General features: G+C 35.9%; 1 protein-coding gene and 1 pseudogene across 1 annotated transcript; one reads left to right on the top strand and one right to left on the bottom strand.

Moving 5' to 3' along the window:
• Positions 1-4,360: 4,360 nt before the first annotated feature.
• LOC118348619 lies at positions 4,361-5,367 on the bottom strand (annotated as a pseudogene).
• Positions 5,368-28,520: 23,153 nt separating this feature from the next.
• On the top strand, positions 28,521-46,143 carry LOC108994554 (embryogenesis-associated protein EMB8). The gene is made up of 14 exons (XM_018969801.2): positions 28,521-28,956; positions 29,212-29,301; positions 32,073-32,134; positions 33,813-33,913; positions 37,567-37,656; positions 40,590-40,712; positions 41,925-42,002; positions 42,569-42,654; positions 42,840-42,888; positions 44,133-44,189; positions 44,270-44,400; positions 44,482-44,565; positions 45,233-45,302; positions 45,432-46,143. The coding sequence occupies exons 1-14, from the start codon at positions 28,691-28,693 to the stop codon at positions 45,903-45,905; spliced, it is 1,761 nt and encodes a 586-aa protein (XP_018825346.1). The 5' UTR covers positions 28,521-28,690; the 3' UTR covers positions 45,906-46,143.
• The last annotated feature ends 25,946 nt before the right edge of the window (positions 46,144-72,089 follow it).

Here is a 72,089-nt window from a genome sequence, read left to right as displayed (position 1 = left end):
TTTTGTCCCAAACTCAAAGATCAACTCAGAAAAATTTAAAACCAATTACAACTATGAAAAACTCACTATGGCCGAAACTTACATAGACCATTTCTCTTGATTTTGGTTGCAATTTCTTCCATATTCAAAACCCATGATTAAATCAAAATTTTGTAACAAGGATCTTCCTATCCTAAGTTTAAAAATACACTTAAAATATTCATTAAGAAAAGCTAATCATCAACACCAAACTTTTTGTAAAAAGATCCAAACTTTTTAACAAAAAGTAAACCCTTAAATCATAAGTTTTGACCTTAATAAAAACATCTCCAAGAATTCCAAAAAATCAAATCATACTTCTAATATATTCATAACATCATCCTAAGATCAACCATGCTTTAAATCATCAAACAAAACTCACCAAAAATCACAAAACAACACTTGGAGTTTTTGGTTTTAAACCTAGTCCAAAACAGAAACTATTTTTCCCAACTAACTTTGATCAATCTCTTGATCCATGGCTTAAAGACATGTGATCTTCAAACTAACACATCACATGGTTTAAAAATGTGTCCTAAAGAAGATCCAACCATCAAACTTAAAATCACATGGCTAAAATTTAATAAAACACGGATCTAACTCAATTTTTGGCCTAACCGAAATCCTCTTGCATAGAAAATCATATATTTAAAACTAATACTAAATATCTTCGAAATAACATCCTAACATGTATATAAGAGGCTTAGGATCATCATATAAAAATATCAAAGCCTTTGGAATAAGATCAAACCCCGAAATATTCCAACTTTCACAAAACAGAAACTGTTTTTCCACTTCCAGTTTTCAAGTTTCTAACTCTAAGAAAATCTAACATCAAAAGCTTTATTCATGCAACAAAACCTCAATGAACATTCATAAACACATGTTAAAAACACTCCATAAAATTTTCGGACCAAGATATGTCCATTAGCTTGGTCAAAACTTCCAAAACATAACATACTCTCTAGTTTCACACCAAGAATGACCTTTCCATGGTTAAAAATACTTTTGACCAATCAAATAAGCATGGAATGAGACTAATAAGATATCCATGGAAACTAGACTCAAATACGAACAACTTTTATGAGGAGTCATTGTGATATAATACTTAAAAATGATCTAAAATGGCTACGCAAAAAGACCCAGAAATCTGCCCGACAGAGCTCTTTTGGGTTTCTCTCTAAGAATGGGGGAAAGAAGTGATAAAATGGAATGAAAAGTGCCTTGCATGACTATAGACTCCTGGAGGGGGAAGTTGTGGGCTGGAATGACCCTTGATTGGAGGTGGCTATGTGACATAAAGTGGAGAATAATGAAGGGCAAAGACTGCCTGCAGCAGCTGTGAAAGATGGAGGTTGATGGAGTGAATTTCTCCTTCACATCAAGGCACTATTGGGTGCAACCAATGGCAGTGGATGGTCTACCATGTGGGGGAGGAAACTTCTCCAAGAAGCTTTGCCAAGGTGGCCAATTTCGTGGGCCTTGGTGGGCCCCACCAAGTGGGCTTCAATTTGGGGTTTAAAGGGGGTTTGGTTAGGGTTTGAGATGCTATCAATCCCAAAATCAATTTTTCTTGGCCCAATCAAATTCCCAAGGTTTAAAAGGTTGAATAATGATGTCATAACAAGGATTTGATTAATTAATAGCATGTGGAAGTGATTTAATCAAGTGATTAAACACAATGTTAGAAATCGGATTAAAAAGGGTTTGGAGGCCAACTTTAGGGTTTGGGAAAACCATTTAGGGTTTTGGTTTCAACCAAGCTTTTGGGGTTTCAATTGGATTCCAACCATTTAGGGTTTTGCTAGGGTTGATCAGATGAAATAGAGCTTTGCTTAGGTGGCATGATCTCACACCTTGACTTCCTTCACAAATCCATCTAATGGTTCCTCATGGTGCCAAGTGTCTAATACTATTCACTAAGTATGGCTAAGATCTTGCCAAGTGTCCAAATAAAACTCCTCCAACCTAATTTGGACATTTCACACTATGATTTTGAAAACACTGCAGTGGGTGCACTTATCGAGGTTACTATTCACTCTAAAAAAATACATAATAAACTTAGTACTGAAAAATTCTAAATATTCATATTAACCTATAGTGAAAATCGTTTACCGAAATTCAACCCCGAATTGCGCTTAAAAATAATTTCACAATTTCTAACAGACGTTTCGTTCGGAATTATGAAAAATGGTTATTGCCCTATAAAATCCTAAATAATCCACTGAGTCTAATGGCGCAGACCATAACACATTCTGACACTTCTAACTATCTCAAATAATTAAACTCACAAATCTAGCACCACAGTGAGTGATAAGCTGATTATGACGACAGACTAAAACCTGAGCGATTGGTCGATTCGTAAAACCTTATGGGTTTTCCAAAAGATTTCTAAAGTCAATAAAAATTTCACCAATGAATTTCTAGCGGGCTGTTACACTTATAATTTAATCACTCATGAAAAGCCCAAGCCACATGAATATATTGCTAAATCCCATTTCATCCCACTCCACCATTAGAGTGGCTGTAAATCCTTGTACATCTTACTATTATCCCGAGGAACCATATATAGTGGTCGATGTGCCTCCCTCAAAATAAAATCCCAAATCTTCATCCTAGCTGGTACGTCCGAATAGGTGTGAATGGGATTTAGGGGGCATTTATTCACCATACCAAAAAAGAACAAGTGGAAATCTGGGATTTAAGGGGGCAGATCATCATAATAACCTGGATATAACCTAAGAAAAACTACCACAACCATAAGAAATTGCTCCAGTTTTCAACAAAATATCAAGTAAGGAGCAATATGCCAATGTCATCAGCAGCGTTCGTGAAAGTACTAAGCACACACAAGTGCATACACTGTCTAGAGCCTAGGTGCAAATCACAAAGCCCACGCCTGATTGAAGTAGAGCACATATTTTTAAATTAATGTATAATCACAAAATATACAATAAAAAAGTTTTAAAAGCAGGGTGGTAATACATTAGCCTATTAACGTAATTTATTTGAGTATTATGACATGAGAATCATGTAATCGAACTAGGATGCTTAGGCGTTACTCTTGTATATGTCCCCGTATACTTAGGATCTTACCTGTTCTTATGATCAAAAAAGGAAGGAATCACGTAATCAACTAATTACATAAAATTTAGGAAGTTTTAGTCAAACAATCCTGTGTTATGGGGTACTTAGGTCTAAGATCCTGTAAAATTTCTGAGAAATAAGCCTATGTAGTATAAGTTAATTAGAAAGAAGACCCTCCGTTAATTTTGTTGTCCTTCACAGATTGGCACGTCAAATTTAATATTTTAAAATAATTAGATTAATCTCCCAAAAAGTACAATAAATAAAATTTTATAGTAGAAAGAGATTTTTTATTTAAAAATATCAAACATGAAACAAAAAAACACTAGCACCAATACTAGGCCACCACGAGCTTTAATTAAACATTGCATTTTATATAATTCATTTTATATAATTCTCTTGTGCTTTTTACTTAATGCACGTATATGAATACTTGATAGCTACTCATAAAAAAAATATACATGGTAGCCATAATCAAATTAAAGTTCATGGTTGAATCAAACATGTATAAAAAAGGCCATAACCAAAAGAGCTCGAGAATGACTTCAATGTTAAAATAAACTATCAAATATCAATCCATTTACAAAGCCAACTTGGACTATTATATTGAGTTCAAAGCATAAACGTCACATGTGACAACATGTGGTATCATGGTACATAAATGATCTTCAATATCAACTAAGCACTTAAGAATATTTGTTTACATCATTGTTTAGGTCGTGAAATGATAATTTTATAATTTTCTTTTTCAAAAAATTACAAAAGCTTCATTTTCTATGTTGTAAGTGTTAAATATTTTAATATGAACGTTAATAATCGGATCTTCGATTTTCTATGATCCACAATAATAAAATAATCATAATTGAAAGACATACATTTTTCCATGTCTACTTCGATGAAGAATTTTACTGACTACGAGAGAATAATTGCCTTAACAACCAAGTTTACACCTAATCCGATCCGACCCGCTCTATTTATGCTACCAAACCAAATTGACCCGACCTGATTAAAATAGACTCGGGTCGAACTAGTATGACCCGACCTTTACCAAACAAAAAAACACCTAACTTTCTGCAGATCGATGTATCTCAGATCTAAGCCTCAAATTACAATATCAATCTCCATCGATCTCAGATTCTTCTCAATCTCAAGAAAAAATCCCAAAAAACAAAAAATGAAAAGAGCAAACTTTGCATAAGTCATTCGGATGCAGTCGTTTGCAAAAGCAGTAGTAGCAAACAAGAATAGTAGATATTCAGTCTTCCTCCTCGCCCTCATTCTCTACAATGTTGAAGTAAACATTCCTGTCCTTGTTGGAAGCAATCACCCGAAACCAGTCCCACACATTGTGCTTCTTCAAGTACTTGAGATACCTTTTAGAGAAGTTGCTGTCAGAGGTGATAGAGATTTTGCTCTTTTCGCAGACGACAGTGATGGATTCACAGAGAGCACCGGCCTTGCCTCCAACCTTGATCCCTGGAGGAACTTCTCAAGTGAGGCAAGATCCATGATCTTTTCCTCAATCGGCTTCGCACAGTCAATCATGAATGTGGCTCCCTTCTTCTTCCCCTTTGGTCCCACCTCTGTTGCCCCGCTACTCACTTTCGCTGTGATTCTTCACTCCACAGACACAAGAGATAAGGGAAGGGTTTTCCACTCAGGACTTGGAGTTGGGGGTGGCTAGGGTTTGATAAGTTTGTATTTATATTCGGACGGGTTGACACTAACGTAAACAACCCGCGTAACTAGTCGAGTTGGAAACCGATCAAATAATGAACCGATAAAAGCCGGGTCGGGCCGGGTCATTTTAAACGGGTCCAACGGGTTTTCGGGTAATCTGCACAGCCTTAGCTAGAGGCACAATGATGTTATAAGTGAGAACCCTTAATCCCTCAATACTATTTATAGACTTCTAGCCATCAAGAAATCTAGAGACTTTGTGTCCCACTGTGATTAGATATAGAGTTAATTTTATCTCATTGGCGTTAATCTTATCCCATTGTGACTCATCAATTAAGTGATAAGTATTGTCCTATTTTAAACCCATCAGGATATGGGTGTGTGGGACATAGGGTTTAAATAAAACTTTTACATTCTCTCACTTGGCCCCGTACGCCTATAAATTAATATTTTTCGTTCATGGGTTTATTACAAAAAATTAATCATATTGCGCTAATTCATTTTCAGAAAACTTTCATAGCTTAGAATACTTTACATGAATTCGAGAATATCAATGTCAAACCAGCTACCAACGCGAGTCATGGTGATCCTCTGTTATATGACCAATAAATTTCCTTCCATGTACCACAACACCAATAACTTAATTCAATACGGTTTTTAATTGGGACAATTAAGGCTAACATTGTAATGCCTTGGGTTCCAATTCATGTCTATTGTAGACATTATCTTGTCATCATTCATCCACACCATTTAATATAAATATAAAGTGGAAAGACAAGAAAACAAAAACAACCATAATAGATATCTTTCAAAGTCCAGTAACAAAATACTTAGCATATCAATGATCAATTTAACATTTTTTTAAGAAGATGACGGTACCCGAATTTTATTAATTGCCCTCGCTTATGGTGGAGGAATACCGTGGTAACAATCAGGACACTTGGGATTTACAGATATTCAAAAAAACCATCCCATTCATCAAAACTAATATAATAAAAAAACCTATACAATAAGCTAAACCAATAAAACAATCAACCAATCTAAACAAGCCTATTATATAAATCAGAACCAACAAAACAAAATACCAACAAAACCAACAAACTCTAATAAAAACGTAATGAAGGCAATCCTAAATAGTCCATACAAATTAAACCTGTCAACCTTCGAGGAATTTCCCCAAACCTGTAAAATTTGACCCTGTCGTCCCTTGTTCAGCCAACCAAACAGCCACTTGATTTCCTTCTTTGAAAATATGATTCATGGAACAAGTTAAAGAAGCCATGATGTAACGCCCGTCCTTGTGGTGGGACTTTTTCTAAAATATTTTTATAAAAAGGACAACGGGAATTACCGTCCTGTTTAAAACTTTTCACTTGCATCCCCAGGGTGCGAGACTCTACGTTTATAATTAAAATGTGCTTTGATCATAAAAGAGGGTTACAGCGGAAAACATAAATCTTATAATAAAAAGGCCTCGTACGTTTAAAACTCGTGCCTAGACTTCCATGCTCTTCCCCATGGGCCGTGTCCGTCCTGATCGTGCAGTTCCTGTGAGGGGGAGGGACATGCATAAAAACTAAAATGAGTCGAAGACTCGTAAGCATTACTTCATACGGTTAAAATATAACAACATAGGTTTTCATTCATGCATTCATCATTCGTACATACTATTACGTGCGTGCCTACGTGTCTTGTGTGCGTTCGTTTGAAAACGTCACTGGACGGGGCTTTTCTTTTAAAAGGCTTTCCTCTATTTAAAACGTGTCCCCCGTCACTGCCTTCATTTCTTCAAGAGTCGGTGTACGGGGTTTTACTTTAAAAAGGGCTTTCTCGTCGTAAAACGTTTCCCCCGTCAGTGCCTTCATTTCTTAAAGAGCCCGTGCTCTTGTGCTCTTGTGCATACATGTGCCTTCGTGCGTTCGTGCGTGCGTGCGTACATCCATTCTTTCTTATCGCTTTCATAGGCCAGTACACACAATTACGCCCCGTGTGTTTGGGGTTAGCGGTCTTCCTTTGGACCCGGATTCCGCCCGTGGCCACGGGTTGGGAACCCCTTTTCATAGGGGGCAGCACTGGGTGCACTTCCAGCGCTACTTACCCGGCATTGCAATCTGCCCATTCATCGGTACCCTTTCGTTCATGTATTCATGTGGCCATTACGTGTCTTCATACATTCATGCTTTCGTTTTCTTTCTTTCTTTCTTTTCATTCGTTCGTTCATGTCAGCTCAAAGGAGCTAAAGCTTTCATTCGGTTCGTTCTTTCATTTAACAGTCATTTCTTTTCATGAGAAAACATTTCTTTTCGTGAGAAAATATCGTTTGGGGCGTAAGCCCGAAAATGGTCTTTCCGTTTTCTTTTTCAATTTCATTTCAGCTCTATCTTCTCTTTAACAAAGAACATACATGGGCTTAAGCGTCAGCTTCCGTGGCATCCTATAAGTGTCACCTTGAACGTCGTCAATCATGGCATCCGCGAGTATCACCTCGTGGTGCACATGAGAGCGTCGATTCGTAGGATTCACAAAAGCATCTGCTTTCATGCCTTTCATGCATCTTCATCAGTTTATGGATTTTTCTTAGAAAATACATACAATAGATACAGCGTATAGTCATCCATTCACATGCGTACAATTAATACTTTGGGGTGCGTAAAAAGGGGCTGCCAATGAGGGGCCGTATATACTTATACTTTTGAACATTTAGCATTTTCTTTCTTAAAACGTTTTTAGTCTTTTCGTGAGCATTTTAAAGGAAAAGCGTTTCTTGTATCTTTGATAACTCTAGAAGAGTATGAACGTAACACTTACCTGGACTCCATGCTACTTGCATGTCATTCAGTCCATTCGCGTGCTTGTCAGATGGCAACCTACATGCATACACATAACCTTAGCATCATTCTCTATCTAATGCATAAGTAACTTAAACTATAAATAGAACTACGCTATACTTAGAACACTCTCCTTCTATCCCATGCACTTACGTGCCCTTCACTAGATTAGACCCTTCGGGGACCACTTATGGTCACCACAACTTCCAACTCAAAGTCTTGTCTCGAGTGCTCATCCACTAAAGTGAACCCCTTATTCACCTTAGGATTAAGACACTAGGACATTCGTCTTACTCTTCTTACAACCACATTCGACGCATGATTCCGACCGATGGAATCACACATCTCAATCCTAACGATGCATCCGTCACTATCTTTATGCATCTTGGCCCACACTAAATCCTCATTCCCATCCAGAAAGACACATGGCTCTAAGCCAACTCTGAGGCTTAGTACCGTGCAACTATGCTCGTGACAGATTACCCATTACATATGGTGAATCCGTCCGGCACGTATCTCTCACCATGTTACACAGGTACCTTACCCCTTTTATCACCTAAGATCAACGTATATAATACGTTGATCACCTGTTCGTAGGGACAAGGGCCATATTCCGATACCAATCTTCTCTTGACCCAGCTAGCATGACACTTCACGCTACCCGTCCCTTTTGACAGTTCATCCCAACACTTAACACGACAAGACTCCAGCCATAACTACGTTTCATGTCACGTTATATAGCTCGAGATTGCTCCAGTGCTACACCGTGACCTTGTCGTGTTACCTAACATTCTACTACATCACTCCTGACTCATCACGAGTACGGTTCCTCACGTACTCCCGTCACATCGTGACATCTCGTCACGTTCCCATTACGCCATTTCTACACTTTAACACTTCACCCATCATAAGTATGACTTCCAAGAACCACGTCACTTCGTGACGTTGCCCAGTCATGCTTCCGCTGCGTACTCTTACACTTATTCCACTACTTCACCCATCACAAGCACGACTGTCAATAGTCATGTCACTTCGTGACATTTCCCAGTCATGCTTCCGCTGCGCACTCTTATACTTGTTCCGCTACTTTGCGCATACTCCTGGCCATAAGTCCATCACAGTGACACCTGTCACTTCAGACTACAGGCTACGCCATAACTACTTCGGGACACTGTTTCACAGTTCCCGACGCTATCCATCACGTTCCACGCCCATCAATCACATAGCCATCCTTATCTCTACGACACGCCACACGGAGTGTCGCTGCTACGTGGAGTACACTCCACGTATACTCCCTTCATACACACCACGTTACCATTATGGCATACCTACCATATGGTACATCACTCCATCACAGGGGGTACGTTCCACTCGTACTCCCTTTACATACGCTCCATCACCACTATGGCCTACACGCCATATGGTGCATCCCCAGTCATATGGAGTGCATTCCACATGCACTCCATCTATACACACCATATCACCACTATGGCATGGCCGCCATATGGTACATCATTATATCACATGGAGTACACTCATCGTGTACTCCCTTCATACACACTACGGCACATCACCACTATGGCATACACGCCATATGATGTATCTCACCATCTCATGGAGTACATTCCACATGTACTCTCCACATACATACCACATCACCAATATGGCATACACGCCATATGGTGCATCGTCCACCACATAGAGTACATTCTACAGGTACTCCTCTTACACGCACTACGTCACTGAGTACACTCCACTTGTACTCATCCCGTTCCACAATACGCCAGGAGGGTATATTTTACATATACTCTCCTTGTCTCGCATTACACCACACATAAAGTACACACAGCGTGTACTATTCCCATCCCATATGCCACATCACCATTATGGCATATCCGCCACATGGTGCATTACTCCACCACATAGAGTACACTCCACGTGTACTCCTCACATATACTATACCCCACACAGAGTACACCCATCGTGTACTCCCTTCATACACATCACGGCATGTCACCATTATGGCGTACCCGCCATATGGTGCATCTCACCATCACATGGTGTACATTCCATTTGTACTCCCTACATATACAACACGCCACAGGCACACAGAGTACACTCAGTGTGCACCGTATCCATTCCACATACACCATGCCACCATTACAGCACATATTTCCCAATCGCACTACACAGCACACTTCCCAATTACGCCCAACACATCACAGTACACTACAGGGCACGATGCACCTCCATACAATACAGATAAGCCCAACACTTCACTACACAGAATGCCCAACACTTCATCACAATGCCTCAACTCCACAAATACTAACAGCACAGTCCACAACCTAGTCAACTAATCAATATCCAACATAATTAATAAGGGATAGAGGGTTATACCATCGACGGGATAACCCGTGCGTTGCTCGTTGACCGTCATAGCCGATGATGTCGGAAGAGTCGTACGTGGCGGCTAACTCACGTACGGTGACTATTTAGGCGTTTAGACTAGGTGTGGTCTTGGAAAGGCTCGTGATAGCCTTGTGATGATGGTAAAGAGCATAACATGGCAGATCTAGCCATGTACAGTGGCGGTCAATCACACGCAGTGACTGTCCATCACGTGCAGTGATTACCCATCACATAAAGTGATGGTTTAGACCTAGGGCTTGGCTAAAGAAGGTGTGGTGAATCTCGTGGTGGCGTCGAGGTGGCGCCACGGTGGCTCACGGTGGCAGATCTGGCCATTCCATGGAGGAGAAGCCGTGGGAGAGTGAGAGAGAGTGTGCTCTCGTGGGTGGCAGATCGGGGCCAATGGAGGTCGGGTTGGCTTGGTGGCGGCCTGAGGAGGCTGGACATGGCGGTCATCAGCCATGGGTGGCGGTGCATGGTGGTGCACGGCGTGCAACCCGTGCGTGAGAGGGGCTCGGCCATGGGTCACATGGAGGAGCTCGGGGAGTGGCCATGGTGTTGCTAGGCGGCTGTGGGTGCTGCGCACGACGGCGCTAGGGGCCGCGCACGATGAAGTCGTGCGTGGGTCTCCTTGTGCGTGCGTGTGTGCGACGGAGGGGAGGTGGCTGCATAATAGAGGCCAAGCTGGGGAGTGGTGGCCGGTGGTAGAGGAAGCTACCGAGGGAGTGGTGGCGTTGGAGGGTGGCGCACGGCGGCGCTAAGCGCACTAAGCCCATACGAGCCGTACAGTCTCGAAATGGAGAAAGGGAGAGCGTGAGGGGGAGAGGTCGGCATGGATGGACTCACCGGAGGGAGAGCAAGCCATTGGTGCCGGCGGTGAGGAAGGGCGACGCACGGTTGGTGCCGGGCTGAGGCCTTAAGCCGTTCGGCTTGGGGTGGGTCTGCGTAGAGAGGGAGGAGAGAGAGGGTTATGGGGAAATGAGAGGGAAAAGAGAGGGGGTCTGGGTATTTAACCCAGTCCTTTCGTTTGGGGATCTACACAGCGATCTAACGACGAAGAATTAAAACACTGATTTGAAGATGCGTAAAACATTAATTTAATTAAAAGCACTTAAAAGAATTAAGGTAAATATTATTTTAAACTAACTTTAGTTTATAAAATAATATTCTTCATCATTAATAGAATGACGGAGTCTCACTTAACATATTTAAAAGGGTTAAACCATTTAATTAATAAAAGTTCTCAACATAATTTAAATCTCATAATATCTTAAATAATTGAAATCATTTTAATAATAATATTAAAATGATTTCCGGCAATTATAATATTTTTGGAGCTCTTTAATAATATTATGATTGTCGTATTTAAGATCAAATCTTAATTCAATAATAATGAAAATACTCTTTATAAATATTTCCAGCATATTTAAAATAATGGGCGTGCCCTAGAAGTCACACGATATCTTTCAAGACACGCCATCATGGTTCAGCACGCATGACGCGGCTCGCAGTCGCTAGTGAGAAAGGCAGATGATCACATTATCTCTGCCTTCAGGATTTGCTTACGTCATCAAGACGAAACATACGTCAGAAGGAGAGAAGCATACGTAAGAAGAAGGAGCTGGGTATTACACATAGGCTCATAGAAGACTTTTAAGGCCTTATGATTTGTCTTTTATCTCTTTTTTTACGCTTATTTTTTTTTTCGATTTTCCCCTTCTTTCATATATAATTATATTGATGCAGTGGTATTTACGTTTCTTTTTTCTCACTTTTCCAATTCTTTCATGTATTGATGCAGTATTTAAGTTTTTTTTTTCACTTTTCCCGTTCTTTCATGTAATGATATAGTGGTATTTTTGTTTAGAATTTTTCTTTTTATTTTTGAAATAGATTGATTACTACTTGATTTAGCTTATATATAATTATGTATATTGAATGATTATTTATTTTATGCTTAAGGATTAAATTTAAATTCATGTTTCATGAGTAGTTGAATTCATATATATCTAACTTTACTTTATATATTGCAATTTGACTTTTAAGTTTAGGTTCATGAATTATGTCTAAATTAAAAACTATCAACTCATTTTTCAAAAGAAAATAAGTTGATAATCCAGAATATTTTTCTAAAATTCCAAAGATTGAACCTGATGAAAACCCTTTTAATTCTTCAATTGTAGAGTCTGAAGAGATTCATTTTACATCTTCAACATTTGATTCTAAAGATGTTGATATATCTTCTCTACAACGAGATATAGGATTACGTCCTCCTATGTAGGACTATCTGTAATAGCCCGCTAGAAATTCAATGGTGAAATTTCTATAGGCTTTATGAAAACACTGTAAGTTTTCACGATTCAACTAATTATTTAGGTTTTAGTCTGTCAACATAGCCAGAGTTATCACTCATTATGGTGCAAGAAGTGCGATTTTATTTATTTGTTATAGTTAGAAGTGTCAGCTTGAAATATGGTCTGCGCCATGAGACTCAATTTTTTATTTAGGATTTTATAGCACAATAATTTCATTTTCAATTTTGGGACGAACTACTTGTTCGAAAACGCATTTTGCTTATTTCGAAGCACTTTGGCATTGATTTTCAATAAATGAATTGCGTAGTTAAGTTTATATGAATATTTAGGATTTTACAGTACAAAGTTTATTTTTCACTTTTCTGGAGTGAATAGTAACCTCTATAGTAGTATGTAGTGTATTGTTTTCAAAATCAGTGTGAAATGTCCAAATTTGGTTACAGAAGTTTTATTTGGACACTTAGTAGGATCTTAACCGCCACTTGGTGAATAGTATTGGACACTTGATACGAAGAGAAACTATGAGATGGATTGTGAAGGAATCAATGTGTGAGATCATGTCACCTAAACAAAACCCTATTCTTTTATTTTTCATTTGATCAACCATTTTGTACCAGACCAAAAAAAGTTTCAACCCTAGTGAAACCTTAAATGGTTGGAATCCAGTTGAAACTCCAAAAATTTTGTTGAAATCAAAATCCTAAATGGTTTCCCAAATCCTAAAGTTGGCCTTCAAACCCTTTTTGATCTGATTTCTAGCATTGTGTTTAATCACTTGATTAAATCACTTCCACATGCTATTAATTTATCAAATTATTTTTATGACATCATTATCCATCCTTTTAAATCTTGAAATTTTGATTGGGCCAAGAAAAATTAGATTTGGACTTGATAACATCCCAAACCCTAACGAAACCCTCTTTAAACCCCAAATTGAAGTCCACTTGGTTGAAGCCCATCAAGGCTCACGAATTTGGCCACCTTGGCAAAAATCCTTGAAGACGTTTCATCCCCCACATGGCAGGCCATCCACTACCATTGGCTGCACCCAATCATGCCTTGATGTGAGAGGGAAAATCCAAATCATCACCCTCCATAGCACACTGCAACAGCAGGCAGTCCTTACCCCTAACTATTTTTCACTTTATGTGACATAGGCACCTCCAATCAAGGGTCATTCAAGCCCATAACTTTCCCCTCTAGAAGTTTAAAGTTGTGCAATACACACTTCACTTCATTTCATCACTTTTTCCCCCCATTCTTAGAGAGAAACCCAAGAGAGCCCTCTTAGGCAGATTTTTGAATCATATTGTATGGCAAGTTTTGACTCTTTGTAAGTATTTTCTTGCAATTACTCCTTCATTAAATTTGTTCTTATTTGAGTTTAGGTTTCTTAGATATCTTATTTGTTTCATTTTGTAGTCATTTGGTCGGTCAAAAGTTGTTTTAACCATAGAAAGGTCATTCTGGACATTAAACTAGAGAGTGTGTTATATTTTGAAGTTTTTGACCAATAATGGACATATCTTGGTCCAAACATTTTATGGAGTGTTGTTAATATGTTTTTATGAATTTTCATTATAGATTTGTTGCATGAATAAAGGTTTTGATGAAATAGTTTCTTAAATCTAGAAACTTAGAAATTAAAAGTAGAAAAACAATTTCTGTTCTAAAAAAATTTGAACATTTCGTGGTTTAATCTTACTCCAATGGCTTTGATGTTTTTATTTGATGATCTTAAACCTCTTTATATGCATGTTAGGGTGTTAGTTTGAAGATATTTATTATTAGTTTCAAATATATGATTTTGCCATGCAAGACGATTTCGGTTAGGCCGAAGATTTGATATTTTTGGGATAGATCCATGTTTTATTGATTTTTTAGTCATATGGTTTTAAGTTTGATGGTTGGATCTTCTTTAGGAAACATTTTTAAACCATATGATGTTTTAGTTTGAAGATCTCATCTTTTTAAGTCATGGATCAAGAGATTGATCAAAGCTAGTTAAAGAAAAGTTTCTATTTTTGGACTAAGTGTATAATCGAAAACTCCAAGTGTTGTTTTGTAATTTTTGGTGAATTTTGTTTAATGATTTGAAACATGGTTGATCTTGGGATAATGTTATAAATTTTTTAGATCTAATATTTGATTTTTTGAAATTCTTGGAGATGTTTTAATTTAGGTCAAAACTTGTGATTCAATGGTTTGCCTTTTTAGTTAAAAAGTTTGGATCTTTTTACTAAAAATTTTGGTGGTGATGATTAGAATCTCTTTTTAATGGATGTTTAAGTATATTTTTCAACTTAAGATATGAAGATCTTTGTTGTAAAATTTTGGTTTAATTATGAGTTTTGAAGTTTGAAGAATTGTAACAAAACTGAAGAGAAATGACCTATGGATGTTTCGGACATAGTGAGTTTTTTATAGTTGTGTTTTGTTTTAAATTTTTCTAAGTTTATATTTGAGTTTAGGACAAAATTTACATGATTTTGGTTATTTTTGGAGTTAGGATGCAAAATCCTTAAATTAGCGGAAAAATTATCATTTTTTCACATATTTCTAATTGTTAGTGAATAAATTTCTAACTTTTAGAATTAGTATTCATATTTCCTCATAAGCGTGCTTAAATTCTCGTAGAACGCGATGATCCATGTATGTTAGCTTTTAATTTACTATTAGTTTAATATGCATGGGTGATAAGTAAAGGGACTACAGTGTATATATGCATGTTATCAAATGTGCCATGCCATGCCAAGTCAATATATATTTATCTGTTACATATAATTTATTCTGTCATGAATTATTCATCTGTTACACTAGATATTCTGTCACGTATTGCTATACATTGCAATACCTGGCAAATTTGTCATGTTAAGTATGCAATTTATTACATGCATGTCATGTCATGTAATATTCATTGATGTAAGTATGTCATGTTAAGTATGTTGTATGTTATATGTTATGGCATGTTACGAAATGTTTCTTTCTCAAATAAGTTATGTCTTTTGAGTTACGTTCATGTCATATTGTGCTACGTCAGGACTTCTGTCATTTCATATTCCAGTTATGTTTCATCTCGAATATAATTTGTATATTTCGAGAACAATCATGTCAAGTTAAGTTCATGTCATCAGTTAAGTTGTACTATGGTCAAGGATGATATACGCTGTTTGGTATTGCGGTCAAGGCTTATGCACTTCTGAGTACTAAGGTGAATGAGTATATTCTACCGTACTACAGAAGGCTATATCAATTAAATTATACTATAATCAATGATGATATGCTCTACATAGTAATGTAACCTTATGTTACATGTCCCAATGCTTCAGATGTCTATCCGATCTCAAATGGAATTTGGGGGCGTCACACTATCTAGTCAATCAACGTGATGAAATAAGAAGAGCTTACTTGAAAATAGGTACATATCAAATATGTCTATCAAAATATATATTTTCTGGTTCTGAAAAGCATCCTCACTGCTTTAAAAACTTGTGACGTCTCCAAGAGTGGACGAACATCTGAAGCGTTAGGACATGCAATACAAGGTTACCTGCCTCAGTTCATAACGTATAAAGGATGCAATGTTCCTAACATGTATCTAGCAATATGTAGTATTCGCAGTGGCTAATTTTTTTTTGTTAGCAACATTATGCACCAATCTAATAATATCTCAAATGCTTAAAACATGATCCGTACATACCAAAAGGATAAACATCTATGATTATAGTACAAGTCTTAGAACACTGTAATCTCAAAATATGGGAGACTGAGCTCCATAATTATAACATCAAAATATAACTATGAGGCTAGTTGGTCGAGTTACTCGCATAACTCGGTTAACGATGCCATAATACTATCCAAAAATCTAACTAAGGAAGCCACAAGCATCACGTCACATCAGGGTCACCTAATCAACTTCCTCCAATCAGCCAGGCTTCGTTCCCTCTCCTCGACCTGACACATCTCCTACCATTTGAGAGGAATGTTAGTTAGAACTATTACGGTGAGATTTGAATGCAAATCTAAGCAAGTTAATAGAGAACTTCCACATAGCTTAATGAAGCATGTATGGCAGTAAAAGCATGAATACATAATCAAAGTTATAAGCAAGCATAAAATAACTTGTCATGTAACATGACTTGAACTGAAATGTGAACTAAACTTAAAACTTGACATGACATGAACTTGATCTGAATAAAATGAACTTGCACTGAAACATAGACACGTGAACTTGAACATGATTGAACATAAACATGATGAAACATGATTGTATGTGAACTTGAGACATGAACTGAACGCTTACTTGAGCTTGAATAACATGAACTTGAACTTGAATAACATGAGCTTGAATGTGAAATATATAAACTTGAAATCTTGTTCAATAAACTAACTTGAGCATGAACGTGAACATGAATTGTGACAATCAAAATGATTTCGTCAGTTGTTTTCTCAAGAATAGTGAATAATTAAAGTGATTCCGCCCAACATATTCCGTTAGAGATACTCAGACAATCATAATAATTACACCATGAATATTTTAAAATAGATACCCTAACAATCAAGATGATTATGCCAAGAGTATATAGTAATACTTTGACAATCAGAATGATTACGTCAGGAGCATTTGAGTAGAGGTATTTTAAAAATAAAAATAATTACGCTGAAAGTACCTCACCAGAATTATAAATAGAGATACTCGGATAATTATAATGATTACATCACGAGTATCCCAGGTAAGACTGACTAAGAAAATATTGTTTTATAGACACTATATACTCGAGACATGACGTTACTTGAAATGAAATGACAGATGAAATGACATACGTAACGTGACATATACGTGAGATGCATGACTTGACGTAACATGAAATAGATAAAGAATTCGTAACATGGAAAAACGTGTTTCTAAAACTTAGAACTTAATTACTAACAATTAGAAATATGGAAAAATGCTAACTTAGAACAAAATTACCATTTTACCTTCTATATATGGGAAAATGATCATTTTACTCTTAACTTAAAAATTTTGCATCCTAACTCCAAAAACTACCAAAATTTATATACCTCATGTAAATTTTATCTTAAACTCAAATATCAAATCAGAAAAATTTAAAACTAAACACAACCATGAAAACTCTATAGGAGCTGAAACTTACATAGGCTTTTCTCTTATTTTGTTGCAATTCTTTCAAATCCAAAACTCACGATTAAACCGAAATTTTACAACAAATATCTTCCTATCCTATGTTTAAAAACATACTTAAATATCCATTAAAATAAATACTAATCATCACCACCAAACGTTTTAGTAAAAAGATTCAAACTTTTTAACCAAAAACAAATTAATGAAACTCAAGTTTTGACCTTATTCAAAACATTTCCAAGAATTTGAAAAAAAAATCAAATTTTACTTCTAACATATTCATAACATCATCTTAAGATTAATCATATTTTAAATCATCAAACAAAAGTCATAAAAAATCACAAACAACATTTGAAGTTTTCGGTTCTACACTTAATCCAAAAGTAGAAACTTTTCCTTAACTAGTTTTGATCAATCTCTTGATCCATGGTTTAAAAAAATGAGATCTTCAAACTAAAATATGATATGGTTTAAAAATGTGTCATAAAGAAGATACAACCATCAAACTTAAAATCACATGGCTAAAAATCAATAAAACATGAATTTAACCCAAAATCATCAAATCTTAGATCTAACCGAAATCCTCTTGCATAGAAAAATCATATCTTTGAAACTAATACTAAATATTTTCAAAACAACATCTTAAAATGCATATAAGAGGTTTAGGATCATCAAATAAAAATATCAAAGCCATTGGAATAAGATTAAACCACGAAATATTCAGACTTTCTCAAAATAGAAACTATTTTTCCACTTCCAGTTTCTAAGTTCCTATATCTAAGAAAATATTTCATCAAAAGTTTTAGTTGTGCAAAAAATCGTCAATGAAAATTCTTAAACATATTTTAAAAATACTCCATAAAATTTTCGGACCAAGATATGTCCATTAGCTTGGTAAATTACTTCAAAATACAACACACTCACCATTTTAAAGTCCAAAATAATCTTTCCATGGTTTAAACTATTTTTGACTGACCAAATCACCACGAAATAAAAATAATAAGAGATCCACGAAAACTAGACTCAAAGAAGAATAACTTTCATGAATGAGTAATCACAATAAAATACTTACAAAGGGTTGTAAATGGCAACTAAAAATGACTCAGAAAACTTCCTGAGAGAGTTACTAAGTATTTCTCTCTAAGAATGGGGATGAGAAATAATGAAATGCAAGGAAAGGTGTTTTGCACACCTTTAGACTTCTGTAGGGTGAGTTATGGGCTTGAATGATCCTTGAAAGATGGTGCTTAGGTCACAGAAAGATAAGAATAGTGGATGAAGAGTGGGTTGTTGCCTCTGCCTTCTAGAAGGGGTGTGATGAGGTGACTTTTTCCCCTCACATCATGCACAACTTTGGAATGTCATGAGCAATGGATGGTCAGACATGGGTGGGTGGAAACTTCCTCAAAAAATTTTGCCAAGGTGGCCAAAATTCGTGGGCCTTATAGGCCTCAACCAAGTGAGCTTTAATTTGAGATTTAAAGAGAGTTTGATTAGGATTTGAGATTCTATCAAGCTCAAAACCAATTTTTCTTGGTCCAATCAAAATTAAAAGGTTTAAAAAATTGGATAATAATGTCATAACATGAATTTGAAGAATTAATAGTATATGGAAGTAACTTAATCAAGTGATTAAACACAATGCTAAAAATTGGATCAAATAGGGTTTGGAGGCTAACTTTAGGGTTTAAGTTTCAATCAAACTTTTAGAGTTTTGATTGGATTCTAACCATTTAGGGTTTCACTAGGGTTGAAACCCTCTTTGATCTGGCACAAAATGGTTGATCAGATGAAAAAGAATAAGGTTTCGCTTGGGATGCATGATCTCAAACTTTGATTTCTTCATAATCCAACTCATGGTTCCTCTTTGAGCCAATTGTCCAATACTATTCACCAAGTGTGGCTAAGATCATTCCAAATGTCCAAATAAAACTTTTCTAACTTAATTTGTACATTCTACACTATGATTTTGAAGACACTATGCTAGATGCTACTATGCAGTGGATGGTCGGACATGGGTGGGTGGAAACTTCCTCAATAAATTTTGCCAAGGTGGCCAAAATTCGTGGGCCTTGTAGGCCTCAACCAAGTGAGTTTCAATTTGAGGTTTAGAGAGAGTTTGATTAGGATTTTGGATGCTATCAAGCTCAAAACTAATTTTTCTTGGCCCAATCAAAATTAAAAGGTTTAAAAAATTAGATAATGATGTCATAACATGAATTTGAGGAATTAATAGCATATGGAAGTAATTTAATCAAGTGATTAAACATAATGCTAGAAATTGGATCAAATAGGGTTTGGAGGCTAACTTTAGGGTTTAGGTTTCGATTGGATTCTAACCATTTAGGGTTTCACTAGGGTTGAAACCCTATTTGATCTGGCACAAAATGGTTGATCAGATGAAAAAGAATAAGGTTTCGCTTAGGATGCATGATCTCACACTTTGATTTCTTCATAATCCAACTCATGGTTCTTTTTTGTGCCAATTGTCCAATACTATTCACCAAGTGTGGCTAAGATTATTCCAAATGTCTAAATAAAACTTCTTTAACCTAATTTGTACATTCTACACTGTGATTTTGAAGACACTATGCTAGATGCTATTATAAAGGTTACTATTCAATCCCCAAGTATCCCAAAATAAGAAAAACACATTTTGGAACAACCATTTCGTCTAAAAATTAAAAATGAGATTATTGCACCATAAAATCTTAAATAACTAACTGAGTCTAAAGGCACAGACCATATCTCAAACTGATACTTCTAATTACGTCAAATGAATAAAATCGCACTTCTGGCACTATAGTGAGTGATAACTCAGGTTATGCTTACAGACTAAAACCTACATGATTAGCCTATTCGTAAAAACTTGTGTTGTTTTCACGAGGTTCCTAAAATCTATAGAAATTCCCCCATTGAATTGCTAGTGGGCTGTTACAAAACTTCTTTGTTCACACAATTTGCATCTTAGCTAGAGTATTCTTCATCAAAGGATGCTGTATATTGTTTACATTGTTATATTTTTACAATGAAAGTGTCTCGACATTTTGGATGTGATGTATTTAATATCATAGAATTTAGAAGTTGGAAGAAAATTAATGATGAAAAATATTGTGCTTTTTTTAATCATATTGGGAGGATCCTTGCTCTTATCATAATAATATTGTGAAATCTTGTGAGAATTTATTAAAACAATCACAACATATTGATAAAATAATGAATGCACAAACCTCCAAACAAGTTCTCAACAATCGAATCTTGGTAAAAACATCTATTGATGTTATTCGATGGCTTGCATTTCAAGGATGTGCCTTTAGAGTTCATGATGAGACTCTTGAGTCAAAAAATCGAGTTAATCTCCTTGAGATGCTTAATTAAACTATTGGCTTCATATAATGACAATGTTGAAAATTTTGTTTTAGAAAATACTCCTAAATCTTCAAAGTATATACTTCACCCATAATTCAAAAAGAGATTTTGTAAGAGGGAGAAAATTACTATAATCTTGAGATTTTACAAGATTTTACATTATTGTTGATGAGGCACAAGATGAGTCTAAGAGGGAGAAAATTACTATAATCTTGAGATTTTTTATGATGATGGTTTTATACATGAACGATTTTTTGATCTTGTACATATTAAAGATACATCGACATTCACTCTAAAAATTGAAATATCTGCAGTTCTTTCTCATCATTGTCTTGATATTTAAAATATTCGCGAATAAGGATATTATGGTGCTAGTAATATTAGTGGTGAATGGAAAGGATTGCAAGCATTATTTTTTAGAGATTGCCCATGTGCATACTATATTCATTGTTTTGCTCACTAATTACAGTTAGCATTAGTTGTTGCATATAAAGAGGTAGTTTATGTTCATAATTTTTTCTCAAATCCGAATTTCATTATCAATATGGTGGCACATCATGTAAATGCCATGGTGAACTACAAGCTGCTCAAGCAACTAAAATTATACATATGATAGTTATTGATGAAATTGAAAGAGAAAAATGAGCTAACCAAATTGGCATTGTCAAACGAGCTCATGATTCTCGTTGGAGTTTTCATTTTTATTCTATTTATAGTCTACTATGAATGTTTGGAGCCATTCCAATTTATATTTATTTTACATTTAATGAAGGAAATCATGAGTATTATTGATGTCCTTTGTCAACTTTTGTAGCAAAAATCTCAAGACATCTTGAATGCCATGAATATGGTTTTTGCTACAAAAGAACTCATCCAAAAGTTGAGAAATTAAGGTTGAAAAAATTTGATTGAGGATGTTGTCTCTTTCTCCAAGCAATTTGATATTGACATTCCATAATTGAGCTCTTGTTGTGTAGAAGATTGGGATCGTCATCAATGAGATCATATTACGATAGAGCGTCATTATCATTTAGAAATATTTAATACTACTATAGACTTTCAAATGTAAGAGCTTGACGGTAGATTTTAAGACTTAGCTCAGTTTTAGATCTAAATGATGCTTATAAATCCTTTGATACTAATGATATATGTTACCTTGCGGAAAAGTATTATCCTCTTGATTTTTCTAAGAATGATAAAATTAATTTAAAGTTTCAATTAAAGCATTTTGAAATTGATGTACATACTAAATTGAAGTTTCAGAATTTGTCATCCATTGTAGTTTTATATCGAAGATTTATAAAGACAGAGAAATCAAAGATGTACTATCTTATTGATAGATTGATTTATCTTGTTTTGACTCTTCCAGTTTCTAGAACGACCAATTAACGAGCATTTTCAACTATGAAAATTGTTAAAACAAGACTTCGTAACAAAATTGAAGATGAGTTTCTAGCAAAAAATTTTGTTGTCTATATTGAAAGAGAAATAGCTAAGAGTTTTGATTTAGATTCAATATTTGATAATTTTGTTTCTTTAAAAAAATGTATATTATAATTTTAGACACTCTGTGTTTCTTTTATTTGACATGTTTGTGTGAGAATTTTTACGTTATTTCAATGATATATTATTCTTGACATATGTTATACTTTTTTAATACATAGGTTTTAAACATATTTTATTTTTATTTTAGATCTTATTATGATATTTTTCTATATGACAGGAAAAATTATATAGAAATAGAATAAAAAACATCTTGTTATATTTTTAGCTTTGTTTGGCCCCCCTAAACCAAATTCCTAGTTCTGCCACTGTCTTTAGGTGTTTGGATTACATGTCTAAATACTTCTCACTTCACTAATGACATCAATTCTACTTGAATTATTATTATTATTATTATTATTACTTTACATTTTAACCAATCATTTCTATGTTGACATTCTTCGATGATTTTTTGTTCATTTTGCATTATCATTTTCTGGTACTATTTATATGAACTTTAAATGAAAATATATCGTCAACAATAATAATCCTCCCGAGCTTACATAATGTATCGAGATCTCGTCATTTTTTTGTACATTTTTCTCAACAAGGGACTCTTCAGGAGATTCCGCTTCAAATGATTCTATTATGAAGATTTTTCTACATAAAACTTGGATGAACTTATTGCTCTTATTGCCTGTTTTGTGGGCATGGTCTAGTACAAATTTTATTTATTTGTGTTTTTCTCTTCTGGAGAGTCTGATCATTTGCACCAATAGGTCTTCTATGCTTTACGTGTGTCTTAGACTTATTACTTGCTGTATTATTTAATTGTCTTCTATGCTAGAGTATTAACAGTTGAAATGTGAGATTTTATCGTATTCTTATTGTCAGTAAAGACATCCGATAATTGATTTTCAATAACTTACAAATAAATGATACTCTAAACTTTTAATTTACATTAATTTGTACGAGAATTTATTAGATAATGTCAAAATTTTCTATGTTATTTGTTATTGTGCATTTGGTAAATTTTCTTCTCCTAATGATGGGAAGACTATTTCATCAAAATGAAAATCTTCAAATCTTGCATTAAAAATATCCGCAATTAAAAGCTCAAAGTATCTAATGATGGTGAGAGAATCAAAACCAATATAAATTTCAAGTCTACGTTGAGGACCCTTCTTAGTGCATTGAGAGGTATGATTGAAACATACACAGTACAACCAAAAGTATAAAGATGAAGACATGTTTGTTGATTGACGAAATGCATGTTGCAATGATGAGTATTTATTATAGACAATTGGTCTTCTTCAAACCAATGATGCGGCATGCAAAATTACATATCTCCAAGTAAAGGAAGGTAGTTTTGTTTTCAAAAGTAATGGTCGAGCAATTAATTGTAGATGTTTTATAAATATCCTAGCAAAACCATTCTAACTAAAAGCGTGGGTAAGAGGATGCTGAACATTAATCTCAACTGAAATACAATAATCATAAAAAATTTTGGATATAAGTTTTCCTATATTATCCAATCAAATAGATTAAATTGGATAATCAGCAAATTGGAACGTAAACTAATAATTTGTGCAAGAAGTCTAACAAATACAACATTTCGGATATAGTGTAGACAAACATGTAATCATTTAGTCGATTCATTTATTAAAATCATAATATATCTAAATGACCCACATGGTGGATGTATAAGTCTACATATATCTCCATGGGTTCTTTGTAGAAATGAAGGGGATTCAATAATTACATTAGAAGTGGACGGTCTAATAATTAGTTTTTATTTGAAACATGCAACACATACATAATCACTTAGTAAAATAATTTTCTGATTCTTTAGGCCGGGTTTAGATGCCCAGATGAGATACAAACTATCTCATATGAGCTACACTGTGTGTTTCATCTACCTATCCAAACAACAAAATACAAAGTTTTATCTCATTTCTAATTTTTCAACTACCACGACTGTATCTCTACAGTAACACTACAGTACCTATACAGTAACCCTACATTAACGCTACATTACTACTACTAAGTTTCATTTGACTCTACAATACTGCTAAGAGCCGCTATAGTAACATTTACTACCACATTTTTTAATATATATAATTATCTATTATTTTTTTTTATTGTAATATATAATTAGAAAAACATACTTCAAATTTTATAAAATATAGTATAATAAATTGGTCAGAAAATATTTTCATTTAACAAAGAAATGCATTCATATTTGGAAATATTGAGATAATAACGGCCAATTACAAAATGTATATTTTGGGAAAGTCAAAATATTTATGGGTTTTTAAATTAATAATAGATATTACTTATTTTTAATATATTCATAATATTTTCTACCCAGTAATTAAAAATACTTTTCAATAACTGGTGGGACCCAATGAGCCACCACTTTATCGAATTCTCAAAAAGTTAAAACCATCTTATCTCATCTCACTACCCAAACACACATTTTTTTACAAACCATTTTGTCAAAATTGCGTAACCAAACAAAGCCTTAAGGGATGTCCATATGAATTCTTAATTATTCGATGTATTGTGAATGATCTGGATGACCAAGACGATCATCCTAAAGCATAAAGACCTTTAGATCAAAACCCTTCTAATGCACTATAATATGTAATTTAATTATTTTCATTATTGTATAATATAGTCTACAAAAGAAAGCTTATAGTTTTTCTATATAAGCTTCTAGCCCAAACTTATTGTAATGTAAAGATATTCATCCATGCCATCGTTGATGGTTTCAATATGATAACTATTATGATAAATATTTTTAAAACTGAGTAAATGTCTTCTAGATTTTGAAGAATACAAAATATAATCAATACAAAATCTTGTTCATTTGGTAACATGATATTAACTCTTCCAGAACCTTCGATCAAGTTTGATGAACTAGATAGTGTATTGACATTGGTATTATTTAATATTAAATATTAAAAATATTTATTATATTTAAGAATTTTGTCTATTGTACAACTATCTGCTAAACACAGATCTTCATTAATCAAATTAGAATTGGTCAACGTATCAATAAAACTCATATATTCCTATAAACAAAATTATGTATAAAACTTTATTAAGGCAAAATAAAGTTTAACAATATGTATTAAAAGATAACAACTCAAACATAAGAAAAATTTAATTACCAAGCCAGTGTATAGAATATACTTAGTAAAGTGCTTATCCATTTAAGTGATGTGCATGTTGTGTTTTACACACCGACTTTAGAATAAAATAACTCCAAACAAAATGTGATTATATAATAAAAAAATAAAATTAATTATTATGGCCATATACATCACTCATCAAAAGATTATTGTTTTCATTAGGATCCATAAAGAAATCAGAAACATCAATATGAGTTAAATCAATCCTATTTGGATTATCAAAATAAATTAGATGATCTCTTGGATCCTTATGGTTGGGAAAACTCATTTGGTCTCTTTTTTTTCTTTTTTCCTTCATAGATGCTTGATATAGGTCTACCAAATATTTAGGTGTCAGTCAAGTACATGACCAATTTTTCTTTTATACCACACATGTGACTTTATCTTCATATTTATTTATAGGCTTATTCCACAAGCCTTTGTTTTCATCTTACTTTGTCACGGTATGACTCCATTTCTATTGGATTTTAGCATTTCTATTTGAAAAACCTTGAGTACGATCCCTTTAATTTCGATAGTTTTTTCTAGCACATCCATGCTCACGGTTACCTTTGTTATGATGAAATGAGGTTCTATTTGATTCAATAAAAGAAGTATAACTGGTTTAACAAGATCGGTGATTTTTCATTAATAGCTCGTTGTTTTGTTCAACTACTAATAAACAATATATTAGTTTGAAATAATTAGAGAATTTTTGCACTCGATATTGCTGCTGAAGGAGCACATTCAAGACATGAGTATGTTATATGTTTTATTTTAAACATATCCTCATTAGTGACTTTTTTCCTATACAATCTCATTTATGAACTTATTATTATTTTAAAAGTGTGGAGTTGTATTTACTAATAATATTGAAATTTCAGATGCATCCAATCATAATGAGTTTTTGGGAGGATCATGGTATTATGATACGCGGTATCTCTCCCTTAAACTCTTCCATTGAATTAATGAATATTTTATTGTGAAGTACTTAGTTTTCAATTTTTCATAAAGATGGTAGTGAAGGAAATTCATTGTTTTAGAGTGATCCTTCACGGGTACTTCATTTCCTACCTTAATAGTATTTCCAATATTCATTATATTAATATAGATCTCAGCATCAGGGATGCATGATAAATAATTGTTATCCTAAACATTAAATGCACAAATTCAAGTTTTGTAAGATTGAACATCATTGATGACAAATATATTTAGCATTGGATAAGAAAGAAGTATTTAACTAACATATAGAAGACAATAGCATTCATCATATTGATATGATAACATTATACTTTATATAATATCACATAGATCATATCAAGATTTAATAAAATGATTATATCACAATAAGCAAATATCAATATTTATAGAAGAGAAATTTATAATGGTCGAGAAATGTTATGCAAACATCTTGTAAAAAATAAAAAAAGTACAACGGTTGGCTAGTCTCGTACTAATAACGTGTTGTACAAATAAAGAAAAGTAATAGGAGAGTTGAAATGTTGCAATATAAAACTAGCTCTTCAGTAACTCAATATCAATCACTTTGAATTTCTTCTGTGTTATACTCAAAGCATTTTTTTTATAGGTATTGTTGGATAATGAATATGAAAGAGTGATACATGAATTAATGTGATATATTGTTAAATTTAGTAATTTCCAGAATTGATATATGAATGAGCTAGAATTCTAAGAGGTAGAATCTAATTGTACGTTTGGTTACTAAATTCACTTCAACTTATCTCAACTCATCATTATAACTTTTTTAAATCTCAACACAAAATACAATAAACAATTCAACTGAAAATCTTAAAATAATAATAATATTAAAAAATAATATTTTATCATCTCAATTCAACTCAATTTAACATCTAAACGTTATCTTTCTCGTAACATCTACCTACCGTAAGATCCATTATATCAAGTACATAAATTGATGATAAGTTTTCATATTAATGACGTGTCTTATGCATCAATTAAGAGTGTTTGAATAAATATATTCTTAAAAAACCAAAATATGTTATAATTTGATACATTTAAGGTTACGTTTAGCTGTTAAATTGAGTTGAGTTGAGAAAATATTATTAGAATATTATTTTTTAATATTATTATTATTTTAAAATTTGAAAAAGTGAATTATTTATTATATTTTATATTAGGATTTAAAAAAATTGTAATGATAAATTTAGATGAGTTGAAATGAATTTGACAACCTAACATACAAAAAATGTTATACTATACTATGCTCATATTTTACTTTCATTTCAATTTTGTAAAAACGCTAATTTTTTATTATTTTTTAATCATCTTTTATATTTCTTACAAGCAAACTTAGTGCTATGACAAACAATGCCATTTTATTAAGGCTGGTTTGGATTTAGAAATGGAATGATATGATATATTTTTAGATGAAAGATAAAAGTTAAAAATAATATTATTAAAATATTATTTTTTAATATTATTATTATTTTGTAATTTGAAAAATTGAATTGAGATTTAAAAAAGTTAAATTTTTTATTATATTTTATGTAAAAATTTCAAAAGTTATACTGAAAAGATAGATGAAATACTTTTCAAATCCAAATGAGACCTAAAGTATACGCAACTTTTTTTATTATAATTTTTTTTATAATCATATTTTGAAATAACGATTTTTTTATAAAAAGATATTCTTTTTATATGTTATAATCTTCAATTAAAATAAACTATATTAAAATTTATAAAAATAATTATATGTATACACATTATTTTTAGAGAAGTATTATAAAAATTTTATAAAAATATATTCATGGTATATTAAATCTATTTTATAATAAAAATAAGTTTTATATTCTATTATATTCAATTTATGTTAACTTATAAATTTATTTATGAAATTTTTGTGTGATTAAAGTATTTATTTTGTTATTATTTTTTATTTGTAAGCTCCGCATGAGTTCAACGTGTTTACCAAACCTTATGAATCGTTCTCACGAAGTGTCGGACTCACTCCAGATGCTATCGTGAAACAGAGGCGGACTTTCCAATGCATGGACAGAAGACTCTGACATAAATGCACTTCTTGCATCCCGTTCACCTCCTTACCCACCATTACCGAACCATCAACGACCACATAATTCTCCATTATCAATCCCAATTCCAAGTTCAAGGATAGAATTTCTAGTAAGCATTTCTTCTTTCATGCCGTCGTTAGATTGCTGCGACTCTGCGGGATCCTGGGTCAACCCCTACGGCCTGTTGTTCAATGCGCTCGCTCTGATACCGTTTTGGCACTACTTATTGGGCTTTCTGATCGTTTCCGTTCTGTTTCTCTACAATTTCTTGGAATTCCATCTCCTGGAAGATGTCTTATCGGGGTTCAGAGGGAGTCCCGTGAGCCTGACTTACAACTCCTGCTCCCATATCTACGACAGCGTCGTTTCCAAGTGCCGCGTTCTTCGTGGCCGGTACAAACTATAATTTTTCTTCGCGGAACTCATTTGGTTGCCAAGAAATCGAGGAGAACTTTCAGGATTTGGAAAGAAAATCTGTGATTTTGGTTCTGTAGAAAATGACAATGTGCAAAATTTACCTGGCTACATATTTTCTTCTCGGTTTGTTGGGAACCAAACGAAGTCAAATGAATTTGTAATTGTTACTAATTGAATGTGGATACTTTACAATGCGAGTTATTTGTGGGAAACTACCTCTGCTTACTGCAGGTATTTGGCAACGCCATGGCTCTCAAGTCCTCATATACAGACTGTTTTTCTGAATTTCCATGGGAGACCTCCTGCCTTCAGCTACAGAAGGTAGTGTTTTTTGTTTATTATTATTATTATTGTTCTGGATGTATAAAGCTTTTTTGTTGTTAGTATTAGTCTATTAGATATTGTGCGCTCTTTGAGTGTCTGCTTTTAATGGTGAAAAGTGGGCAATCAAGTCCGTGAGATAGTCTAGAATTACAAGGGGATGACTGTGGAAGTAGGATATTGAGAGCATGGAGTTAAACATTATTTTGATAAGAATACAATTAAGCGAGTAGCAGAAACAATAGCGAAAAGCTAAGCCCCATACAATTTTAGGATGAAACTGTGCACCAGTCTCTTTGGATCAATCCTATCATGGAAAGTAGTGGATGTATTTCAAAATAGCAACTCCTTTGTATGAATTTACCAAAGGGTAGAGTATGCTATAAAGGACCAAATACCAAACTTCTCTCTCTCTCTCTCTCTCTCTCTCTCTTTGTGCATCAGCCTCTTTGGATCAATCCTATCATGGAAAGTGCAAGATGTGTTACAGAATAGGATGTCTATTATATGAATTTACGAAAGGGTAGATTATGCTGTGAAGGAGCAAATAGTAAACTTTGCACCTTCTCTCTGATACCTACACAATTGATACTCCTTGCATTCCCAATAGCTTCTCTAAGTTTCTATCTAAAATAGCTAACCAAAACACGCTTTATCTAGTTTAGCTAATGACTTTAACAATACACAATACATCAGCTTATCTATTTTCTATCTATATCATTAAATATTATTTTTTATTCATTTTAAGTATATCTTCTAACTACCAGTGAATTTGCAATAGCTTCAATTCTTTTACTAATACTAATTCCTAACTAACTAATTAAAAACTAACCCAAATTGCTTTCGTACATATGGGCATAGAGTAGATCTAGAGCTTTTGAATTATAGAAGGGTGTTACATGGACAGTTGACAAATTCAATTTTCCAGCAACAAAGAAAGCCACAATTTTGGGTTTTGATTTGAAATTATTCAACAAATGGTTATGTCCTCTGACACATCTAAACACCACACCCACACACAGCACAATGTCCATCTTCAAATCTTCTCACCAACCAAACAGGCAACAATAGAAAAAAATATAATAGAAAATGAACCTACATGGATGGAGGATGAAGGGTGGACAGAGAAACAAATACTAAAATATTTTTAGATTAGCGAATAGTAAAAGTTAAATGTAGAGAATGTACTGTGGCAAAATGTAAAATGAAAATATTTTACAAAATCCAATGGAGATGAATTTATGACAAGTTGTTTAGCCATTTTGCATTTATATGCAGAATGGCTAACCCATTGGGAATGCTCAAGTGTTGAATATCATTGCATACATGCAACTCATAGAATCCTTATGAGTTAAGCTATCTTAGACCCTGTAACTGTTGTTTTAAGGCTATAGTTTGTAAAATATATGTGGGAAAAAATGTTTTAGATAATATCCTAGAAACAGCCCAGCCATGGCCCTCAAGATGCAGAGAGGGTTTCAGTTGTTGTTTAATTTCTTAGACTTCATTTGTCTGTTGATTTTTTGGTTGTAATCTTTGGGAGAACATCTTAAATGAACACGGTCATTTGGTTGTAATCTTTTGGAGAACATCTTAAATAAATATGGTCAACTTGAGATTAAGATTTCTTTGATTATTAACACAATTCTTATTTCTTTTTATAAAGGGATCTACTAGGTTGATGCATATATAACCTTGTCTTCAAAACAACCTATATATCCCAGTTTGTTGTTCTTTGTTCAGCAACAAAGATAATTCTCTATATGGTTTCGATCTGAACTTTAGATAGATAGAGATGTCGTTTTCTAGTAGCCCTAAATGTAATGAAAAATGTCCACTATGTGCATTTTTAGTCATATTCTTTTGATAGATTTTGAGGACAATTTTGGTTGGTCATTTTTTCTCTAATTGTTGGGTTAATTTTCTGTGTGCAATCTGATTGTAACAGTGGAATACTAATGCTCAATCCAATATTAGTTTTCTTTTAGATTGTATCGATTTACACTTAAGTGATCGTGTGGTCATCTGGAAGTTCTTTATAGGCAGTCATGTCACCAACATATAAGCAACATGGACTGACCTCTGGTTTTAAATTCCTCTTTGGATCGTTGTAGTGTGACCAGAAATAGCATATCGCAAGTTCTGATGAGCAGAACGAAATTTCCTCATTAACTTCATTGCAGAAAAGAATAAACATCTAGCATATATTATGCTCTTTCTAAGTCTGGTGCCTCTAAATTTTGATTGATGCCCAAAGATAAGCTAATGCATAAATTAACCTGTCTATCTCTCATGTATACATGGTAAATAGTAGGAGAGAGAAATTAACTGGCCAACCAGGTATTAAACTTGCCATCACAGATAGATGAGATATCTCTAATATGTTGTTCTCTAATATGTTGCATGCTGAACTATTATGTTGATTTTCTACATCCCACATTGTTGCCTCCTTGAGCTACTGCTGCAATGAACTCTTGCAGATTTGTTTGTGTAGGCAGTTATATTATTCCAAATACAGGTTTTCGCATCTGTAGTAGAAAGATTCAATGATATTTTTTTCATGCATCAATTTGTGGTTTTTTGGGTAACCTCCTACTCACCTTCTCTTTCGTTTCTTTGGTTGGCTTTGGGGGAAAGGAGGAAAGGTTCCTTTTGGTTAAATATCTTCAGGGTTTCTCCTTTCATTAGATGATGTAAACATGAGAATTTGTTTTCTTGAATTTTGATCCACGGTTCTATCTAACAAAATATCCATCTGTGTTTTCTCACAGACAACTCTTTCATGCTACCGATGGTGGAACCATTGCTTTGGATTGGCTAATGAGTCGTGATGGTATATATGAAGCATTCACCTTGAAGTTGATCACTGTAAATATATATATATATATATATATATATACACACACTTATGTATGCATGAAACTTTGGTATTTGTTATAATGTCACTAAATGTCTTGGGTTGGACTTTTCACTTATAAAAAAAAAAAAAAAATGGCCAGGTATTTCTAGTCCTTTGTTTAATAAATGTTGCTTTTTATGTTATTAATTCATGAGTAGTGATTTTGTACTAACTTTATAGTGGCAAAGCAATTTGATCTGAACTGGTGCAATCATTTATAGTATCATCTTCCTCCCTCCCTAGGATTCTGTTATTAATATGAACGGAAACTATCCATGGAGAATAATTTGTTTCTGAGCTTTGGATCCTTTTATTAATAAAAAATAATTATCATATGGTACCAATATAATAAAAACTTGTGATTCAGTAATTGATAAAACCTTCAGAATGAACTTGTTTATAGTTATCATCTGTAAAATAATTATCATATGCTACCAATATAATAAAAACTTGTGATTCAGTAATGGATAAAACCTTCAGAATATTGAGGTGATCCACGATTTCAGGATCCCTCTTATTAATGCAACACCACTTAATTATCATCACATGTCTCTTCCATAAGTTTTCCAACTTAAGGATCTTCCCTAGTGTAGCCATCCAAGGAAAGAATGCTGCTCTCAATGGTGCCTTACTCCTCTAGATAGACTTCTATTCGTGAGGGATCAATGCATTATAGAACAACTTAACTTCAAACGCCCCTTTCTTGGACATGATCCATCACATTTTGTCTTCCCCATCCGATCTTAATCAAGTAGAACGCAGTTGAGCATATAATAACTAAAGAGATCCACCCACCTATCCTCTGCCTCTTTGATAAAACTCACCGTCCATTGAGGATGTTCACTTGAAAGTTGTAAATGCTCTGCCATAAATGTGTCCATGGTACGAACACTGCAGAATAGATCCAGAAATACCCCTTAAGAGGCTGATCTCCACAAAACACATCATACCAAAACTTTATTTTGGATCCTTTGCCCACTTCATATCTGGTATGACTTGGAAACTCTCCTGAGCCCCTTTAGATATTTTTCCTTAATCCAACCCCACAAGTCTCTCTCACCTCTCTCACTTCATTAGAGTTCCAACCACCCGAGGAATTATCATGCTTCATGTTGATCACTTGCTGTCTGAAGGCTATCCCATTCATTGGTACACTGCCATAACCATGGTACCCAACCTCCCTCTGAGATTGGGGAGAACCTCGGGCCAATTCACTTGTTAAATTTCAATTCATCTCCCTTACCACCCCATAAAAAGTCACTTTATAAATTTTCAATACGGTTGGCTACACATGTAGGAACAGGGAATAATTAATAAATTATCTCTAACTTCTGTCATTAGTATAATTAACCATGCTAACTGGTTGCACACTCTTGTTTGCTTATATATATATATATATAGAAACTTGCTGTATATTTTTGTTGACATAGATAGATTCAATGAACATGTTTACTAACTTATTATGTTTCTTCTTCTTTTTTTCCTTTCAGTCTTGTGATCTTGAGTGGAGTGTTACCACTTTTTTTTTTTTACCACACTCAAAGCTTATGTTCATGATATTGTAAGCCTTTTAGTTTTTTTTTTTTGGTTCAACTATGGTATTGTTTTACAGTTTCAGGGGGTGCTTTACTAATGGATTCTTCTATTTCAAAAGATGACACAACTCCTATCATTGTAGTGGTTCCTGGATTAACAAGTGATTCTGCATCAGCTGTAAGTTCTCTACTTCTTTTTCACTTGCTTGTAATAATGCACCAAATGTTTCCAAATAATAGTTTTTGTAGCTTAGGAATACATGTTTCACATTAACTTGTTGTTGGCATGGGATTTCTGAATGAACTTGAATTTCAAGTTACAACAGATGGGTAATATCATTGGAAACCAGTGATGCGATTAATATGGAAGCTTGATGTTCCTGTTGCAGTTTGATGGTCTTTGTTGATGAATCCTGTTACCCCACTGTAAATCTTGGCTCAGTAGCTCCACTAGTGAAGAAAGTAAAAATGCTTGCATAGGACGTCAATCAGTAGCTTCATTAGTGAAGAAAGTAAAAATTCTTGCGTAGGATGTCAATGAACTTTAAGCTTTGAAATGTTATGCAGTTTGTGTAACCTGGAAAATAGCAGATCTAACTTTTTGAAATTTCCAGCAAGTTGGCTTCATTTTACAAGCTTCTGGGCTCAAATTAGAGAAGAGATTAAAAAAAGCAAGGATGATATTATTCTAAAATGGAATGCCCAATAAATACAAAACTTCCTGCTACAGCACAATGTATACAGAACTACTTGGGATCCTAATTAGTTGGCAATGAAGTCTATGAAACTTTTATCCTTATGCCACATGGACCCACTTTAGACTTGGGTATGTCAAGCCAGTTCAATTCTAGTGTTGCTTCTGGTGTGGCGATTTTTTTGTTTTATTTATTTCTTCTGTCATAAAATAGATTATAAAACATCAAGCTGTACCCCAGGTGCATGGAGAACAACAAAGTAGCACTTTGAAGAAGAAATGGAAAAGGAAAAGAAAAGAAAAGAAAATAAAAGAAAATTGTCACATTAACTCCTACAGTTCAAAAAATCAGCAAAACTGAGCCGAAGAGCCAAGGAGTGATGACCCATGAGCTTGTTAAACAAGACCTTCTCTGGCTGTTGAAGGAGGCTTCTGTTGCCTCATATTTGAGATATCAGGATGAGGGAGTTGGTTATTGTAATCTTAGTTTCTCCAGGTATTTCAGGACTGTGAATTGGGGGCCATCGCTGCATATTCTGAGTGTTGAGTTCAAGTTGCCCTCTACTGAAGGTAAAGATAGAGTTTTTATGAGATTGCCGGAGTGTGGTTGCTTGACTTTCCTTGAAAGAATACTTGGGGTGCTAAGGTCTCTGACCTTTTTTTTTCCTAGTTTTTTGGTGGCACTGTAATTGGAAAGTTCTTCAACATCGAGAATTTTCATAAGGAATGAATTATCATTGTAGACAGGTTTTGTGTGAGCGTAGTGGTGAGTCAAATGATCATCCTCTACTTCACTGTTTGGTGATGAGAGAGATTTTGTCATTTCTTTGATTTCTTGTTGGATTATAATCAGTGATTCCAAGGACGTAAATGAGTTGTTTATGCTGACAATGACAGAATGGCTGCCATAGTTGGAACTTGGTTTTTGTGTTTAATGTGAGAATCTGGTCCAAAAAGAATAGGCAGAATTTAAAGGGGTGGACTGACCTAATTGTCTTACTCTTATTAAGAGCACACTCTCTAACATACCCACATATTTCTTATCTCTTTTTCCTATGCCTGCAGGGGTGGCAAATAAGATTGAGAAAATTTTTAGGGCATTCTTATGGGGAGGCTTAGGGGAGGAGAAGAAATTCCACCTAGTTAGTTGGAAGACAGTTTGTGCCCCAATTGTGAATGGTGGTTTGAGTGTTTGCAACTTGCGAACATTTAATAAAGCACTATTGGGGAAATGGCTTTGGAGATATCATCGGGAGGGGGGAGCATTGTGGAAGGAAACTGTAGACGCAAGATATGGTGTTGCATGGGGCGGGTGGGTTTCCAACGAAGTGGAGGGGTATGGAGTGGGGTTATTGAAGTATATAAGGGGTGGAAATGTTTTAAAAAACATATTCGCTTTGAAGCCGGTGAGGGTAACCGAATCCGTTTTTGGCAGGATGTGTGGTGTGGAGATCATACTTTGGAAATGGTTTTTCCGGCTTTATATCGTATTGCAGCTAATAGGGGAGGTTTCAGTGGTTGATGTGCGGTTATTTTCTCATGGTTCGCATCAGTGGAATATTCTATTTTATAGGGATTTTCACAATTGGGAACTAGACATGGTTACTGAATTTTTCAGCCTATTACATTCCTCGGGAACTGCTAGGGTTCAACATGATAGTTTGAAGTGGAGGTCTAAGGATCATAAGTTATGTACTGTTAAGGCGTATTATAACCTTTTGATCACTCATGACCATACTTCATTCCCTTGGAAGAACATCTGGAAATCCCGGGTGCCTTCCAAAGTTGCTTTCTTTGTTTGGAACGCCGCCCTTGGAAAGATCTTGACCATCGACAATTTGAGGAAGAGAGGATGTGTGGTGATGGATTGGTGCTACATGTGCAAAAAGAATGGAGAATCGGTGGGTTATCTCTTACTACATTGTGAGGTAACAAAGGTGTTGTGGGATGAGATCTTTCGGAGGGTTGATGTCGCTTGGGTAATGCCTTCGAGGGTGGTGGAATTGATGGGCTGTTGGAGGAATTTGCAGGGCTGTCGTCAAGTGGCAGCAGTATGGAAGATGATTCCGCTGTGTATCATGTGGTGTACTTGGATGGAAAGGAATGCGTGCTGTTTTGAAGACAAGGAACATATAGTGGTGGAGCTGAAGAATTTCTTTTTAAATACTTTATTGCTTTGGTTTTCTGCTATTGTTTTAGTTGGGGATAATATTCATGACTTCTTGTCTTTAGTTCATCACTCTTAGAATTTATTTAGGTGTTCTGTGGTATACTTCCTGTGTACATGGCTTTGGCCTTTTTCATTAATAAAATTTATCTCTTACATATCAAAAAATAAAAAAAATTCTTGTTGAGAACATTCATATTATTGGATGAGGACACAATGCAATATATATTCCACTTCCTTTTAAGAATTCCTTGATCATTTACCATTTATAACATAATCTATAGGAGTATTTCTTGCATACTTCTAGACAAAAGAAAAATTCTATGCTGGGCGGAATGTGGGCAATGCTGAATGGATAGATTACAGTTTGCTGAATATGTAAGAAAAGGGGAAAAAAAAAAAGTCTCCTGTTTGTTGACGTAATTAGAGATAAGGTATGAATCCCCAATCTCTGGTGAAGATGTGTTCCTGGAGTAATTGGTTTGCTGAAGTTTAATGACACTGCAATAGGTCCTCACCATAGACTGTTACATAATATATTTTCTAAAGCCAAAATCATTTTGGAGTTCTCGTATCATATCTGTCCCGGCAGCATTCATGTACTGAGTGAAACTGCTTGTCATTAGAGACTAATTAAAGAAAAATGGATGAAAAGAATAAATCCAGACTTGGACCATGCAGCCAAATGTAATAGTCTTTCAGTCTCAAATTGTAAGCTCATCTAGCATTAGATACATCTAATCAAGTTTAGGAACCAAAAAGGGAAGTAAAAATGGAGAAAGGACATGAACTCTTTTCAGCTTGTATATATTGTGTGTAATTATGTTCATATTATAGGTATATTCTTATTATAACGATCTTTCATAACGTTAAATGGTTTTTATGTGAGAATTGGGTTTTTCTTTTAATACGAGTAAAAGAAAAATGATTAGTAATATTGTATGACCTTGTCTTGCAATACCTATTGCAGTACATAAAGCATCTTGCCTTCAATACGGCGAAACACGGCTGGAATGTAGTGGTTAGCAACCACCGAGGATTGGGTGGTGTTTCTATTACTGTGAGTTCTTTTTGCCCTCTTCTTAGCTAAGCGATTTATAAAATGGATTGGGGGGGGGGGTACTTTGTTATGTACTTTCATTTTAAATGATCTTATGCCATCGATTATGGTCAATTGGCCCAACCTTTGATGGTTTCATTTGAGGTTATGGATCTATTTCTTTTGTGATGTATAAGCTACAAGAAAGGCTTTTGATTTTGATGGAACATAAATGCAGCCTAAAGAAAGCACATAGTTTTATAACTCATATATCACAATATCTGTAGACAGTTCCAGTAAAACATGGTGTTGAGCGCATTAATTAGGTAACATGAAGCAGTATAATATGGTTTGTGAGAAGTACCAAACTGTCTCATTTGATCTTACCAAACCTCTCAGTGATAGTTTGTGATTTAGGTGATATTTTGGTGGGATAAGGGCTTGCTTCGCATAAAAAGAAAAAAGTCACCGACATAGCGTTGTGTTTTGACTCAAATGCATATGGGAAGTCCCCAAAATCTAGCCTCATCAGTATGGCTATGTTTTGGTAGCCTTTTGTTAATACATATTTTTCAAAACTGGTTCCATTTGACCTTACCAAGTCCTCATATTACAAAAACTGAGAATTTATAACTCATTTTCAGTTGTATATTTATGCAGGAGCAGCTCTTTAAAATAAAAAAATTAGAAGTTTGTAATACTATTGTGCAAAGAAAAAAGGTCTAAATAATAACTTGATTCCTGTGATTTCCTTAGAATCAAATTACTCCCTGTGCTTTCCCTTAAAATCAAAATATTCCCTATGCTTTTAAATTGAATTTTTTCCTCCCTCCATCTGCTTTTAAGATTGATTAAATTAATCCTTCAGTTAAAATTCTGTTAACAAAATGTGAAACATATTGATGTGGCATTACAACTAGCATGACATGTGGCAGTTTTTGTGAAAAATTTGAAATATTAAAAAATAAGAAAATCCATTGAGAACAAAAAACTGAATTTCTTGAAATTTAAAATTAAAAAAATTATTGATATAAACAAAAAAGCCGGCCACCATTGATAAGGGCCATAAGGCCTCCTATTGGTCGCCCTTGCAGGAGACGACTCCCCTCCCCACCCGCAGGCTGCTGCTAGTGTCACCCCTCATGGGCTTTTTGTTTTTTATTTTTTAATTTAAAGTTCTTTTTTGGTTTGTAATGTTTCTTATTTATTTATTTTTTTTTGATTCTAGTTGTATCGTTTAATTTGCTTTTAAATTTTTGTGTTTTAAATTTTTAATAATTTAAATGTAAATAATTTATTGTTATTTTCTTATTTGAAGAAAATATGGGTTTTGTTTCTTTTGTTAAATAGAAGGCTTTTTAGTTTAGTTTTATAATTTATAATTTTAATTTTATAATGTTCTAATTTTTTTTTTTTGTATTTTAATATTTATTTTTTGCTTTTATTCTTTTAATTTTCAAATAATATTTTAAAATTGTCATGATGTTTATATATGGGGAAATGCTATGCATCAGCCCCACACCAGCACACACTTCACATCACTTTTTTTTTTTTTTTTTTCTTTTTACACTCAATAGGTTGAGTGTGTGCTGGTGTGGGGCTGATGCAAATATTTTTCCTTATATATGTGGGCCATGTGACGTCCGAAATGACGCATATTTTCATTGCAGTTGATATGACATTTCTAGCAGTTTACTTAATGAATTTTGACAGAGGGACTTATTTAATCTTTCTTAAATAAATAATTTTTAAGATGAGATGAAATAGATTGAGATGAAAGTTAAAAATTGAATAAATAATTTGTAGAATATATTTTTTAATATTATTTTTATTTTGAAATTTGAAATAGTTAAGATGAGATGAAATGAATTGAGAAATTTTATGAAAACAAACAAGGACTACGGGATACCGCAAGGACTAATTTATAGTTAACCTAAGGAAAAATAACATTTATGCCTCTTGTCCTTTGGGCCTCTTTTGGATTTTAAAACTTAAGTTTTTTAATTTCTGATTTTAAGATCAAAGCTTTGTCATTTGCAAATCAATGACCTTTGTCCACTTACTACCTCAAAGCATCTGTAGGAAGGGGTTGCTTGACCACCACTGCCTCGAGGCATGTATTTTTTTCCCCAGTTTTTTACATGATGGATATAGATTTTCTTTTATGTTATTTTTAAGGGGTAAAAGTAGACAGCGATAATAGATTTCAATATATACACAGTTTAGGTCTTATTAGCCTGAAATTGAAAAGTCGGTTTTTAAAAGTCAGATGGCTCAGAGCATTGGAAGTGTGCTATTTTCTGATATGAAACTGGTAACCACACACAATCTCCTTGACATAAATGTATATGTGCTAGTAATTCTGTGTGTATTCTTCCTTTGGGTGAACGTGAATTCTTTCACGAGTGTTGAAATAAGAGTGGGCATCAGTGGACATGCGTTTCGTGTTTTCAAGTGGTTGGCAATAAGCATGCCAAAAGGAAGTGCACTAAAAATCTTACGTAGATCCTTTTGTTGAACTCTAGTATGGCAGCTGTTATCACTGCTGCAGTATCATATGCAATTCGGAAAAAAATAAAAATAAAAAAGAAAGGAGAAGAGAGACGCTTGTTAAAATACTCCATTTTCTATCAGGACCAGTGTTTCCTATTCATATTAACATTTTGCTTCTAAAATCAGTGAAGTATTCTCAAGGAGTTGCTCTCTTGTGATGAAAGTGTATCAAACAAATCTAGAAATTTAATTTTGTTGATAATTTGAAAGATTCTGTTTATGCAAACACTGCTTTATCCTTGATTTGGTTATGCATCAACTGAAAGTTAACTGCACTTTGGTTGTGAAATAGTTCCATCCTTCCTTTGAGAAGCTGATTATCTAATTATTATTGTTTTGACAGCCTTCCGTACTGTTTGTGGATTTTAACCTCCTTTGCTTTTTGTTTCACAATGTTACAGTCCGATTGCTTTTATAACGCTGGATGGACAGAGGATATACGTTTAGTCATCAATTATCTCCATAAAGAATATCCTGAGGCTCCTTTATTTGCTGTTGGAACTAGTATAGGTGCCAATGTTCTGGTATGTTACTTTTATGTGCTGTTAACTGTTCAATTCAGCACCTTCTCTCTATGCTTTCTGTATCAAACTTGCAGGTTTCTTTTAGATATTATTAACTCTTAACATCTTATTAAACAGTTCGATTAGGGTTCAGGAAAGCTGATGCTTTCAAGCTTAATACCTTCTCTTATTCTATTATATTCCATCTTTCTCTCCCTTTAAATTGGACTTGCTTTCCCTTTAAGCTGATGCAGTTTGATTAGTGTGGTTGCCACAAACTTTTGTTTTGTGCTTTGTTATTACAGAAATAATTGATAGCTAACGATTTTAGAAAGTATTCCTCAGAAGTTTGCATCACAATTGCTCTTGCTTTGTTCTCATTTCTAGTCTACCCTTAGAAGGTCCAAGATAGTTCTATGTCTTCTATGAAATTGATGCCCTACTTCACTCTTCTACCAAGTCGTACACCCTTTGTTCGCTGCTCCGGCTCTCTATTTTGCATTTTCTGATGTTTTAGGTTGATCAATTGGGCGTTGAGTGCTTATGACCTTCCCACGCACTTAGCACTTGTATGTTGATAGTCATTTTCTTCGCTCTTACTTTATCATAGAGATAAAAATGTATTGCATTATTAATTGGTCGTTTCGACTTTTTGCTAACTGAGCTGCTCACTCTATGTTGGAAGTAACTTAAATTGACTTTGACTTCGTTATTTCTTTATCCAGGGTTGCAAGTGTAAAACTTGCTTATAATGTTTAGAACAAACAACATGATTCATGATTCATTATTAGGGCATGTTTGGGTAATGGGATGAGATGAGAATTCTGTGAATAGTAATGAAATGGTTTGGGTTAAGATATTTTATTGAACTTTGGGAAAGGAGAGAGAATGTTGAATAAAAATATTATAAAGTTAAAATTTTGTTATAATATAATTTTTGTTTTGAAATTTGAAAAAGTTGTATTGTTTTTTGTATTTTGTTTGGAAGTTTGGGAAAGTTGTGATAATTAGGTAATGATTAGATAAAAAAATTGAAGATTTGAAATTGAAAAGTATGTGTTTGAGTGATGTTTGGGAAGGCGATTATGGGAATTTTTGAGATGAGATGAAATGAGATCATCTCACTTCCCAAACAAGCCCCTCTTGTTCTATCTTTCATTTATTTAGTTTTTGAGCAGATATTTATCATAATTTTGACATTATATAAAGGTTAAGAATTTTATACTCGTGCAGGTAAAATATCTTGGGGAGGATGGAGAGAACACCCCTTTGGCTGGTGCTGTAGCTCTCTGCTCTCCGTGGGACCTTTTGGTTAGTATTTTACTTGAGAAATGTCACTGATGTTCGTTTTACATTTCTTGTGTCACCCATGCTTTAAGAGTTGAGATTTTTCATGTCCCTGGTATGTACCTTATGGTTATCATGAATTAAACCCTCTTTGACATTGTTGAAATTTATCTTGCTCTCTCTGTTTTTGTGCTACTATAGTACAAAGGGTGCTATATTTTTTGCTTCTTTCATGTGTCTTGTAGGATCGTAATGGTGGCGGCGTGAATCTATATCTCCTTTGAGAAAAAGAAATATTGAGATGTACTAAACTAGCATGCGTAGGCAATGCTTTTGTATATATCCTGCATACTTGGGGCTCTTGCCTATTCTCATGATCAATAAAATTTTGTTTACCGTAAAAAAAAAAAAATATACCGGGACGTACCAACCACACACTATATTCATTAGTTATAGTGAATTGCAGCTCATTTGACTTTGACTAAGAACTTGAATTTGTGTCATTTGATTTGGAGATTTATTATTTTTGGCAGTTATTCTGTACTATTTACTAACTAGATGCTATGTCGTCCTTTTTCCCTCCTATATAGATTGGTGACAGATTTATATCCCGCAGGCTGGTGCAGAAGTTTTATGACAGAGCACTCACTATTGGCCTTAAAGGTTATGCACAACTGTATGTCTGCGCTTGACTATTTAATTGTTGGTAGGATATAACTCCAGAGTTTTCCATTAAATATAGGCTTATATGTCTGAGTGTGTGTTTTTGGGAATATCTCAAAGAAAAAATTATGATGTCACTAAAAATGGTATCTATTTTTGGCCGCTAGATATTATATGATAATTTTTAAATTTCTGCAGACACCAGCCTCATTATTCCCGCCTTGCTAACTGGGAAGGCATAAAAAAGGTAGACATCATTTCTTCTGGTAAAGATTAGGCCTCTTTTGTTTTCGTAGATGAGATGAGATGGGATGAGATGAGTTGAGATTAAAGTTAAAAAATTGAATAAAGTATTATTAGAATATATTTTTTAATATTATTTTTGGTTTGGGATTTAAAAAAGTTGAATTGTTCATTTTGTATTGTATTGGAATTTGGGAAAGTTGTAATGATTAGATGAGATGAGATGATATGTTTTCTGAAAACAAACGAGGCTGTTTTGCATCATACTTGCAACAGAACTGTTGTAAATAGATATATCAACTAACAAATCAGAGTAGTTTTTGACACTGTTGCTGATGAGTCATGAGTGTTCTTGTTTCAGTTCCTCTCCATGAGAAAGTATTTTCTTCAATTGAGCTCTCATGAACATACAAACAGTCAAAATTTTTTATCACTGAAGTGCCATAAATATTCAAGATTTAAGTCCTTGGCAAAACTAGAGATGCTTATGATGCAGGAAAAAAGAAGAATTAGACCTAGTAAAAATGCAGGCTGTCCCTCATTTATTTTTTATTTTTTCATATAGGTATGTTCTTCATTTATCCATTAAAGGGTCTATTTCTTGTGCACATCTTGTGTACTAGGGTTATGCCCCTGTTGCGTTTTCTAATGAAATGAAATTACATATAAGAAAATATAGGTAAATTCATCTGTTTCAACCTCATGTTAATTCTCATGGGATACTAGTAAGACCAATAAACTTGGATACTTTCCTGAGTGCATTGATGTTGCTTTAAGTTACTCTTAACATTAGACAATAATCATTGCTCATAATAAGAGATATTTTGAATTTGACCTTCTTGGCATCCGTCATGATGCTTTAATCGTGCATCAAATATTCGCTGGAAGAAAGTCACCAAAGTATTTTGCAATCTACAATATGGAAAACAATTTGAGTTCATATCTGAAAACTTTATCTTTCAATAGTGTCTTTTAAAATCCCTCATAATATGAAAATTTCTGCTTATAATATTTAAATTCAAATATTTCTTTTAACACTCTGCTGTTGCATTTTCCATGTTGTAAGCACAATACATATCCAATGTTAATATCTCCCTTTAAGATTTAACTACGAAACTTTCAATGAAGATAAAGCAGTTATATGGTGCCTACTATTGCTAGGTGGTAATGTTTTATGTGGCATGCTCTTGTCATCCATCCTGATTTAACTAATGCAATTTGTTTGGTTATCCTGTTGTGCATCAAAAGTCACTCTCTATTCGAGATTTTGACAACCATGCCACCTGCCTTGTTGGAAAATTTGAGGTATATGGCCTGACATTCATCCTATGTTTTTCTCGCCTTGCTTTCCTTTATTGACCAACAGAATTATCTTGCTTCCTCAGACTGTGGACACATACTACAGGCGCTGTAGCAGCACTAGTTACGTGGGAAATGTGTCAATACCACTACTATGTATCAGTGCTTTGGATGATCCAGTCTGTACAAGGGAAGCCATTCCTTGGGATGAATGCAGGTGAAGCTGCTTGAATGGCATCTATCATGCTTTCTTTTATTGCATTCTATGGACCCGTTCTAACACTTTTGTCTTTAATAGGGCAAACAAAAATATTGTGCTGGCTACAATAAAGCATGGAGGACATTTGGCATTCTTTGAAGGAATAACTGCATCTGGCCTATGGTAATTCATTCTTCAGAGTGATGAGGATATTACACTAGCGTTTCCTGTAGAGATTTTAATGTATTTTTCTATTTAGTTTAGCAGTATCCAATTTTATATTAGCAGTCCGTTTGATAATTTTGTGAAGTTGAAGCTTCTCAAGCCTCATAATCGCAGATTGCCAACAAAATTGGGAGATCAATCCTGATGTGAAACAAGTTGCCTCACTAGGTGCATGACAGTTTTATGGGTACATAGCATCTTGTAATGATCTCTCTTGATTCAGAAGACTTCCTTTGCACGCCATAGAACAAGATGAATATCATCTCACAACAGCTTAGATGCTTATGTAGATTGCCAGCGCAAACCACTCTTCTAGTCTTCAACTGTGTTTGGTCTAGGTGTTTTCAAATTTTCATTTCTTTTCGCTTGTAGGCTAACCTTCTTTTTTGCCATGTTTTGTAGGGTATGCATGGTTGTGGTAGGTTTTATTTTGGATATTGGGCAGAATCTAGGTGGCCCTTTTTAATGTTATTGCAACCAAATGCTTAGATAAGGAACTTTTATGTGATTATTGTCACATCAAAGTTTCAGTGGATTTTACTAATATTTCATTCTCTAGGCAGTCAGAAATGGGTAGATTTCTCCAATATTCATTAGAAAATGGGTTGTGAATTTTCTCTTGCAGGTGGGTAAGGGCAGTTGAGGAATTTTTCAATGTGCTACGCTCCAGCCCATATATGCATGTGCAACAGAAGGTATTATTTATCCTTAATTTTCTTTCTTAACCCAATACACATAATAATTGAGCAATATAAGTTGTTCTTTTTCTTGGTGCAATTTACTGCTCATTTCTCTTAGTACTCTTTATTTTTACTTGCTTGCAGATGCTGAGCTCTAGCCCTCATTTGTCACCAGACTCCACAATCGATCAGGGTCCATACGTAAATATTGCAGATGGAATGGTGGCTGCAATGTGCAATGAGCAAAATAAAGATGACATGGTAGAGGAATTACCTGAACCGCCAAAGAAGTCTGATGAAGAAGATAATAAAATGGCTTTCGAAACAAAACAAGATGAGCACCAGACAGAAGCAAAAGATGATGTTTCCCCGGATATTGCAGAAAGCAACAACCAAACTACCTGTGTCCAGGACGTTCGGCACTTTGATGCAATTTCTCCAGTTCGAAGATGCTTAGATCTGCTGTCCCGGCAGAATAAGTGTTCCATGTGGCTGCTTGCTTACATTGCTATCATAACAAGTTGGCCATTGGTAGCCTCAGCTCTTCAAACCGTTTTCAGAAAGAAGCTCAGAAAATTCTTACCTGCTGCTTTGTTCAGAACCCATGCTCTTAAATGATTGTTGGTATTCTGAATTTGGAGTTGGCCTCTACGATCTTTATATTTCTTTGCAAATAGTCGATCAGTTCTCAATAATTTCGCAAACCAATCTCCTCGAGTTTGCAAGAATAATAGATAATGAACAGAAAAATGTAACTAGTAAAAGTTTCTTCTTTTACTTTAGACAATATAATTCAGTCCTGGAGCATGTTATATACAGCCATGGAGTATGCAGTCCCGTACATTGTTTGAAAAAAAGTGGGAGTTATTATTAAAAAAATAATTTTTTTATATGGATCTTAAATTTATCCACTTTTTTCAAAGAGAGTTCGTGGAAACTGCAAATTCAAAGAACTGCAAATATTATTTCTTAATATTTTGAGGTCTTTTACTATTTCAAGTTCATTTCTCATTTCAACTTTCTATATCTCTGTATGGCATTAAAAAAAATAATATTAGATTAGTGATGGGTTGTGCAAGCATCAAGAATTTAAAAAAAGTGAGGTCTAATTTTATAAATTAATTTTTTTTTACGTGGATATCATATTTATTTATTTATTTATTTATTTAAAAAAGTACTGCTATGAACCTGTTAGTGGGATTGCGTGCGGACGAATGGACTTTTCAGTCTTTTACCTTACAAATTGTGATGAAATATCAAAATTGCCTTTATCATATTTTCCCTCCCGATAGAATTTCAGATCCCTCCATTCATAGAGCCAACCCCAACGCCGTCGGCCACCTTCGAGCTCCGTCCGCCACAGTCGACGTCAACTTCTCCTCCATTATCTTTGGTTGCCACAACGTAAACCATCTTCGGCCGACACCATTGTAGCGTTTATGCCTGTTCCCCGTATGCCTGCGTTCTGACTCAAGATCTTGATATTCAAATTCAGATACTGAGGGAAGCTCCATCCACCACCTTGCGATCTTCGTCTTCAGCCTTTCGCCACCGCTTTCTTGGGACCAATCGTCCAATATAGAGCTCTCGTTGTCATTGTTCTTGGCAGTCAAATGAGATGAAGTCCTTTGGCCAGAGCTCTGTTTTCGAGTCTTGACTTTCATTAGATCCCAATACCCAACTGCCGATTTGTTGAGAGCTCTATATAGGGGCATGCTACGAAAGGTGTTGTCAAGGAGCATGACACCGACGTTGAGAATCCCTTGTGGGCGACCTGGTGAGCGACAAACTTGGAGCGCCACCAGTCTCATCATTGCTTTGCCTTCATTGCGAGATGAGGGGGGGAGAAGATTGCTAATGAGGACACGAATGGTACCAACCAATGTGTCATGCAACCAAGATGAGGCGTAAATCTCGATCATGATGGCTCCAAGTCTTGAGCTGACACCAAAGTAATCTCTAAAATTTGGAATTTAGAAACAACCATGGTAGTGGTGCTGGCGATGCTGATGGGATGACAGAAAAAAATGACGAACAACGATTGCACTAATAACAGATAGCTGCAGTGGTGATATATTCGTCCCTATAACTTTTCAATGAATCTGAGGTTTGCAGCTCATTTCTTTTTCTTGTTTAAGCCAGAATGCGTGGAGTCTGGAGAGAGTTTTTGACCATGATTTTTTGTATTTTGTGAAGTTTTGGATTGAGGAGAAAAGGGCAAAGGGGCTTTATTGAAGGGTTGAAAGGTCATGTATTGTTAGAGGTTTATTGCAGTTGCGGTTTTTTATGTCTATCTGATCCGTAGTTTTGTCTTGACAAAAAAAAAGAAAGCGGAGTCGTTTTATTAAGTGAAACAATCCGTTTCATTAAGTCGTGCGTGGGGAGGCCTTGAATAAGGACTGCACCCAGAATTATTCCTTTTTATAACTTGAAAGTGTCTCACAAAGGTAAGCCTCATTAATTGTCTGTGAAAGACCGCAATGAAAGAGGGTTTATACTTTGAGTTCTCTCATTCGTGTAAATGCACAACTTATTGTGGTATTAGAACAGTTATAAAATAAATAAATAAATCAAATAAAAAATCAAAAGCTTTTTTTAATGATAGTTTTTTTTATAGAACTTTTTTATGTTAGTTGATATAACATATTAATTGTGTTTAGTGTGCCAATAAGAAATATTTGTAAATAAATTTCAACATATGTAAAATACGTAAAATCTCGACGTGATACTCTCCGTAGTGCTCTATCAGAGAACCTCTCCTTCCATCTACGTAACCCTGATATAATTTAGAGAATAACTATTTTATTAGTAATATTATTATTTATTAATTATAATTGTTGATATTATTTTGTCTTTAAATCATTATTTTTTATATGATAGTTAAATTGTTTGTATTTGCTATCTGATATAGAGTTTTTTTTATCTCAAGTTTTGTTACATTTAGTCACTTTTGTGTACTCTTTGCGTACTTCACTGATGTGATAGACCAAAACAGTAATTTTATATTAAAAAAATAACGCAGCCAATCATATAAGTGGAATATGCAAAAAGTTTGCAAAAATGACTACATATAAAATTTTTGATCCATTAGGCAATAAAAACCCATGACATGACCGTGTCTATATATATACACATAGCAGAGACATACTTCATGCACGTACTACCATTCTTGCTCCCTAGGGTTTTCAGAGTCACGATAGTCGTGGCTAGAGTTTTCAGAGCCGCAACAGCTCCCACGGCCTCCTCCACAGTGTTTCTCTTGCCGTCACCAACCTTTCAGAGAGTCGCCTTGAGCCACCAGTAAGGCCCTCATCGTTGCACACACCACCACAGAAACCTGGAATAACCACCATCTAGCATCCTCAGCACGATTGAGCATCACCTTGCACCACCACCCATTGAGATAGGTCGAGAAACAAGGGCTACGAGCAACCCACGCGTAAACAGGCTCCATACCATGCATATGGCTACACTAGAGCCACCGTCTGTCTCCTACCCCCACTGACCATCGTGCAGACACCGTTCAACTCCCAGGTGAGCCTAAGTTCCTCACCACCTTTAGCCTAGCCCACATCTTCCTCCATGAGTTAGTTTAACAATGATTTTGTGCCCTATTTTTGGTAGAAAAAAACAGAGGATTTGCACCACCATTCACTGTAACGGTATTGCTACTGCCCACTAGAATCAGAACAAGAAACCCATAAAGAAATGGAGATGAACTTCAAGCATGATCAAGAAAGAGAACACATGAACCAAGAAACCAACTTTATTTCTTGGAAGAGATTTTTGAATAATCTCCAAACTCCTCAAACACTAACTGAAACAACTAACTTTCAGGATTCAGCATGAAGAATACAATTCCATCCTACAATCAGTTTTATACTACGTTTAGAGTAAAACGCAACGTTTAATGCACTTGTAATGGAAACAACACCTTTCTTGCTCTTGCTGGCTACTGCTTCACTTCTTTGAAATGCACTGTTCCACTAATCTGCAACACATCGTTTTGATACAAGACCGTTAATCTTGTTACACTTCTCAATGCATTCCTGCATCTCATCACACTTCTCAGTCAATTCCCTCTTCCACCACAGATCCATTGCATTCTCCTCCCCTTTAAGGCTTTTATCCTCAAGGCCTTGAGAATTCCCCCTCCTAAAGAAACTTGCCCACAAGGTGTGGGTAAAGGTCCATCAATTTCCACAAGGATTCCCACGAGCTATCCCCAACTGATGCCCCAACCCATTTGATAAGTACTTTAGTTATGGCGTGATTGCCATGCTTCTTCATTTTCCTCTCTAAAATCAACTTTGATTCAGGCTGAATCTGTCATTGGGTATCAGTTGGAGACAGTGTTGGCAACAGGACTATATTCTTCAAACAGGACACATGAAAAACAGGATGTATTAAAGAAGAAGGTGGTAACTGCAACTTGTAAGCTACTGACCCTATCCTTTGCACCACCTGAAAAGGCCCATAAAATCTCGGTGCTAGCTTCATATTATGTCTCATAGAAACAGTCTTTTGTCTATAGGGCTGCAATCTCAAAAAAACCCAATCCCTAACTTGGAAGCTCCTTTCAGTCCTCCTCTTATTAGCATAGAATTTCATCCTATGCTGAGCCTTGTACATGTTCTCGTTCAACAAAGGTAGCAGTTGATCTCTAGACTTCAGTTGTTGATCAACATCATTATTAGTAGCAGTACCTAGAACATACGACAAAAAGCTTGGTGGAGAATAACCATAAAGTGCCTCAAAAGGAGTAAGGCCTATATAAGAGTGTGTTGTAGTATTATAACACCACTCAGCCATAGGCAACCATAAGCTCCACTCATTTGGTTGCTGACTAGTGTAGCATCTCAAATAAGTCTCCAAACACTTGTTTAAAGCTTCTGTCTAACCATCAGATTGAGGATGGTAGGCTGAGCTAATGTCTAATGAGGTCTCCTGAAATTGAAACAATTGCTTCCAAAAAGAACTGGTAAACACTGGATCCCTATTCGAGACAATGGATTTAGGTAATCCATGGAGCTTAAAGACTCTAGAAAACAAAACTTGTGCAACTTTAGTAGCTGTGTAAGGATGTGAGACGGGAAAAATGTGCAAATTTAGTTTGTCTATCAATTACAACAAAGACAACAAAATACACATTGGATAGTGGCAATCCATCCACCAAATCCATAGAAATATCCAGCCATGGAGAATCAAGAACAGGTAATGGTTGTAGCAACCCAAGATTCTGCACATTTTCATGTTTATTAACTTGACAAATCTCACATTCTTTAACCAGCCTCTTGATACCTCATCTCATTCCTTCCCAATAAAAATTCATCTCGGCCTTTTGCAAGGTTTTATGATAACCCACATGTCCTGCCTATGGATTGTGATGAATAAACTGTAAAATTTTGGCTTGAAAGGATGAAGTAGGAATCACCACTAATCTTCCCTTCCTTAGTAGTAATCCCTGCTGCAAAGAGTAATGCTTAGGACCCTCTTGTCCTTCTTGCAACTTAGAAACAATTTCAAATACTCCAGGGCACAAAGAGTAGCAACTCTTAAGTTCCTCTATCCACAGAGGAGTGAGAAAAGAAATCAAAGCAATAGTTGATGTGTCTTCTTCATCTTTCCTCAAAAGGGCATCAACCACCACATTTTCTTTGCCCTTCTTGTAGTCAATGGTAAAGTCATACCCAGTCAGCTTGGATATCCATCTGTGTTGAGCTTCAGTCCCTATCTTTTGTTCAAGCAAAGGCTTTAAGGCCTATTGGTCAGTCTTGACCTTAAAAGTATGTCCCAATAGGTAAGGTCTCCATCTACTAGCTACAAAGACAAGAGCTAACAACTCTTTTTCATAAGTAGACAATAATAAAGCCTTTCCCTTCAAGGTCTTGTTGTAAAAAGCAATAGGTTGGCTCTTTTGCATAAGAACTGCCCCCAAGCCAATGCCTGAAGCATCACATTCAATTGTGAATACTTTGAAAAAATATGGCAATCTTAAAACTGAAGGATGACCCACAGCTTTCTTCAACTGTTCGAATGCTAATGCAGTTGCTTCATCCCAATGGAAGAAATTCTTCTTCAATAAAACAGTCAATGGGGCTACAATAGAACCATAATTCCTTATAAATTTCCTGTAATAGCCTGTGAGACCCAAAAATCCTCTCAAGGACTTCAAAGTTTTGGGAATAGGCCACTCTACCAAAGCCACTGTTTTAGAATGATCTGCCTTCACCCCTTGCCTGAAATGATGTGGCCTAATTACTCAATCTCAGTAGCACCAAACTTACACTTTAACATCTTAGCATACAAAGTGTACTGCTTCAAAACTTCCAAGGCAGACTTCGAATGTAAAACATGATCAACAACATATTTACTATACACTAGTATGTCATCAAAGAAAAATAAGACATATTTCCTAGAAAAGGGTTGAAATATATCATTCATTAACCCTGAGAAAGTGGCTAGTGCATTTGTAAGGCCAAAAGGCATGAGCAAGAACTCATAAGGCCCTCATGAGTTCTAAAAGCTGTCTTTGGTATGTCTTGTTCTCTAACTTGAATTTGATGATACCCAGCCCTTAGATCCAACTTAGAGAACACTTGTGCTCCAAAAAGCTCATCAAGCAGCTCATTAATGATAGGTATGGGTAAGTTATCTTTGATGGTCTCTTGATTAAGTGCACGATAATCAATGCACATCCTCCATGTACCATCAACTTTCTTGACTAACAAAATAGGAGATGAAAAATGACTTTGGCTGGGTCTCACTACCCCAGAAGCCAACAAGTCATGAACAATCTTCTCTATCTCTGACTTTTGATAATGAGGATACTTGTCTGGTCTCACTGATACAGGGTTTGACCTATCATTTAGATTAATAGGATGATAAAAGGCCCTTCTTGGTGGCAAGCCAATAGGTTCTGAAAAAACTTCCTGATAATTTTCCAGTAATTGATTAATAACCCCCTAAGGAGTTTCAACCTTCTGTTCTTGATCCATAACCATCAATTGCAAGAACCACTCTTGTCTCCTAACAAAATCAGATTTCAGCCTCTAACAGGACAATATCTTTCCCCAACCTGGCTCAAAGACATCCTTGTGAAATCCTACTAAATTGAATCCAAGGTCTTGAGCTACTGCACTCCAAGGACAATGTCACAACCTCCCAAAGTAAGCACATGGGAAGGGTAATGAAAACTTGGAGCCTTGTATTCTAATCACTTCCTCACCTCTGCCCTGAATAAAAACTTTAGCTCCATCTGCCACTCTGACCTGCAAGCTTGAATTCTCTTCAATCTTTCGTCTAGCTTCTTAAACCACTAGTGGATCTAGGAAGTTATGAGTACTTCCTGATTCCATTAAGATTTCTACAGCACACCCTCCAATTTTACCATGTAATCTCATTGCATTGTTGGTAGAACATTCTAAAATAGCATTAATTGAAACTTCTAGGTTCTCCTCTTCCTCTTGCTGCACTTCTTCCACTTTAACACACAGTTCACTGGTATTCAACACTGATTGATCCATGATTTCTTGCTCTACTTGTAACAAATAAACCTTAGGATTCTTGCAAACATGGGTTGGATTCTACTTTTCCTCACAATGATAGCAAAGTCCATTTGTCATTTTTTCATCAATTTGAGATGAAAAAGCCCTCTTAACTGGAAGAGTACTATTTTGCATTCTACCATTATCCCCAACCACCTCATGTTGTGTTTTATCCCAACCTGACACACTACTTCTCCAAGACTTTCTAGAAGCCCACAAATAATCCTCTTGTATCACCAAAAGATGCATTCAAATTGATAGGATTGAGCATTTGAACATGGATTCGAATCTCATCCTTTAATTCACTCATAAAACAACTTAACTTGTGCATCTCGGATAAGCCCTTAAGCCTATTTGATAATGACTCAAACTATGCTTTGTAAACAGTCACCTTAGATGTCTGCTTTAAACAAGTAAAAGCGTCCATAGGATCATCAAATGTAGTGGGACCAAACTTCACTTGAAGTGTTTTCACAAATGAATCCCAACTTTAAAAAACCCCACAATCAACAGCATCTTGATACCACATGAGAGCCTCACCCTCCATGTGATAAAAGGCCATCAAAAGCCTCTGATTAAGTGAGATTTGATGGAATTCAAAGTACTGAGTTGCCTTGAAAACCCACCCGATAGGATTGATTCCATCAAATGGGAAAAGTTGAGTCTCACTTATCTCAGAACAAAGCCCTTTCCTCAAAATTCATTCTCCTCCCATATGTCCCTTCTTCATGATTAGCACCTCTACCCTCAAAAGAACTTGAAGGGATAGAAACACATTGCTGACATTCTACTAAAGATTTCAACATATCAGATAATTGATCTAACCTGCCTGTAATTCCAGTGATCGTGTGGTTGTGCTTAGCTGTTTAAAGATTCCCTCTTGCTGCCTCAAAGAACCTTCTTGTTGTGCTTTCAAGGTGGTTGCTGCTCTCATATTGTCCGCCATGAGAGAATTCGCCTCTCTAATACCAACTATAACGGTATTGCTACTACCCACTAGAATCAGAACAAGAAACCCAAAAAAAAATGAAAATGAACTTCAAGATTGATCAAGAAAAAGAAGACTTGAACCAAGAAACCAACTTTATTTCATGGAATAGATTTTTGAGTAATCTCCAAACTCCTTAAACACTAACTGAAACAACTAACTTTCAGGATTTAGAATGAAGAATACAATTTCTTCCTATAATCAATTTTATACCACGTTTAGAGTAAAACGCAACGTTTAATACACGTGTAATGGAAAAGACACCATTCTTGCTCTTGCTAGCTGTTGTTTCACTTCTCTGAAACACACTATTCCACTAATCTACAACACATTGTTTTGATACAAGATCATTAATCTCGTTACACTTTTTAATCCATTCCTTCATCTCATCACACTTCTTAGTCAAATCCCTCTTCACTACAAGAAAACTGTTTATTTGTGACAAGTTAATTCTAGCGAAATGACTATTTGAAATTAAAATTGGTTGCGAAAAGTATTTTGGTTGGAATAAATTGGTCACAAAAGCCCGTTTTTCTTGTAGGCCACAGATCCATTACATCCACAATCTTGGTCACCTCCTCTTGTGGAGGTTCAGACCTTCCTCTCCAAGTAAAACATGCATCTCTCTTTCCTCTCCTATACATGTTTTAGCTTGCCGAAGTGTCACTAGAAAGGGTTAACCGAGTTTAATGTGTGTGTATACGTAAGTTTTGTGTTCAATAATAGGGAACCGGGTGTGTATGTGTGTATGTGTATCGGATGAGTGTCCAGGCCATATGTACGAGTGCTTTGGATGGTTCAAGTGGCAGTTGTAGTCATGTACAAGGTTCTAATTCGAGATGATGAGTGAAGGTGTGTGTAACCATGCTTGTGTGGGAGACCGAATGGAAATAAGGGCAAGGGTGTGTGCGTGGCCATATAATGATGTGTAATCTATAGGAAAGACTTATTATTGTTTCTGTGAATGTGTTTTAAGGGGTTCAAGAAAAAGGTCTGGTCATATATATGATTCTAGTGCAAGAGTGTTCGAGTAGGCTTGGTTGAAATGTTTAAATGAATTCACTTCTATGATTGGTACAACCCGAAAAGACATGGATTGAAGTAGGAGCATGAAGTCAAACTATGGGTTTAGGATGTAGATGATGCTTGGGTTGGGTGAATTAATGAGTCAAGAGTAATTTGAATTAATGAGCCAGTAATCTCCAAGGAGTTTGACAACCAGTGTGTTGGAAATGTTTTGGGCATTAGTGTCTGGAGAGTTATGATTTGTGCATGAGGGGTTTCATTGTTTTATGTGAATGATTATAGGATAAAAAAGGTTGAATTAATGATGTTTTGAGGCCACACACGAGTGCAAAAGAAGAAAATCACAAATGATAAGGAAATTAGGTTACAGTTGTGCCCACAACTAGGGTTAATTCAATGGGGTTTAGACGTCATGGGAGCCTCTGGGTCTAGTTGCATGAATGCATGTTCATATTCTATTAACATGAGACATGTTTACCCAAATGTTTATAAGTTCTATTTGATGCCTAGTGTCACCACGCACACAAGAACTTCCTTAACATCCTAAGCCGAACGTTATAGCTGAATGGAGGCCTGCACCTTCTCTTCTAGGCTAGACTGGTGCTAGGTGACCCACTTGATTAGAGAGGATAAGCCTTGCAAAGGATTTCACAGCATCAGATCTGGCAAGTAAAAAGAATAGTTCAACTAAGTGAGCAACCTAAATACATATCGAGGCGAGAAATTCGTCGATTTCCTTGGAGATTTTGACAACCAGTGGGTTGGAAGCCTCTCCCACCTCATATGTGAATGGGTGGGTGGTACCTTGCTCGTATTGGAAATTCTAGGGAAAAGGTAGAGTCCCAAGAAGGACTGCCTCAGGGGAAGGGGACACCTCTGGCCCAGAAGGAGCCTCCAAGGTTGACGGCATTCCTTCGGGAGGAACTCCCCTTGGGGAAGAAGCCCTGAGATTGGGGGAATTGCCCTCGCTAGTAGGATCTGTGCCCTCGCTCTCCAAATCAATTGAAGTAGCATTATTACCCTCACCGCCAGCCGAGGCATAGTGCAAATTAGCATAGGCGTCAAACAAGATTTCAACCGTAGGCGTCGCCTTTTCTTCCACTTCGACACTGGCACCTAATGGTACTTCTTCTACTGGCATTGCCTACTCTGACTTCCTTTGTCGAAGTTGTAACTTCTCCCTCATGCGTAAATGAATGAACGTGTGCCTCAGCATCCTTTGTCGTGCCCCCTCAGAACACCTAGGGCGTCCCTTCCTCATCCACCTCTATCACTGTAACACCCCGTATTTTTTAGTGTATTTTTTAATTGAAAGATTATTTGTTATTAATTTAAAAATTAATTCTCTTGTTTTAAAATTGGTTGGATTTTTAGTGGGTTTATTTTTTATGATTTTAATTTTGTGAAAATTATTCTGAAGTGCTTTCTTATAAGTGATTATTGTAATACATTTAATTTTTCTTTTCATATTAAATTAACTTTTTGTTGGATTTAATTATTTATTTTCATTTTAATCATTACGTTTGAATTATTTTATTTTACTTGCTGTTTTAAAATCGTTTCTATTGGATCATTTTGTGACCCAAGATATGAGGATTAGATCTCATTTCTTTTCCTACATTTTTCTCTTTCCTATTTTCTTTTTCTTCTTTTCTTCTTTTTTTTTTCTTTTTCTTCCCCTGCTTCCCGCGCGCCGCAACCCCCTTCCCTCTCTCCTTCCATTTCTCTTCTTCCCCAGTCCGCTGTCGTGCACCGGCAGTGACCGACACCGCCCCTCCCTCTCACCTCCCCTTCGACCGGCGACCACCTCCCTGTAATTTCAGTCCTCCTCGCGCCGCCGTTAGCCCCCAAGCACCACACCAAGCCACGGAACTCCTTGCGCCGCTGCGCCGCCGTCGCGCCACCTCCGGCCACCATCTTCTCACCACATCATCGTCGATCTCCTAACAACCCAATGGACCCAACCCCACCTCCGATTTGTCACCGGTGAAGCCCCACCATCAACATTTCCGTTTTGGGTATTTTAGCCTTCGACCGCCCTTTACGCCGCCACCCACGGCCAACCACCACCACCACTAGCTTCACCGACATCCCTAAGCCCTACCCTATCAATCTCGGATCTTAGTTTGCACCCGTTCAAAAGTGGGTTTTTGAGACCCACGGCCACAGTGCATTTGGCATTGTTTTGTTGCTGCGTTGCCGCTTCTAGCACTTCCGTGATCTTTCAAAAATTATATTATAGCATTGTAGGTATTTTTTCCAAAGAACTTTTGAGATTTAAATGTATTTCTGCGCTAATTCATATTTATTGTGAATTTGTTGGTTGTGCCGGACTGAGTCCGAGGAGTAAGGGGGGTCGGTTGGATTGGATGATGAAGTTGTTAGTGTGAGATTGGTTTATGCTATAAAATTTGTTGGCTGTTTTGGGATTAAATATTGGTGTTTTGAGTTGGACGTTGGTCATGGTAAATATTGGTGATTTTTAGGAAGTGATGATATATTTTGGGATTGTGAAGGTTTTAAGTTTTGAGATATTAAAATAGGTTATTTTAGAAGTTTAGGATTAAATATCGAAATCCGTGATTGATTGAAAAGTTACGGAAATTATGTTATTATTTTTATAGGTGACGATTTATATTCGACTCGACATTTTTTAGGAAAATTCTGAAAAGCTAAGTTGTTCAGATAAGCGGGGTTCCTATGCTAGGTTTTATACAAGTTAATAAGACTGTGGTTGATTTTATGAAAACTTGCATATTTTGTGATATGATGGGAACTTGTGAAAACAAAAATCAACCTCTGTCACTTATCTGCATTATTCATGAAATCTGTGTGAAAAAGGAAAAATATGTTCTAACATGCATTGTGTAGACATGAGCTAAATTCTATCATGTGGTTTTTGAAATCTGAAAAAGTGAGCGATATTGAGAATATGAAAAATTGTGCATTTATTTAGAAAGATGTTCTGGCTTTTGTTGTCAGTGTGTGTAAACTGTTTGATTCTGTTTTGGTACTCTGTATTATTTTGATATAACATCTGAAAACTTTTGGCATGGTGTACTGGTATTTGTATCTGACTCTGTCTCTGCTCTGCTCTGTTTGGGTTGGTACCAACTTCTCTGTCTCTGAGTACACCCACTTTGGTAACAAAGTGGTTTTATTGTGGTCTTTCCTGTGTGCACACTCGGGGCTCCGAGAAGAACAAAGGAAAGATTTTAACTCTGTCTCTGCCTGGTTTGGCCATTAGGGTTAGCACAACCCTACCACGGGGGTGAAACATGGTCTCTGATCTGTTTGATGCTCTATTTTGATCTGATGATGATACTCAGTTTATATTATGCCAAAGTATTATGAGTTTTACATGTCTTAAAACCATCGCTCTGTTACTTTTGAAAATATGTTCTGGTCTGCATGATAACTCTGGAAAATGTTTTGTTCTGCATGCTATACTTTATAAATGCTCATGTTTGCATGCTAGCATATGTTCTCTGTTTACTGAGTTGTTGATAACTCACCCCCTATCTTCATAATATTTTTCAGATGATGTAGAGAGTCCAACTGAGGACCTGAATTAATTGGTAAGAATGATTAAACTGTGAGAAGATGTTAGAAGAAGGAATTCTGATGTCCTTTAGTTTTAATGTCTTTTAGATTTAATTATATCTTGGGCTTGGGTTTTAGTAAGACTTATGAAAGTATTAGTTTGGTTTGTTATGACTATCGGGAGATTTTGGATTCCTTAGTTTATTTTGCTGCAGTAATGACTTTGTAGAGTTTTCAATGTGGTTATTTAGAGTACATGAGATTGAGTTTTGCTAATAAAGTTTTGAAGTTTTATTTTAATTGTGTTGGGAAACATGTTCTTAAGTGACAGGTAGTAATTCTTCGGGCTAACCGAGTTTGGGACGTTACAATCACACCAACGAAATCACTGGAGGCCAGAGATAAGGAGGCCAATGGAGAAAATCTCTCGAACAAGGAATCAAGAAGGGAGTCGAGGAGCGAGTTAGGAATCAAATGAAAAAAAACATTGGATCCAAGAGGGAACCCAGATCTTGAGTGCCCTACCCGATCACGTCTACTAGGTGGTTAACATTTAGCGGAGGAGAGAGACGGTTGAAAATCCTTCCTTCTTCTTTTAGATACAGTGGCGGAAGAATAAGGTGAGAAACATCTTGTAGTGCTTTCAAAAGGGGCAGAATCACGATGAGCGCATGGTTCACTGCATAGTTCTATGCCTTCAGTACAAGGTCTCTTTCCCTTAGGATTTGAAGGATCAGGGGTGGCACAAAACACTGGATCGATCTGGCATGACGAAGAAAAGATTGACGTTCTCCCAGGTGAGAACCACCTCCAAGCTGACTGAATTTGGGTTCACTGTTATCCAGGCGTAGATAGTGTCCAAACGTGACAACTCTACCTGGTGGGGACCACCTTGAGAGAGCACCCATCGGGAAAGAGACGCCAGGCAAACCTAACTGGGAACTTGTGACATGAAGTCTCACCAGCAGGAAACTTCCAACCATCTCCAGACACAGAACAACCTCTAATTTTTACAAAGAGAACATTGGGATTCAGGTGGATGACTCAATATATAGTAGTACGCAACAAAAATTGCATTAGTTTTAGTTGTCTTTTCGCATTGTGAATGTGAAGGAATTCACAGGCAGCCAAGTGTGGGTTCTAAACCTCAGCAGCTTTAATGGCTTGTCTCCATACGACACAGCAAGCTGGCACTATTCTCCATGCGCTAGGTAGCAGTTGATAGGGAGCCAAATCCAAATAATCGAAAATGTTTTGGATGGGGTGGCAAATTGAAAGCCTTAATCCCAATGTATAACCCAACATGCTCAGCGGTTTAGAGATCATGACTATTCCGTTGCGGGAGTTGTGAAGAATTAGCCAGAAAAAATCCAAAATTCCAAACCACTCCCTCACGAAATCTAACTCCACTTAAGTGGTAGTTGCTGTCTAGTGACTCCACTCCAAAGCTACAGGATGAGCAGAGTCTGCCCCCAGCGGCAATTCTAAAACTGTGCCTAGAGGGGTTCATAGAGCGCCGTCTGGAGTCCTACTCAAATGAGGAGATCGAGAAGTGTTTCCGGCATGGTTTCTCGGAGCCATGGAGAGCGTCAGGTACGAGGAGTCTAAAGAGTGAGACTAGATGAAGAAAAGGAGTAATGCAAAGCGCCGAGTAATAGGAGAAGTGAAAGAGAAAAAGGAGAAGGAATGAAGAATAATAAGGAGGAGGAGGAGGTTGATGGTTATGAGAAGATGGAATGACAAGACGTGAGGGAATTAGGCCAAGGGGAAAATGCCGCATGTTGGAGAGAGGAACAGAATCTCGAGATTGGCGTTGCATTAAGCGATGGTTGAGAGTGTGCCAGACGAACCGTCAGACGAGTGAGAACGTGTCAGGTGCTTGTGCTGGAAAATGGACATGTATCCGAGAATACGTGTGGCAAAAATTTGTGAAGTAGGCAAAACATAAACGAGAAGTTCACGTGATAAAGGGCTAGGAAGGGTTGAATCTAGGAATTGTTGTCGCCGACAAGGAGCCTTATCCAATGAAGTTTATCTCGAGAGTGGTTCACATTGACAAAACAGGTCTTGTAGAGATACACAAGTCGATGGGAGACTTCACCATGTGTGGGCATCTTCCCGCTAATAGAATTTATCTTTTTTGTTTTTTTTTTAGAAAAGATGTTTTATTAATTGAATATTGACCAGTTTGATACAATGTCAATGAAAAAAAATTAGAAAAGATGAGTACTTCGCCCAACAACCATTAAAATTTTAAGGACATTGATTGAACAAAACAAAAGAGATGAAAATTTGTGAATACAACATACTAAGGGCAAGCAAGAAGAGAACTTAATAATTGTTTATTCCAAAAAAAAAAAAAAAAAAAGAAGACACAGAAACACTTTACATGCTGATTGTTTAATACCATGAAGTAGACTTAGAAACATAGAAAAATATACAAAAATGGCATTTTGCCAACAAAACTGAAAAAGACACTAATAACCTGTACTCCTAGGAGTCTCGATGTCGCTCAACCGACCACTTCCGGTCAGATACCGTACGTGACTCAATCGGATCCGGATAAGTAGTACAAAAGGCAAATCAATAGGATAGCCTCTAGCCAGCCGTAAAATAAATCTAACTACAACAAAATCTACATTTATTGTTAGTGACAATGGAAAGATCTCGTCCCAAAACAATAAAAACTGCATTTATCATTAATGGAAATGGATGTTAGTGAAAATACCACCGTTAATTGTTATACCAATTTTCCTAACAAAGAAAATTATTTATTTACGTTGAATTAATATTAATAAAATAATTATTTATAATTAAAATTGATTATAAATAATATTTTAATTATAAATAAACTTTTAATTATAATAAATTAATCACAAAAATTTATTTTTCTTGTAGTGACATGAACTTTTTATCGTAAATGCAATTTAATTCTTTTAATTATATCTTTTATGTATATAGGAAGAAGCTGAGAATCATGCTGAATATAATTTGACGACATTGTAGGCTAAATCTCTAATACTCTGTGTCCACTAGGGAGAATTCACCATGTCTTGAATATATCTTATAAATACACCTTCTTGTATATACTGCGAGATGATTAGATTGATTAAGAGACTTCGGTTTATCTCTAACTTAACCATTGAAGACATCTCCTACTGCTATCACCCAAGGTTGTTTCTCTATTCACAGGTAGATGGTGGAAGCGTTGTAGGCACCATTGAGAATTGCATCAATAATAGACATCTCCACTAAAGTTGAGTTTTCTGCAAAACATTGTTATATATGAAACTAAAATATTGGTGTTGTATAATAAACATTACTATAGACATACTTGATTTCAAGGGCATTCATTTTCCTGTTTGTTTTTGGCATTTTATGTTTGTGTGTGTGAATATTATATATATATATATATATATATGTCTCATTATACTTAAAAATAGCCTATCTCCTTATGAACAGTAATTTTGTTCGACACTTTCTTCTTCCACTTATGTCCCTCTGTACATCCTCACAACAATTATCTTCCTCACAAAATCACCATAAATCATAACAAAATCACCACACAACAGAGCAAGGGAGCTGCATCATGGCTGCTAGAGGCGGCGTACAGCGGAGTCGTAGTGGTCCTACAGTAGTGGATCTGAGATCCCATGAAAAGAGAGGGCATGAGAGGAGTTGGGGTTTTGGCTGGAGGAAAGGAGGAAGGGGAGGGGTCATCAGTGAAGGAGGAGGCTGGTGGTGGTGGTGGTGTGGGGGTGGCTAATGGTGGCACTATGGGGAGAAACCCGTGAGTGTAAAGGGGCTGTGTGCATGGGGCTAGGGAGGAGCTACGGGTGGTGGGTTTCACGAAAGTGGTCCACGGCGTGAAGGGAACTCGGTGGTAGTGTTTGGTGGAGCTGGGACTGAGCCGCAATGGCACAAGGGTGGAGAACCCGTGCGTCAAGGCCCATTTCGGGTTGCTCGCTCGTAGTTGAGGGAGGAGCTGCCAAGGGGATTCGAGGTCGGGTTTGGTCGCCGGCGTGAGGGGAGGCCAGTGAAGTGGTCGGTGAAGCTGCAGGGTGGCGCACGGCAGCGCTGGGCTGCTTGAGAGAGAAGCCCAAACCCTTTATAAATACCATATCATATACTTAAAATCAACGGTAGAGGTTTAAAGACTGATTTAAACTAATTTAAAATAGATAATTAAAATATAAATACCATATCATATACTTAAAATCAACTTTAATTTAAAAAATACTAATATTTCATCTTTAAATAAATGAAGTTTTCCTAAACATTTTTAAGCAAATAAAACTAGATAATTAATTAGCGTTGGCTACAGCTCACTCGGGACCAATCCACACCCTGCTTGGGAGCCTCCATCGCAGCCTCCCTCAGCTCGGGATCCCTCCTCAGCCCACCAGCTAGGGACCCATCTACTCGAGCGCCACCTGCTCAGGAGCCACCTGCTCGGATGTCACCTGCTTGGGAGCAACCTACTCGGCACCTTCTCTACCCAAGACTTACTAAGCTTGGGAGGCACGGCTTGGGAAGCATCTCGAGAAGCATGGCTCGGGAAGCATCTTTGGAAACACTTGCTCGGGGCAGACCCTCACTTTGCTCGGGGCACCCGCTCGGAGATGACCGGCTCAACACCCCACTAGCTCAGGACAGCACCTCACTCTGCTCTGGAGTTACCCGCTCGGTACTTCATGATCTCCTTGGGACTCCTCTGCCCAGGATTTGTTAAGCTTGGAAAACAAGTTCACGCACGGGAGTTCAGCTCGTGAAACAAATGAAGTTCAGCTCAGGATCCATCCTCTGCTCTGCACCTCCACCTCCACTTGCTTGGGAGATGGCCTGCTAGGCACCCCACCAGCTTAGGACAACACCTCACTTTGGTCTGGAGTTACCCGCTTGGTATCTCATGATCTCCTTGGGACTCCTTTACCCAGGATTTGTTAAGCTTGGGAAACAAGTTCATGCACGGGACTTCAGCTTGGGAAAACAATTGATGTTCAACTCGGGATCCCTCCTCTGCTCTGCACCTCCGCTCGGGAAGCTCCACCTCCACTTGCTCGAGAGATGACTTGCTCGGCACCCCACCAGCTAGGGACAACACCTCAACTACTCTGGAGTTACCCGCTTGGTACCTCATGATCTCCTCGGGACTCCTCAAACTAGGATTTATTAAGCTCGGGAAACAAGTTCATGCACGGGGGCTCTATACAATGCCAATCAAGGCCCAAGTCACCCCAGTGGGTCGGGAATAACTCTTTCTCCCTTTTCGGTCTGTTGAACGATTTTTACTGCATCAATAATAATAATACAGGGCAAATATACCTCGCACGTAACCCCACTGCTAGAGTGTGTGTGTGTGTGTGTGTGTGTGTGTGTATATATATATATATATATATATATTCTCCACGTATATGGGACTATTTTGTCATTTTAGCAAAAGCACCACTAAAAGTTTTCAATTTTGTAGATTAATTTTTCTTAAAAGAGGTAATCACTACAACATAAAACATATTTTGGGACGAAATAACTCGTATTAGAAAATGCAAATCTTTTGTCCCAAATTAGTTTTAGAATGAGAAAAATTCATCCCGAAAAATCCTTTTGGGACAAAAATTGGGATTTCGTCCCAAAAAATATTTTTTTGCAATAACTTGGACCATTTTGAAAGCTGTTCCAGCGAGGAAAAAAATATGGGACAAAAGTATTTTGTTCCTAAATCCCTTTTGAACAGCTTATGATACATTCAAATGAAGACACCTGATCGAACAATTGTGAATAGAGTCTGTTATTCGAACAAAATATATCATAATTCGAATTGTTTCAAGCATTCGAAGAGATGATATGACATTCGAATATTGAATGCAAGTAGTTTGAATTAGAGTAAGATGCATTCGGATGTTCAAACCATATAATATTGTTCGAGCCCGTCTTATGATTGTTGAAACATTACAATTGTACGCTATACTCGTTCGAATATAAAGCAGTCCGTTAAAAAACTAGAACAAAATATGCATTCGAACACATGAAATGTCATTTGAACAATTGACAATAATATAAATATAAATCAATAAATTGAGAAAAATATGAAATTCAAATATATAAAATAATAAATAATTCCGCCATTGTTGGAATTTTCCTCCAGATATACTATGGTCTTGACATAAAATATTAGAAAATAATAGAAAATATTTTTAAGATGATGGAGGCATAAATTGTTGTGACATCATCAACTGTATCACTTGAAGCATTTGTTGGCGTTGAATTGCCATCTCCATTTCCAACTAACTCTGTGTTAATTGTATCTCTGTGTTACTTCATGTGATGATACTAACTCCAACTCTCACTGCCTTGACCTTAGTTGCTCAATCTCTTTTCTTACTTCTTCAAGTCTTGAGAAGAATTAGTAAATCTGCTCTTGAATTTTGAAGAAGAGGCAGAAGGTTTTACATATTGCCTCAGACCTCTCAAATATCTAAAACCAAGTCCCAAAACATAAAAAAGAAAATCTCAATTTGGCTTGCAAGGAATTTTCAGAAGCAAAGTTATTACGGAGTGCGAACATCTTATCCTACATAATAAAAATTAATATAAGCTTCTTTTTTTTTTCTTTTTTTCTTTTTTTTCCTGAAAGGAACAAACTTGATTCATTAAAGTAAATGTTGAATACAAGGAGGATAATCCTCGATAATTATACAATCTTCCAAGCAATTGAAAGCAAACTTTGCCAAACAATGGGCAATAACATTAACTTCCCTAGGAACATGCTGAACAGACCAGTAACAGGTCTTGGAAAGCATGAGCTTGATATCTATGATAACAATACCAGTGGAACTCCAACTATCTTTTTTATGTTGAACAGCCTTCACCACAGTAAGAGAATCACCTTCTAGGATAATTTGGTGCAGCCCCAACTTAGCACATAAGGAAGTGGCTCTACTTGTAGCTACTGCTTCCCCTAGAAGAGGATCAAGGTTCAATGGCATAGATGAACATAATGAGGCAATGATGGAACTCGCTGAATCCCTGATGACCACACAAATACCCAGTTTCGAGTTGGCTTTGTCAAGGGCTACATCCCAGTTGACTTTGAGAAATGCTGGTGGGGGAGCAGACCATTAGGTGCAAGGTGGCACATGGACCTTAACTTGTTTCAAACAGCCCTCTAGCCAGAATCTAACAGCTTTCATCTCTGTGTTAACCTACTTGGACACTTGGAAGGGAGGGTGAAACTATTGTTCAAATAGCCAAGTGTTCCTTCTATGCCAAACTGTTTTTGCAGTAGTAGCAACTTCAGTGATTTGCAAAAGGGAGAGTTTGTTTATGATAGGCATCATAATATCTTTAAAGGAACCATTCATGATACAAAGTTTTTTTTTTTTTATCTTCCTTGAGCTCATAGACCACACATCTTGGGCTGCTGTACATGACCAGAGAGCATGAGAAACTGATTCAGGTAGAGGGAACATATTGGACAGAGGGGTGACTCCACCACCTTCCTTTTGTGCAGGTTGAGGTTAGTGGCAAGGGACCCATTGGCTGCTCTCCAAAGAAAGGACTTTGTGGCTTGAGGTGCCTGAATACCCCAGATTTTGTGCCAAAGCCTCGAGTTGGTAGTCTGGCCTGAAGATTGCCCCATTTTGTCATCCTTTATAGTGCTTTGTAGGTGATAAGTACTCCTCACTGAGAATTTACCACTAGCTGAGCATCTCCAGGTCAGCACGTTTTTCTGCAGGGACTAATAGGCATCCAACTAATTAAGTTTGCCTCAACCTCTGAAAAGATAGCATAAAGGAGAAGGAGGTCCCATTGCAAGGTGGCTGGATTGATAAGTTTAGAAACTGTTGCTTTAGAATGCAGAATGCTGACGGGAGATTGAACTTGAAAAGTTGAGGGGCAAGGTATATCTTTGCCAGATTTTTATCTTACTCCCAACTCTCCATAGGAGTCCTTCAGGGAGTAGTGACCTTGCAGATGAAAGCTTTTCCACACATAGGAATCATTGGCCCTTGGTTTGGCTGAGAGGAAATTTGATGCAGGGAAATACTTGGCTTGGAGTACTTAAGCAGCAAGGGATGAAGGGCTTTGGATAATCCTCCATCCTTGCTTAGCCAGTAAGGCTAAGTTAAAGGATTCAAAGTCCCTAAATCCTAAGCCTCCCCCATGCTTGGGTTTTCCAAGAACTTGCCAACTTAACCAATGGAGTTTAGATCTATTATCTCTTTGAACCAACCAAAAGGACTACAGGAGTTGGTTAAGGCTTCTGAGAATTGTTTTGGGAAGTTTAAAGATACCCATGTTGTACGTAGGGATTGACTGCAGGACAGATTTTAGTAAAGTTTCTTTTCCAGCTTGAGACAGCACATTAGTTTTCCAACTAGTCATCTTGGCTTTGACCCTGTCTAACAATGAATTGAAAGCTTTGGTTTTGTTTCTTCCCACATAGGAGGGTAAGCCCAGATACTCGTCAAATGAGCCAGAGGCTTTAATACCTGCTTGTTGTAGAATAGCTTGTTGAACCTCCAACTTGGTGTTGTTGCTGAAAAAAATATTAGTTTTGTCAAGATTGAGTCTCTGCCAAGAGGCTTGCTCATAATTGCTAAGGACTTGTTGCAATCTACTCCATTCTGCTGGGTTGGATCTGCAGAAGACTAGGCTATCATCTGCAAATAATAAATGATTCACGTGTAGAGCACCTTGAGCGACTGGGATGCCAGAAATGAAACCCTGCATCTCAACTTGATTTAGATTGTGACTAAGAAATTCAGAGCAAATTATAAAGAGATAGGGAGAGAGGGGGTTTCCCTGCTTGATTCCTCTAGAAGGAGTAAAGGACTCTTGAGGGATGCCATTGATTAAAATGGAGTAGTTAACAATATTCACATACTGCATCACCAAATCTACCCATTTTAATCATCACTGAATGCAGGAATCCTCATTCCACTCGGTCATAAGCTTTGCTCATGTCGAGCTTTAATGCCATAAAACCATTATGCTTCCCTTTTAGTCTAGTTTGCATAGAATGCAACAATTCATAGGCAACAATCACATTCTCAGAAATCAGCCTCCCTGGAACAAAAACACTCTGTGTGGGGGAAATTAGACTAGGTGGAATGAGTTTAAGTCTATTTGCAATCACTTTGGAGATGATCTTATAATTAGCTATTAGTTATGAGACAAATATGTAATTAATAGTAAATGAAAGGTTCCCCAACTTGTACATAATTTGATTGTGCTTCAAGATGAGTCTATTCTCCATCAAGATCGGTATGTGATTTAGCATACAATGTCTTCAGGTTATGTTTAATAGGATTATCTTCTTCTTAGACTTAAAAAAATAGAATCAAAAGAACGAAAGTGCATTTACGATAAAAAGAGCTATTTAATTCCATCTCTTCTAGTTTCTTGGATTTATTGTTAGTGAGAATGCATGTTAGTGAGACTGGTACAATGATTAATGGTGGTATTTTCACTAACATGCATTTTCATAAACAATAAATGGAGCTTTTGTGGCTAGAGGCTATCCAATTGATATGCTTTTGTATTACCTTATTCGGATCGGATATGACTCATAGTATCTGGCCAGAAGCAGTCTACCATATGTGCTGATGATATCTAGAATACTTGTGTACGTGGGAGTGGAGGTGACTCCGGCTAAGCGTCAACAATCATAGCTTCGGCCACTTAACATCTTGACCTTGGGCAAAAGCGAGGCTCACTTGTGTAGGGGTCATCGGTCAAAGGTTGGTGGGCACATTTATGAGGGCTCGGCTACTTCATCCTTAGTGAGACCTACTACACCAACAACATCAGTTCGATATACAAATGACGTCGCTAATATTGTGTGCATGGAGATTCGTGTGGCACTTTCTGAGCAACGAACAAGTCTGAACGTGACATAGAGAGGATTATGATGCCTATCATTGGTCGATTGAGTGACATGGAGGGTAGAATCGATGCTATATATATACGGAGGAGATTCTTAGGACTCTAGGTTATAATTAGTGTCTTTTTAAGTTCTCTCTTCTCAAAATGGCACTTTTATATATTTTGGTCTGTTTTTAAGTCTACTTCATGGTATTAAACAATGGGTAGTGATTACACTTAAAGAATAATACGATAGTTGTAACACAAAGAGAAATTAAAAGAATAGTAGAAAGAACAAAGAAATTAAAAAATATATTAAATTATTAATAGAGAACAAAGATTAATTTTAAATACAAATTAAAATGAATCAAAATGACTAATAGGAAAAATACTCAAATTTGACAAACAGTAAAGTATTGGGAATCCCTTGCACAAATCTGGTATTTTAATTATTCTTAATTTATTGAATAACTCCATTGTGAACTCAATTCCTAAAATTTCCAATCGGAAGGTATAGATTTATAAACCAAGATTAAACCAAATGTAACCCTTTGAAGAATCATTCACCACTTTTAAAATATGTAAATTATTATCACTATTGAGAAAATCCAACGACGACAATATACTCAGGAAGTGAAATTGCAGTAAAGAATTAAATCAATATAGATAAATAATTGATCCAAACATAATCAAAGAGCTAATCTATTCAATAGAAAAAGCATGACTGAATCCATAAATAAAATAAATTCTATGATTATTCGGAGAAGAAAACATCAACAATGAATTAAGAATGATAAAACAAAAGAGTTTTAGTAATTGAAAATCAAATACGTAAATCAAAATTAAATTAAAAATATCATCTAATGTGCAAGTTCATCCCTAGTCCTACTTGAGAATTTAGTTACCCATAAATATAATGGACAACAAAAATCTCAAGAGAAAAATAAAGCAAGCAGTGGCTAGGGAAATTAATTTCGTCGTTTCGTTCTTCAGTACTGAGACATCTCCCTCCTCTTAAAAAACTCTCAATCTCGTGCTAATGAAATGCTTGTATAGGGCAGGAAAGAAACCCTAATATATCTTCATATTCCCGCATACAAAATCGCCTAAATTTTAGTACTCATCTTAGTAGCCAATATGTACTTCAATCCGATCTTTGAGTAGAAAGTTACGATCAAAATACTAAAATATATCCAGGCTATCTCCTAGCGCGTTTTGGGCTCCGACTTTTTCTCTTGATCTGAATTACTCTCAAACCCTATTATTATCCTTATTTGAAGAGTCTTATACTAGTTGAAAGTTCTTAGGTTGTTCCAACGTCTTGCCCACTTGAAAGTCTTTTGAATTTGATTGGGCTTTGACTTGCTCTTTTATAGACCATGAAATTAAACATAAAAATATGCTTAAGAGCTTCTGAAAGGAAATAGAAATCCAATTCAAGAATACATATTAATTCTTATACTTTCTATTCACATTTTAGGATTTTAGTCTAATAATATGGTATTTAGAGTGCACTTTTGTACACGCATCAGGTAGCATGTAAAAGTGTTTTTATATCTATTTTTGTTTATGGAATGAACAATTATTCATTCTCTTCTTGCTTGCCCTCGGTATGTTGTATCGACCATTTTTTAAAGCAACTTTTTAATCATTGTTTTTACCCTATTAATACTAATTTTAATAATTTACATTCTATCATATATGTCCTTTAAAATAAATATAGCATATGATCTCTTAAGTTTTGTTCAATCAATTTCCTTATCATTTAAATGATTGTTGGGCAAAGTTGTCATATTTTCTAATTTTTTCACTGACATTTGATCAAACTAGTCAATTTCAATGAATAAAAATATGGTTTTCCAAAAAAAAAGAAGCAATTCTTCTCCTTAATAATTATCTTTTTAGGTGCACTCAACGGGTGTGGAGGTCAGAAGAGCTCATGACCTCTACAGTTCGCGGTGCAACCAACAGACAGTAAAGGTCAGGGACTGCCCGACCTTTATAGCTAGCCACTAATATCGAGTCCAAAAACTCATGGTGCACTCAATAGGCATGGAGGTCAGAAGACCCCACGACCTCTATAGTTAGCCACTAGTGTTGAGTCTAAAGACTCGCGGTGTAGCCAACAAGCGAGAAAGGTTAGGGACTGCCCGACCTCCTAGGCACCTAACAGGCGGGCAACTCTCTCGACTACCCGACCTCTCTCACATGGATAGCAATACAAGCACATCATCTTCTCCAGCAAACTTCGAGTGTTTATGCTAGCACCACAACCGCCGCAAGAGGGTTACCTTTGGGAATGAGCCACCAAGCTCTACAACTGCCTTGCATGGGTGTCCTTCGGGAAACCTAAGATGGATCTAGGAAACAAATAGAAAATCGGGGACCAGACAGGAAACTAGGGATCAATTGTTAAATTTATTCTGCAGATTATTGACTTGAAGATTCTCAAGACCTTTATGTCCAACAAATCACCCTTAAGAATTGAGGGCATCTGTAGGGGTCAAATCAGCAGCCTATAATTTAGCTTTAAGATATGACCAAAAATTAAGTTAAGAGATAAAGCCATGAAGAGATAGGACAAATTGACTCAGAATCCTAAAAGAAAATGGATTCAGACTCCTAAAAGGAAAGAGACTCAGCCTTCTAACAGTAAAAGTCATCACAAGGCAATTACTTTAAGGCAAGTTGGACCTCTATATATATGAGGAGATCCCCCACAAAACGGAGGGACTCGCCACAAAAGCTCCCTACGCCAAACTTCACCTCACATAGCGACTCCAAAGGATCTACTCTAAATTTTTTCATTGTATTGAGCAATATGTGAGCCATGAGAGATTGTAAAAGCACCCATTTATAGTGAATTATACCCTCAATTAACCTGTGAACATATGCATTATGCCGAACCATGTAAATCCCTGTGTCTCTTTATTTATGCGTATTTGCTATTTACTTTATGGATGATCGCGAAGAACACTGCATTGAAGCCCAAATCATCTCGTGGGCCGGAGATAATTCTTTCTTCCTTTCCGATCTGTTGTGCAAATCAAGGCATTAACAAGATCATATTTGATTTGTAAGAGAATTTTAAATTGAATTTATCTTACAAATCAAATCATATAACAATTGAACTTATTTGCAAATCAAATCAAGATTTTGAAAGATTAACATCTAATAAAAATTTAAAATCTTAGCATATGATCTAAGCAGATGATTTAGATTTTAAAAACCCAAAGTAAAAATCATAATTTCTACTCAAATCGAGTTATATATCCAAAAACTTCATAGAGAAAACTCTTTTATGCAAATATTTTCGAGGCTACAATGTCATATGTCTATATAAAGAAATGCTACAAGGAAGCCTTACACTACACACACCTACCTAACCAACATGCATGTGATTTGTTATTTTTACCATTCTATTTAAACACATACATATTTAACTATTAAGATAGAAGGGTAAAAATGACAAATATAGAGATCCAACTTGCCATATAAAACCTTTTCTTTTTAGGAGTATGAGACCCTATCCTTTTACGAGTTTGTGTGTCTTTCCTCTTAGAAGTCTGAGTTAATTTGTCCTATTCATTCTTGATTTGATCTCTTAACTTAATTTTCGACCTTATCTCAAAACTAAATTATAAGTTATTGATTTGACCCCTACAGATGCTCACAATTCTTAAGGGTGATTTGATGGACAAAAAGGTCTTGAGAATCTTCAAGTCAATAATTTGCAGAATAAAATTTAAAAATCGATACCTGGTTTCCTATTTGGTCGCCAATTTTCATTTGCTTCTCCATTTTCTATTTGTTTTGTTCCAAGTAGTGAGG

The sequence above is a fragment of the Juglans regia genome, chromosome 6 (assembly GCF_001411555.2).
Source record: "Juglans regia cultivar Chandler chromosome 6, Walnut 2.0, whole genome shotgun sequence".
Classification (NCBI taxonomy): domain Eukaryota; kingdom Viridiplantae; phylum Streptophyta; class Magnoliopsida; order Fagales; family Juglandaceae; genus Juglans; species Juglans regia.
This window is presented reverse-complemented; position numbering and strand designations above follow the sequence as displayed.

Bases quoted from the DNA above. Each gene is read 5' to 3' on its own strand.
- LOC108994554 (XM_018969801.2), top strand. From the start codon at position 28,691: ATGCCGTCGTTAGATTGCTGCGACTCTGCGGGATCCTGGGTCAACCCC. The intron at 33,914-37,566 runs GTAAGTTCTCTA...TACCTATTGCAG, and splicing joins CAAGTGATTCTGCATCAGCT to TACATAAAGCATCTTGCCTT. The intron at 42,889-44,132 runs GTAGACATCATT...GTGCATCAAAAG, and splicing joins ACTGGGAAGGCATAAAAAAG to TCACTCTCTATTCGAGATTT.